Genomic DNA, 71,735 nt, shown 5'->3' with positions numbered 1-71,735 from the left:
AACAATCTTTAAATTCCTTTAAATCCATCAACTCTTGCTTATACTCAGGATCCAACTTAGCATTCACATATGTTAGCCTAGGCCTATCTCTAGGACCAATGTCTATCTCCTCTAATCGGCCGATGTGAAGCCATGCCCTAGCTTACCACCTGTCCCATCTATTGGATTATCTATTAAAACAAACTTTCAGAGCCAATTGCTTGGATCGGCTATTGGCTTTGATCATTGATCTTAATGAAGCCTCCTTCCCATAGCTTGCCAAAAAATACTCAAAGTCTTCTAGTTCCCAATACATTGGATCAGCTGGTGCGATACTTATAGAATCATCAACATGAACCAGCTCAACATCGTCTCCATGCCACTGAATCAAGCATTGATGCATAGTCGACGGTACACGACAATTTGCATGAATCCAATCACGACCAAGGAGTAAACTATATAAACCTTTTCCATCAATGATGAAGAATGTGGTGAGCAAAGTTTTACTTTTGATTGTCAATTCGATGTTCATTGCCCCCCTAGTCTTAGATGCATTACCCCCAAAATCCTTAAGCATCATGTCAGTCTCAATCAAATCTCTTGGTCCCTTGCCAAGTTTATGAAAAGTAGTATAAGGCATAAGATTGACAGAAGCACCTCCATCCACCAACATTTTGCTCATCGGCATCCCATCAATGAAACCTTTTACATATAAGGCCTTTAAGTGCCGATGCTTGACTGGCTTATTGAATATAGCTTGCTGCATCACTGTCAACTTGGCAACTATCTCCTCATACTCCAATTCATCAAAATCTGAATAGACTTCTTGGTCTGCTGGAGCTTTAAATTCTGACGACAACAGAAAAGCCATTTGAATATTAGCCGATGGTTGACCTCTATAGGCTGTTTGTTTAGCACGCCATACTTGAGGTCTACCAGATGCCTGAGCCTATTCTAACTCTTTGTTCCTTAGGCGTTGTACCCTTCTTTTTTGGCTTCTTGTCAAACCTCCTGGACACCATTGCCCTTCCTACCAAACATACTCTTCCCCATTATCTTCTTCTTAATAATCAGCCCAGTTTTGATCAACAACTCGCTTCTCAAGCCAATCATGAATACTTCTATTTTTAAGCGCCGATCCATATTATTATGATGATACTTATCTTGAGCATGAATAGACCGGCGGTTGGCTTGAGATTGCCTAAACTCCCAATATTGCTCACTGCACTCTGAGCAATTATTTCTAGTGGGCAATTTCAAACCTTCATTCCAACAATGTCTGAAGAAAGGATAATTCCAATGTGATTCAGCTTGCTTTCTTTCATACCTCTCTTTCTCCTATTGACGCTGGTATTCTTTCTCTTCTAACCAACGCTGATAATCCTTTTCTTTCTGTCGTTGCTATTTATTCAACAAAATTCAAGATGCGACATGTGGCCTTATTGCCCCATCCCTTGACATCTCTCCCTGCTCATATCGACTCTTCTATTGGTCACGACGCCTTCTAATCTCTCTATATTCATCAGCCGATATTTGCATTTTAGGATCGACTATTCTAGTTTCTCTTGCTCTGGTTGATGTCAGTACCTTAGTCTTCCCTTTGAGCAACTTTGCATTAACCATATTCTAATCTCTTGGGAAAGGATTATCATCAATTTTCATCTTCCGAGGCGTATCAAGTTTAAGCTTCCCTTGCTGAATAACCCTCTGTATATGTTGCCGAAAAATTCTGCACTCATTAGTAGAATGAGATGTAGCATTATGAAACTTGCAGAACTTCTTATTCTTCAACTGATCAGGGGGTAACATAACATGATTAGTGGGCTATTTGATCTATCCTCTCTCAAGCAAGAAATTGAAGAGCTTGTCCGATTTTGTGATGTCGAAATCATAGCTCTCTTCAACTCTTTTTCCCCAAGGATTTGGCACCATTACTATTTTCTTACCCCAATTCCATTCGGCCACAGCAATATATTCTTCTTCATCATACTCATTGCCGTCATTAACTGAATATGGATTATAGGTTTCGGCAATCGCGGTGCTCTTTTGGAATCGGGTATCTCTGCGCATATTCTGGAATTAGCTATTGAGTGCTGCCACTCGTTGAGCCAACTGACCTAAATTGTTAAACTCTTGCCCAAGCAGCTTCTCTCTCCACGTTGGCAACATTTGTTGAACGGCCAAAGCAACTAGCTGATCATCAGTCAAGTTCAATGAGAAGCACAAATTTCTAGTCTCTTGGAACCTCTGAATAAACTCGATGCCCGATTCATTAGTTCTCTGCCTTATGGTTGTAAAATCGGTAATTTTCTTTTCTCCTATCCCAGTATAAAAATATGTATGAAACTTCTTCTCTAGGTCAGCCCAATTGGCAATGGAATTGACTGGTAATGATGAAAACCAAGTGAAGGCTAGTCCTGACAGGGACAAGGAGAAGAAATGAACTCGATGGGCCTCTTCAATGGATGCTTTGCCCAACTGTGTAAGATACCGACTGACATGTTCTATTGTGCTTGTGCTATCTTGGCCAGTGAACTTAGCAAACTTTGGGAACCTGTAATTTGTAGGAAGAGCGACCAAATCATACCACTCTGGATATAGATGTTTGTATGAAAAGGTCTGCCCTTTTGGCTTCAAACCAAACTGATTCTTCATCATCTCGGTCACTCTGAGCAACAACTCATCAGCACTTGAATCTAGATCTCTCTGCAATTGTTGACCCATCTGTGGATTAAAATTTTGGGAACCTTGATACCCTGGATTTGGAATCATATGAAGGGTATTGTAATCTGTGCCATAATAATATCATTGTGGAATCTCTATCTGTTGGGTCCTTTGCTGGTTTACTGTTTGAAGTCTCTGGTTGTAGAGTTGAGATCTGTATCTCTACGAATCTTTTGAACTAATGGCGCTATTTTTTGAGCCGACGATGGTATTTGGCATGATGTGCCAAAATTAACCATTTGATTCTGAACTTGTCTCGTCGGCTGTTGCACATACTGTACTGATGACCCAAGATTATTTTGTATTTGATTAGTAGTGGTACCTTGAACTTGCTCAGATGAGCTCTGAACTGCCTAGACATCATCGTTACCAGTTGGTGCTGCTTCTTGATGGCTAGTACCGGCTTGATTAGTCCCCTGAGTCGATAGATGTGGGATGTTGTAGTAAGCCGGTCCAACCTGATCAATTGGATATCCATGAAACACCACCTTCATGGTATTATGGAATGTGTTCAAGAAAGCTGTATTATGGTTCAATATGGCATCATGAATAGATTTGTTTACAGCATCTACGAAGAAACATCTGTCTTCAGCTTTGTCTATATCTGACTGCCCATGCATCAAAACTCTTGGTAGTGGATATTTCTGAACAACTTTATCGTCATGTGTCTTGGTGTAGGACAACAAACACTTATTCTGAAACTCTTCTATAACTTTACTGATGACATCTTTATCTTCATCAGGTAGGTCTTCATAAGGCACCATAAGGATGTCACTATTGTTGTAAGTTGCCATGACGATTGTGGGGTCCCACTGGGCGTGCCAGAACATGTGTCGGCGCAAAAACATGTCGATGCGCCTAGCACACAGCAAGCTAGAAGGATCTGCTTGATGGAGCAAGGCTAGAGATCCACTTGGCTTCAACGTAGGACCAGTCAACCCTATGAATTCTGAAAGGCGTGCCAGTCAATTTGACCTATAATTGATAAGGAGAGAAAGTTTATCAGTAATTTAAGGTGGAACATGCCGGTTTTGCCCAAACAGTTCTAGTATGAATGGATCTACAAATGCTCTGAATCTAATCAGTTACCGTCAACAGTGAGGTTTGACCAGATCGATGGTAGCTATGATGATGATAATAAACTAAAATCGAAGAATCCATAAAACCATCTATACATTGACAGGTTTTCTGAAAGATATGCTACATGTGTGGAAGCACAGGCGAATCGGCTAAAATAGCCAATTTAGGTAGAAAATGGATTACAGCATGTGAACAATCGATTATTTAACCTAGACAGATCTATTAACTCATTAGACGTAACCTGTTATCCTTAACAGTGGGGTTCGACCGGATCGATGGTAGCCATAATAAAGATGACAAATCAAACCTTTAAAATAAACAGATCTATCCACATTTGATAGACTCATGAAGACACACTGTAAGCATTAAAGTATAGGAGAATCGGCTATTTAGCCGATGTAGGCATAGCAAACAGACAGGGTCATGCCTGGTCGAAAGCAAATCTACCAGCTAGCATCCTCCGATCTAAAGTACTAACTGTGGGAATCGACCGGATCGATACATCCATAATAGCGAGCTATAGACTAGATTCAACTAGCTAGTAAACCTTCTCAAGATCAAACATGCCCGAACCACGTACTATCCATGATCAAGATCGAAGTAGAACAGCCGATGAAACATAATCCGTCGTTTAAAGTAAGAACCATCGCAATGTAACAAAATAAACGATGGACTAAAAGGATGTGAGGCCGATCTAGACCGATCTCGATCGGGCAGGTTGATGTTGCTGAAACTAATGACAATAAGAACATCAGCAAGATTGATAACTTAATGAGTCTACTCGAAGGATGCCACCCTTGGGTAGAGCCAATAACTTGACCTTAATCTAATTTGAGCAGTGGAGGTCGAACTTAACCGATGCAGCCATACTTGAACTAGATAAGGATCGATGACTAGCTTATACTAGAGTTTGTAAGAGGTCGGTCGGACCGATGCAGCCTTACAAACAGAAGCATAAGCCATGACGGTACTTACAGACAAGTCGGAGGTCGGTCGGACCGATGCAGCCTTGCTTGTTGAAGAACTCGTCGAGATCTACACTACTCCTACTCCTAAGGTTTGGCATAAAGCTAAAAAAAGTAATTGGTATTGATTGATTGGATATCCTTTTACAATAGCTGGGATCCAATATTTATACCCGGAACCTAAGCATGAATCCTACTCAAGTACGACTCATTACAATCTTTGAGTGCATCCCTCATTCTGATTGATGAATTTTGCTTTCCTTCTGTTGATCATCTTTGATTACCATGTCCTCAGTGTTCTGTTGCTTGGTGATCAATGCTACCATTTGATGTTTCCTTCCTCTTCTTTCTTTTTGGCTTCACCAGGGAGCCTACAAAACATTATTAGTTCACATAAATAAGAATTTTTGCATTTGGATTCAAATTCTATTTGTATGTATTCAAATTTTTTACCTGCACTGTCTATGTCATTTGTTTTCTTCTTTTTCTTCTTTTCTACTGCCACTAGTTTCTTCTTTATTTCTTCTATATGTGTCTTCATTCTGATAGGTTTAGGTGGCCTTTCCTTTCTCTGAATTCTTTCTGGATCATCTATTTCAGTATGTGGATCTCTAGCTTGTGCTACTATAGTTTCTCCTTCTTTATTTCCTTGCTGGTCATTTTGTGCTTCACCTGTTTGCTGAGCAGATAACATTCTATCTAAATTGATTTCCATCTTGTCGAATTCTGCCATAAGGTATTCCATGGCTTCCTCATTTTTTGATCCATTTGAATTCAGTATTGTTGATTTCCTAGATAATATGTTGAATCTCAACAATGAGCTTGTTGCAACTATTTCTTCTTCTTGTCTTTCAACATGTACCTTCATATCCTTTTTTCTCCACCTGTCTAAGAAGTATTTGTCTAGAATTGTGTTGATTTCCTTTTCAATGACTATTTTTAGGATATGAGAGCAGAGTATCCCATCTTTGCTGAATTTTGCACATATGCAAGTAAATTCTTCTTCGCCTTCTGGTAGGTCAGTGTTTACTGTATATCTCCTGAACCTATTAACCTCCTAAATCTGGTTACTTTTTTGCCACACCTTAAATGTTTTCCCATCTTCAGTTTCCCTGTAGTTCGGCCTTGATGTTGCCTTTAGTTGTACCTAGAACTTTTTGAATATGTTTCTGTTGTATAGCTGTTGTGCCTGCTGCTCTATTCTATAGCCAAATATAAATTCCTTTGGCCTTTTTTGCTTGCTATAGCAGTCCTCCAGCCTTTCTGCTCGATTTATGGTATCAACAATCCGATTGTACTCTTTTAGAAAGCTAATGATACTATAGGTTGGCCCTATATTGTCTTTGAACCTAGCATTTGTTGCCTCACTCCTGGATGTGGTTTGTATGAAGGGGAAGAAGTCATTTTTGTAGTAGACCGGGATAAACCTTTTCCTCATTTCCCACATTTTGGAAATGTAGTGATTCCCTTGAAGGTTTCTTTCCTCAATCATTCTCTTCCAAAGTCGCTCAAATTCTTCCACTGTTAGACTATTGTTCACTATATCTTCGAAGTCTTCATATAGTCCTTTGCTTGCTGCAAAGACCTTGACATTCTTATTGTAGCATTTGGTCTTTATGTGGAACAAGCAATTTATGTGCTTTATGTTTATGAAGACTTGCTCTATTGCTAGTTTCATCGCCATGTCTTGGTCTGTTCTGATCGTTTGAGGGTGTTTTCCTCCCATTGCTTCAAGGAAAGTTTAAAATACCCACTTAAAAGTGTCCACTATCTCATGATGCAGGAAAGCACATCCGAAAAGGCAACTATGCCCATGTCCTGTGATTCCAACAAATGGTGCAAAAGGTAAGTTGTATCGGTTGGTCATATATGTCGTGTCAAAACTTACACATTCTCCATAATCTGCATAATATTTCATAGAAGAACAGTCTGTCCAGAACAAGTTTCTCACTCTCTTGTCCTCATCTAAATCAAACTTGTAAAAGAAAGACAGATCCTCAGTTTGTTTCTTTCTGAAATAATCCCGTACTTGTGTCATATCTGATCCTTTAACTTCTCTATTCAGCTTTGTCCTATAGTTGATGATATCTTTCTTTTTCATTGGTAGAGCTGTAAGGCCCCCTCTCAGATATGATAGAATAGAAACCATCTTCCTAGTCGGGATATTATTATCATTTAGAGTCTTAATAAGTCCTTTTTCCATTTCTATCATATACTTGTGACCAGAAAATAGCTGATCCCTGTCTCTAGGGCATAGCTCGTGATTATGCCCCAAATCAAGAGTTTTAATCTTCCATACAGCTTCTTCTTTCACCATCATAACACAAGGACAATCTGACTTCTGCTGAACATTTGTTTTCCTTCTCCTTACCGGTTTGTTTCCAACATCCTTGTCTACTTTAGCTTCTTCTTGCTCTAAAGACTTTTGTTCCTTTTCTTTTCCTTGATGATTGCATCTCATTGTCACTTTGACTACCTCATTATTTCTCTTCTTACTTTGAGTTCTTGTCGTATGTGTTATGGAAACTTGAAATCCGGCTAGGAACGCATAGAAGTTGAAGAAATGGTGAGCATCATGCCTAGTCTTAAATTTCATTGATAGTTGTGGGGTGTACTTGCTGTTGATTGGTGCATTGTTGCCTTCAGATGCTGCAACCTGCTCATTTTTTGATGAATTGTTCAATCTCTTTCTCCATTAGTTCCTGGCTGCCATTTACATGCTCATTATCATCTGTTATAGCTGATGTAATATCTAAACTTGTTGGTTCTGTTGCTATGACCCTCAAGTCATTTTCTCCCATTGTTGGTTGATCATCTTGATTTTCATGCTGTACCTGTAAATATATTAGCAGCAGTCTTAGTTTCTGAGTAATGTCATTTATAATACAATTTTTTTCAGTGTGGACTAAAATAGCTGAAGAGATCATTTTTTATGTACCTCATCAATGTCCATGTTGTTGAATACATCAGTTTGCTAATGGTATTGTTGAATTTGAGATCTATCATCATTAGCTATGCTTGTCGTTGCTCCATCATCATCAGCGATGATTACCATTTCTCCATCCTGTTTTTGCAAACATAAGTTTACTTTGATGCCAGTACATATTTGTATTGCTTATAAATGTGATCAAATTGGCTCAGCTGTTTGTATCTACCTCATATGACAACCTTGACTCTGATATTGACCAATTAGTTTGTGTTCCAAAGATTCCATCCAGATCTTCAAGGCTCATATTCTGTTTTATTTGTTTGATAATGATAATGGTTACCATTTATAATATAACACAACTAGTTTGACAAGCATATATAATATAGTTTTACCTTATTCCTGTCATTTCCATGTATCATCTTTGTTAATGATCCTTGCATCTCTTCATGCTACTACATAGTTTATAATGAAGCATTGAAATTATAGTCCTGTTATACTGAATTTACATTGCACATATGTGTGTAATTTGCAAATGTCTGAATTGTATTTTTTGTATATTGGTATTATAAATTTTACCTGTGTATTCCTATCAGTCTAATTATCCTCCTCAGAGTTCATGATTTGTTCCAGCATAAGTTCAGTGTAGCCTCCCTGCATTGAAATATATTTTAATCGAAAAACAACCTTCTTATCTTGGCATTTTTTAATCTAAGCAATGATTTTGCTCACCTTTTTGTATGTGAAGGTACTTAAAAGGTCACTGGAATAATTTGTGCCTGCAAATATTTGATAAGGAGCTGACTGCAGTTCCTTAATTACTTCTTGTGAGTTCATTGATGTTGGATAATCATCACATCTGCTTGTTGTGACATACATATTATTCTGCTTCATAAAAAAATCAAGCAGCTGAGTACTTATATAGCTTTTTATCATATTCTTCTTTCTTTCATTGCATCATTGAATTGTGTTTCTTACCTCAAGTAGTTGATCAAACTCGACTGGTGCTTGTATTAGTTGCATAAGGGAAGCAATTGAAACCTACAAGAAAATGAAGCCATTAGTTCTCATTTATTTATTGTTTGTGTCAACTATTTTGAATTAGGAGTAATTTTACATTATTGTTGCTTTCTTCTTGGCGAATCATTTCCTCAGAATTCTAAATCTAATATTGTGCCTCGGACATTTCCTGATGCCTTGTTCTTCTTTCTAGATTCATGTTATGTTATAACATCTAGATTTCATGTTTTAACAGTTAGAAGGTTTCTCATCATTACATATTCCATGCATCTAACACACACAAGGAGATTGGATTCAAATGATCGGTGTACTAACCTTGGCTATTGAGGTTTGTGGTTCCTCTTTGATCTGATTTTTGCCCCTTTGCCCTGCTTTGCGTGAGCAGAGCACGGTCTTTTCTCCATGCATTGAACCTAATATTGTGCAAAAGCTAGCATTAGGTGTTTAAATTTGGTTTGATTACAAAAGCCATGTAGCAGTATTTCTGGTTGTATTTGTAAAATCTTGCCAAAACTGCTAATTGAATTGATAGTCCTAGTGGTATGAATACTTGCATGAGCTAGTTTTTTAAATTATATACCTGTACAGAATAATTGCATTAATAGGAAATACTAGTTGCACTATTTTGAAATCTGCAATTTTATCTTTCAGATTTTGTAATTCTTTTATAAGAGGAATATAGGAAATGCAGAACATTTATGTGTGTTGTGGCTACAAAAGTACTTATAGAAATTGGCCAAGAAAAATGTGTTTTTGTGTCTGTGTGTGTGTGATTCTGCTAGCTACATGATCCTCTTATCTCACGTAATATATGCTGGATCTGCTCCTTGTTCATAGTGAGGAACCATGGAACCAAGGCACCATGGAACCAGGGCCAGGCCCTGTTGCTGGATGAAGTACAATGTGTAGGCTATCTTTTTGCTCTCTGATGACCACAGATTTCATGGATGTAACAATTACAAGCAGATTGGATTGATAAGATTTGTGTGCTAACCATAGTTGTTGAGGTTTGTGCTTTCTCTTTGATCTGATCTGTGCTCCATTCCTCTATTCTGCATGATTTCTCTAGCTTTCTCTTGCTCTGCATGAGTAGAGCAGCGCCTTTTCTCACGCAGAGCAGATCTGATCTCCACGCAGATCTTTTCCCCTGTTTTCTTTGCTTCTTTCCCAAGTATACCTGTTATATTCCTATGGAATTCCTGTTTGTTGGGCTTATGGGCTGCTACATGCTTATGGGCTTTTCAATTGCACAGAACTTACATCTAACAACATCAACAGATCTGGTCTACGTGGGCCTTTTTGTCTGATGGAATTTGTGTGCTAGCTTCTCCTAAAACACATGGTTTTTTCCCTGTTGTAATTTGTGTGTTTTTTAGGCAGCCAACAACCATATGCTAACTTCTTCTAAAACACATGGTTTTTTATCTATTGGAATTCGTGTGTTTTTTAGGCAGCCAACAACCATGTGCTAGCTTTGGCAGAAACACACGGTTGTACAGTAGACATACTCTAATATAATTAGCTCCGGCCGGCTGATTTTGATCCAAAGCAACGCCTCAGCCTTCGCTTTGTTCAGTGCTTGATGATTTGTTGCCCTTGTTTGCTCCAATATCTCTGGTCCTCCCACAGCCGCCTAGCGAAGAGCCACAATCTTTCAAAAGATATTGCTTACTTGTAGATAGATCAACTCGATTTTACAACGGTTGGCTTATATTTAGACTTTTATTAGAAGAGTCGCATATAGGGTACTACTCTATATTCCCTTTTTATCTGTCGTTTTTAGTTCCTGAAAAATTAAACGTACTTAACTTTGATTAAATATACAAAATAAAATATTAAAATTTATAGTACATAATTGATAGCATTAGATATATATATTGTTGTGTCTATTTTTATAATGATTATTCCAAGATACCAATATTAATAATATTTTCAATAAGTTTGACTACACGATGTTCACGGTGACACTTAAATAGGGACGGAGGAAATAGGTTAATAGACAATAATGCAGCCGTTGCTACGTGAAGTAAGCTCAGCTAGCAACATAAACTTCAGCTATGTGCATCCCTCCGGCCTTGAATATAAGGCATGCACGTACTTCAATATTCAAACTTTATTATCTGTCTAACTGTATCAAAAGTTTGAATTACAAAAAAGTTACTATAGATTTGTATTTAGAAATATTTTCTGATGATCATACTTTTGTTCCTATAAATTATATATTATAGGAGAAATTATATGTTAGAAATATATTCTTGAAGACCGCACCAAATCAACACTATGTAAAAAAGCCACATATCCACCACGTCACCTACAGACGCTAGCATAAACGCGCGTCTGTAGTATGAGTTTACAGACACACCTTCCCGAGGCGCGTCTGTAGTAAGTCGCCGGTGGGGGTCGCCAGTCCGGCAAGGTCAACACGCGTCTATAATAAGTGCTTACTACATACGTGTGTCGAGAAAACACGTCTGTGCTAACTCTATAGATGCGCGTATGTAACATGCATCTGTAGCTGCATCAAATATTACATACGCGTGTTGTGTTTTATGAGTCTCGGATAACAGGTTCAAACTCTACAGACACGCGTACGTAACACGTGTCTGTATCTAGGTAACATATTACAGACGCGTGTTAACTTACAGACACGCGTATGGGACACGCGTCTGTAATAATATCACATATTACAGATGCGTGTTTTGTTACATATGCGTGTTGTTAACACGCGTCTCTAGTGTTCATACTTGGAGCAGACGCGTCCTGCTCTATACGTGTCTGTAATTAGTGGCAGACATGTGTTCCTTACGCGTGTCTGTAGTACTTGGCCTACGGACATAGCCGTTGGCACGTGCTAACGGGCAGTGGGCGGTCCTCATAGTCAGCCAGCTCTCAAGCGTGTGGTGGCCGGCGGCTCTCAGGTGCGCATTGGCGGGCGGCAAGCGGGCGGCGCGGTTTGGGGCGTGCGCTGCCGCAGGCGGGCAACAGCCGGAGGGGCTCACGCGCACGCAGGTAGGTGGCAGGCCAGAGGAGCACGCCACGTACGCGGGTGGCAATGGGGGGTGGGCGCGACGTAGGTAGGGGATTGCTGGTGTGCTCAGCTCTCCTCCCTAGCCCTTGGCGTGCTTTGCTCTTTGACCTCTTGGTCCCTGGCGTGTACTTCTCTGTAGGTGACCAAATTCATTCCTAAATAGCATCGTTGTTCTTGTGTGGGCATGAAAAAATCAACTGCTTACTCTCTCGATCACTATAGTGCTTTCTCTTGATCGATCTTTGTTGTGCTTCGCTATCCACATCCTCAAGCATAGCTTCGTCGCCGTGTCTAGTCGGGAGCTTAGTAAGAACTTTTATGAGCTTGTGTGAAACTATAATGGATTTGCTTGTGTGAAACTTGCATTGTGAACTAAGTCTACTGAAAAAAATGTGATTTTATTACTAAAGCATCACTATGTAAGTATTAGGCTAGGTCTTATTTGTGCTACTGTTGATGAATGATTTGTGCCAAAATTGTTGTGATGTGTCAATTTCTTGAATTGATTGACTTATATTCTTCCATTTTCAATCTTCTTTTGTAGACTTTGGATGATCGAGGCCACTAGATGTATCTTTAGAACTGTACTTGTGAAGATTACTTAGATGGACTGACATATTTCCTAGCTGTTGCAGAGAGGGACATGATGAATGGACATAAGTCATCTATGTTGTGCCCATGTGTTGACTATAAGAATGAGAAGCAATACTTGAATTTGTTCTTTGTCCATGCCCACCTAATCATTCAAGGATTCATGGATGATTATAGATATTGGAACAAACATGGATATGGTGGGGATATGGTGCGTGATGAGATGGTGTCAATGACCAAGATCAGGCATAGGATGCTGGTCAGCACGACGATATGGTGAGGAAGGACTTCATGAAACTTATGACGGTGGTGAGGAAGCACCCTTTGGCAATGAGGAACTATGTGATGATGATGTAGTAGAGATTGCTGCCACCCTGTCACTACAGTTGAGAATCTAGAGGAGATGGTACGTGATGCCATTGGCTTTGATGAGTACACTGGTTCAGAGTTCAAGAAGCTGAAACAACTATTGGAAGATATGAAGACACCACTCTATCCGAGCTACAATGAGAGGTAGACAAAGTTGTCCGCTTCACGAAAGCTTCTCCAACTGAAGGCGGCACATAACTGGACTAACAAGGGCTTTAGAGAATTGCTAGAAGTGCTCGGAGATATGTTTCCCGAGCAGAATCAGATACCCAGGACTACATATGAGGCCAAGAAGATTGTCTGATGGGCTTGAAGTTTGAGAAAATTCATGCTTGCAAGAATGACTGCATCATGTTCTGTGGTGACAATACAACCCTCACTGAATGCCCCAAGTGTGGGACCCCTCGTTACAAGCGAAGAATTGAAGAGGGTGATTGTCGATGGTTCTTAACTCCTAAAAATAACCACCAACACTCGCATAAAATCCTAGCATAAAAACACCAAACTTAAACATAGCGTTTTAGAACTAACAATTTCCACAAGTTTTGGTGCTTTGCCATTTGCAGGAGGGCATTTATGGAATACATGGAAAATACATTCAAAATGCGCAAAGAAACATAGCGTAACACCATATTGCGCAAAGCAACATGAGCCCAAGGGGGAGGAGGCCCATTACCAGACAAATCAAGGCCCAAACAAAGAGGAGAATAAGGCCAAAATCCAAATCCAATCACCACCAATTAGCACAAAACCCACACACGCCCACTCTAGAAGACCAAAGAAGACAGCACAACAAAATTGGACTAAAGGTGGCCCACCTAGGGTGCGGCCATGCGGGCGCACCCCTGGTGGCTCGCCTAGGGCCCAACCTTGACCAGGTGCTTTTTGCCGCCTCTCTAAGGTCGGTTGTGGTGGATATCTCCAAAAAATAGCTGAGCAAACCGCCCTTGGGATGCTATAAAAGGAGGGGGAGGCCCTCATTCTAAACAACACACAAGAGCAAGAGCACTCCACCTTTGAGCTCCACTCCAAGGGCTTAGGCCCTAGATAGCTAGTAGAGTAGTAGGGAGAGATGTGAGGGAGAGCTTGGAGAAGCGCTGGACTTGTCAGTGTCTCCCCAACTTGTACCTCAACGAGCATCTTTACTTCAACGGGTTCTCCCGCTAAGTGATTGTTCGTGTTTTCTAGTGTAAGGTCTTTAATTACTTAAACTTTACTCTTACTTGTTTATGGGTTCATCGCCCACCCCATGGTGGATGCTCTAGTAGAGGACTCCTGATAAAGACAGATATTCCTAGCTAACGCTAGAGTAGTAGTCAATAGCGTAGATGTGGTGTCTAGGCTAGAGGCTACCTTCATTTGCCCTATACTCCACGGTTGAGGGGTAGGCGGCAGGTGGTGATAGCCTTGTCCATCCCTTGTAATCCCCCACGTATGGGTACGGCGTAGAGCTACAGGCTAGTATCGCTTGGCAGACTAGGTGTACATCGATGCCCGAAGTTAGCAAGTAGAAGGCAAGTTTATCTATCCTTAGACTCTATCACCGTAGGAATCCTCTCTACCCTCTATCTATTCTACCCTTGTGTTGTCCTTAGACGAACTAGCTAGAAGATTACCTCCATTCTCTGTGGAAAATATGATACCCTAAATACTTCCGAGTGAAGTGCTACAACAGTAATTCCGTGCGCTTGCAGATTATTTCTATTTGTGTTAAGAAATACCAACAAGCATTTCTGGCGCTGTTGCTAGGGAACTATTGCTGTATTTTCTTCAAACCTAGTTCATCCTCATAATCTTTTCTTTTTTTATACAAAAACACAAAACATTTTCACCATGAAAACCACTCCTATCCAATACCGATCTGCTTCAAAGGGCGAGTTCCATGAGCCACCACTTCCACCAAAACCAACCTTTTCATCTGGCAGTGAACTCCACCTTGGCTTGATAGCCATGGTTCGGGCACAACCCTTCTCAGGGAGCGATAGTGAAAACCCCTGCCACCACCTGCATGAGTTTGAGGAGATGTGTTCATGCCTGAGCATCTCAAGCATGATGCAAGAAACTTTAAGGTGGAAATTGTTTCCCTTCTCTCTCATAGGGAAGGTGGAGCAATCGTACACACACTGTAGAAAGTACGAATGGGGACTAGGATGAACTTAAAGACAAGTTTTACGTTGCATTCTTCCCTGTGTCCCGTATCGACTCCAAACCAAAGGCGATCCTCAACTTTGAGTAGTACGAGAAGGAGTCTATAGGTTTAGCCTAGGCTAGGTTTTCAATGTTAATACATGTCGGCCTAGACTTGTCTTTACCTGACAGCATATTGTTGCGATTCTTTTGTTTAGGTATTGACATGGATGCTAACCTATGCCTAGACGTAAGTGTCGGAGGTCATTTTACACACGAAACTATGACGGAACAAGTAGAATTTCTTGAGCACTTCATAGACAAACACTCTTCTTCCGTCATAAGAACTAAATCCCTCCAAGAAAAAGTTACATCGAGTGTTGAGGAGTCCTCACCAGTCGAATCCAAACCTTTAGCATCCTCAGATTTGACTCATGAACCCTCACTCAAGCCATGAACACCGAAGGAAAGATTAATTCACCCTTCGGAGTTTCCTATCGAATTTAAAGATTATGGCAATACCTCAGAATACTTTGGGCACGAAAAGCTTACACTTCCTTCTAAGAAACCTTCCCCCAAAGGCCGAACCATCGAAGGAATGGCTAATGGAAGTGAAACGTTCTTCTAAAGCAATTCGGATTCTTTCACCTTCCACGACTATACCTTGTTCATTAAGGGGGGCTATCGTAGAAGCCCTACACAACCCATGGTCAAGACTAATATCATGTCAAATTTCCTTGAGAAAACCCTTTTGGGCAAAATACCGCTAGTCTTGACCAACAAGCTCTTCAAAAGTCCCACGGGACTAATCTTTGTTTGTTGTGGGATTGTCAGGGCCATGCCAATCACAATTGATGAAATAGAGGTTCACTTGGATTTCCACATCTTTGCCATCCTTGAATTTGAACTTCTTATAGGCTACCCCTTCAAAAAACTTTTTCAAGAAAACCTTCTCATAGGAGCCTTAGTGAAGAGTTTGGGAAAACTACTTTCGCCACATCTAACTCTCACCTAGAAAAATCCAATGGTGAAGCAGCATCCCAATCATGACCAGTTCAAGGAGGTGAAATTCACTTTCCCATTCATTGCACATCCTTATGATATAGAACATTTATCACCACTCTCTCTTGAACCAAAACTTCGTCCCTCTGGCCATCAAAATGTTGTTCTCGACAGTGGTCGAGATTCAACATTGATTCTGCATAATATATCTCTTAAGAAAGAAAACCATTGTGCCATGGTCAATCTCGAAGCACCAACTCTAGAGCTCAAAAAGAATAATTCTAGTAACAAACATGAAGGTTTCTCTTTTGAGACCCCTCGTATTTCATGCTCACTTTTGGAGTCTCTAGAGTTGATCACAGTTAGTGCCACATGCTTCTATGAGGACCACAACCATCTCTTAGTCCTCGTTTACAAACTTTTTAGAAGAATGGTTGTGGATGCATATGTTTATCACAAATATTGCAAATCTCATGGATACACTATGGTACTAACCTTGCAGCTTGAACGAAAATGCTCAATGCTTGGTGGTCAAGCTAGGAACTACACCACTTTCGATAGCTGTAGGAGAAAGTTCCCATGGTCAATCTTGCGACCATAAAATAAAGCACTGCCGGGAGATACTCAGGATTATAATAAAAATATATATATTAATTATAAAAAACACTTTCTTATTAATAAAAGCAAGAACATGTTATTAAGTTAGTATGCACCTTTGGATATTCTTGGTCACTAACCATTTTATGTTGAGATTAAGAAAAACAAGGGGCATACACTGCTAAAAAAAGAGAGGTAATGATGTTAGCTCTACCTTGTTATATAAAAAATGTATATATTATGAAAAAATGATGATGATAAAAGAGAGAGAAAGAGAGAAGGAAGATTCTCCTCTCCAAAAGCCTTTACTTACCACTGCAATCATGCAACCACTGCAGCAACTCCGAAGCTCCAACCACATATGCTGCCGGTAAATATACTTAAGGTAGGCAAAGGTAATGTTCACCAACTCTTTTTACTCATGTTTGTCTCCATATGGATATATCTTGCTCATACAAGCCCATACTTCCCTTGTTTATGATATATGCTCTGGTTTGGATGTATTCACTAGTGGTAAATCCATAGGTTTTTTAAATTAAGCATGGTGCTCAGGTTAAAACGGCCTTCTTTAATCAAAATTTGACATGGTGTGAAATCTTGGTTAACGAACCTTAGAGTTGTTACTTTCATAAACAATAGAAGTAATCTAAAATGGAGATGAATCAAGGCCATGGTTATTCTGCAAAATTTACTTTAGCCTTGTTTGAGTTATGCTAAAAAAATAAAAGTTGGGCAAACAATTAAAAAAATTGCTATAGAAATAATAATAATAAAAAAAGTAATAAATAAAATAATAATAATAAAATGATTTAGGCTCCCGATGTTCAAACCTGTAGAACCCTTGTTATTTTCGCCTTTGTTTCTTTCTGTTTGAATAAAATAGGTACAAGAATAAGTGTGGGGGAGATGATCCACACCAGCATTTAAAATCTCTCCCACGAATGATGCACAACATATCAACAGTTCCAAACTCGGTTTCTGCAACACTACCCTCAACTCCCTACAAAACCTTGAGTTTAAACAAACATAATCTTAATCACTAAAATTAAACTCAATAAACCAACAAATGCCTCTATGCAATTTTATAAACCACACTTCGTTCAAATTTCCAAAAGTGATATGTTCATAATATCTTTAAGATAGAAGCAAGCAAAAAGTTTGTTCCTCATACATACACTTATACTTGTGGGAAAATATTCTAATAGGACAATCATGTTGACTAAGTTGTTGTGAGGTGTGATATAGTTCTAACTTAGAAATCCTACCATTTCTATTCAAAGGTACTTGGAGAATTTGTTTTTGATAAAAGTGTTATAAAACCATAGTATCACATACTCCTCAATTGGTGAACAATTCCTACCCAAGCCCAATGTGACATCTTTCAAGTTTCAAGCCTTCCACATATGTTGCTTATTGTTGTGTTGAGTTTGGTCAAGTCTTATTGACCCTTGTTGAGAGATCTATCATGCTCCCAAGATTAAGATGATGTACTCTCCACATACACGTGCTGCTCCTACACTGGGAGTATGCAAAAACATGCTTCCATTTAGATCCACTAAAAATTCTGCTCCTACACTAGAGGTAGACAAAAATATGTTTGTTAGAAAAATACTCCATGTTCTAAAAAGATAATGATCTCTCCTTGAATATGTGGTTTAGAAGAAAAAACATGGGCGATGAAAAAAGCTTAAAAAATTGGACACATGAAGGTCCAAATATAAAAAAAATATGGACACATGAAGGTCCAAGTACAAAAGAAAAAAAATGATGAGCACATGAAGGCTCATGTATTGAAAAGAGAAGGAAGAAAGATAGTCATGTTTCAAAATAATAAGTTATAGAGAGAGATCATATCTACAAAAGGAGTATAGTTTTAGTTTACCTTTTTCCACACATATGCACATCTTGATCTGAGAGTATGGCACTTCTCTCCTTGAATCCTTGATTTGACTTTACAACATATGCAATACAAGTATGCTATATTGTTTATCCCTACCTAAAGCTCCACATAAACCTTTTTAGAAGTAGGAGAAAACAAAAGAAGGCAAAACATTGATATGCCTTGGTAAGGATTTATACACCATTAAGTGATTTGAGAGTGCCATTTGAGGAGTATAAAGTGAACTATGCTTTTTTCTTGAGAAAAACTTTCAAAACTCCAAGTGCTAACATGTGAAATTGGGAAGATGATTTTATTTCGAGAACTGTTCCACTTTTCAACAACCCAAGGAAACATGTTAGCTAAAGCCACAATTCCCACTTGTGTAAAGAATGTGTTGGAATAACTTTCATGTATAGCTATATATCTCAGGATGTTATGCTCATGATTACTTTTATCCCTAAGCTTACAGACACCAAATTTAGACATAGGGCTTTAGAACTAACAATTTCCACAAGTTTTGGTGCTTTGCCATTTGCAGGAGGGCATTTATGGAATACATGGAAAATACATTCAAAATGCGCAATGAAACATAGCGTAACACCATATTGTGCAAAGCAACATGAGCCCAATGGGGAGCAGGCCCATTGCTAGACAAATCAGGGCTCAGACAAAGAGGAGAATAAGGCCAATACCCAAATCCAATCACCACCAATCAACACAAAACCCACACAGGTCCACTCTAGAAGACCAAAGAAGACCACACAACAAAATTGGACTCAAGGTGGCTCACCTAGGGTGTGGCCGCATCCATGGTGTGGGTGCACCCCTGGTGGCTCACCTAGGGCCCAACCTTGACTAGGTGCTTCTTACCACCTCTCTAAGGTGGGTTGCGGTGGATATCTCCTAAAATAGCTGAGCAAACCAGCCTTGGGATGCTATAAAAGGAGGAGGGAGGTCCCCATTCTAAACAACACACAAGAGCAAGAGCACTCCACCTTTGAGCTCCACTCTAAGAGTTTTAGCCCTAGATAGCTAGTAGAGTAGTAGGGAGAGATGTGAGGGAGAGCTTGGGGAAGAGTCGGACTTGTCGGGGTGTCCCCAACTTGTACCTCGACGAGGATCTTTACTTCAACAGGTTCTCCTACTAATTGAGTGTTCGTGTTTTCTATAGTGTAAAGACTTTGATTAGTTAAACTTTACTCTTACTTGTTTGTAGGTTCGTCGTCCGTCCCCATGGCGGATGCTCTAGTAGAGGACTCCTGATAAAGACGGATGTTCTAGCTAACACTAGAGTAGTAGTCGATAGCGTAGACATGGTGTCTAGGCTAGAGGCTACCTTTGTTTGCCCTGTACTCTATAGTTGAGGGGTAGGCGGTAGGTGGTGACAGCCCTATCCATCTCTTGTAATCCCTCATGTCCGAGTACAACATAGAGCTATAGGCCGGTATCGCTTGGTAGACCAGGTGTACGTCGATGCCCAAAGGAAGCAAGTAGAAGCCAAGTTTATCTATCCTTAAACTCTATCACCATAGGATCCTCTCTACCATATACCTAATCTACCATTGTGTTGTCCTAGGACAAACTAGCTAGAAGATTACCTCTATTCCCTATGGAAAATATGATACCCTGAATGCTTCTGGGTGAAGTGCTACAACAGTAATTCTGTGTGCTTGCGGATTATTTCTGTTTGTGTTAAGCAATACGAACAGTGATGACGGCGAGGAGACGCAGCATAGAGTTTCTAGGAAGGTTGCTTGGTACTTCCCTATAATTCCTCACATGAAATGTTTGATTGCGACCTCCAAGGATGCATGACTATTGAGCTAGCACTCGAATGGGCGGATGGCTCATGATTAGATACGGCACCCAGCAGATGGTATTCAGTGGTGGGTCATTGATTTCAAGAATAAAACTTTTGCTGATGAGCCAAGGAATCTTTGGTTTGCACTCAGCACAGATGGCATGAACCCATTTGGTAACATGAGTAGCTCACATAGTGTCTAGCCTATGCTGTTAACTATCTACAACCTTCCCCCATGGCTGTGTAGCAAGAGGAGGTACATGATGATGTTAGTTTTGATCTCTGGTCCGTGTCAACCAGGTGTTAACATCGACGTGTATCTGAGGCCACTTATTGATGATTTGAAGGAACTTTGGAAATAAGAGGGTATCAGGGTGTACGATGGGTTTAGGAAAGAATATTTCAACTTACGTGTCATGCTCTTCACCACTATCACTGATATTCTAGGACCTCGTAACGTGTCTAGGAAGAGCAAAGGAGAAAAGGATTGCATTCAGTGCTTAGATGACACGGAGACTGTTAGGCTGAATAACTCAAAGAAAAGGGTTTATGTAAGGCACCGACGTTTCCTTCCTAAGTTTCATCCATACCAGGAGATGAAATGTCAGTTTGATGGCAGGAGGGAGACAGGATCTGCACTAAGGCATTTCAGCGAGGAATAGGTCTATGACTAGGTGGTAAAGGATACCACACCTACAGTTGACCCAGAGAGCACTGTCCTTGGAAAGCGAAAGCACAATGCAAAAGCAAAGAGTGTCGTTAAGAAGAGGTGGAAGAAAATGTCAATCCTATGGGAACTACTTTACTGGAAACACATAGTTGTCCGCCACAGCATCGATCTCATGCACATGAAAAAGAATGTCTATGGGAGTTTGCTTGGGAGACTCATGAATGACAAATGGAAAACTAAGGACCATGCAAAAGCAAGAGCTGACCTAGAGGAATTGGACATAAGGCCCGAGCTCTGTCCTAATGGTATCAGTGCCCAGCCACCTCTATCTGGAATAAACCTAACTTGAGAAGAGAAGCAGGAATTGTGCGACTTCTTTCATAGTGTCAAACTTCCCTCTAGATACGCAGCCAACATCTAAAAACTTGTGCTGCAAGAGAAAACAAAATGCTTTGCATGAAGGCTCATGATTGCGATGTCATGCTCACAATGATGCTTGTAGTTGGTATCTAAAACATATTGCCAGAAAAAACCCAAAAGGCAATCATGATCCTCTGCTTTTTCTTTAATGCAATCTCTCAGAAGGTCATTGGTGAACAATCACTGGACGATCTTGAAAAGAACATGTGTGAGATGATGTGTCTCCTTAAGGCTTACTTCCTGCTGACTTTCTTTCATATAATTGTCCATCTCATTGTACATTTGGTTAAGGAGATCAGGTATCTTGGACCGATGTTCCTCCACCACATGTATCCCTATGAGAGATTTATGAGTATTCTGAATAGGTATATGCCAAGAGTCAGGTCCATCCTAAGGTAAGCATGGCACAGTGCTATTCTACTGAGGTGGTGGTCGACTAGTGCCTCTATTACATGGACCCCACTAATCCAATCGACATCTCCAAGTCTTTCCCTAAGGGAAGGCTAGCGGGTAGAGGGTGTGTTGGGGAGAAGCAAATTACTCCAGATGCAGATGCCTTTGAACGAGCCCACTTTCTAGTGTTGCAGCACATAGCAGAGGTGGAACCTTACATCAACATATGAAGATGTTGAGGCAACAAAACCTACACCGGGGCGAAGCTTGGTTAGCAAGGGCACATATGAGTGGGTTCAACATCTGGTTTAGAGATCAACTTGGTAGTTCAAGCTCTTGCATAGACAAAAGGCTTTGAAAGCTGGCAAAGGGCCCTTTCTTCACAGTCACAATTTATCAAGGCTATGACATAAATGGATACACCTTTTACACCATTGATCAAGACAAGAAAAGCGTGTACCAAAACTATGCTATTTGTGTAGATGCATTTGATAGGAAGATGCAGAAGACAGCGTACTATGGTCAGATTGAAGAGATATGGGAACTCTCGTATCCAGGCTTCAAGGTGCCCATTTTTTTTGTGTCGATGGGTTTAGGGAAGTTAGGGTGTCATGAAAGACAAGTATGGCTTCACTACCATTGCCCTTGAATAAGTTGCGTATAGGGAAGAGCCATTTGTAGTCGCAAGTCAGCTTTCCCAAGTCTTCTATGTGCGTGACACTAGAAATAAGAAACGACCAGTGGTTCTCCCGGGGAAAAAGCGGGTTGTCAGACTTAAAAATCCAGTGGACAAGAAAGAGTTCAATCAATCCAATGAAGTCCCTCCTTTGGATACTTCCATCCTCCCTGTGATTTTCGTGAGCGAGCTAACTCCATACCTAAGAGATGGTCGTAAAGAGGATGCCCCTATGGCAAAAAGACATAAAAAATGGCAAGTACGCAAAAAATGATGCTCATGTGAGTGATTCCAAGAGACTTCATTAGTTTTCAATAGCATGCTGCTACCTTTAGTTTTGCATAGCAAGTTTGTTGAACTTAGCTTATTTATGCAGGATAGGAGCTGGAGGTCAGAGAGATAGGAGGCAACTCTAAAATGTCAGTTCTAAGAGATAGGAGCTTTCTGGTGTAAATTTTAAAAACTTAATTTGCTTGTAGTGTTATACCCACAGCCCCTTGTAATGTGTGTGGTACCTTGTGGATGTATGCTGAAATTTGCTTATCAATACTACTTCATTTGATCTCTCATGACATGCATAGGGTATATATGCTGCTGGAATTTGATGTGTCATATCAGGACACAAATGAGCAACACACATAATCATCCATTCATATCACAGGAGCAACATATGAGCAGCATATGAGCATATCAGCATATGAGCAGCATATGAGCATCCAGTAACACACTTATGAGCAACACACATATATATAGCTAATTAACATGTATTTGGTCGTATATATCACCAGCGGCATCATGTGACTGCTATGGTTATCGCAGCAACACACATAGGCACCACATATAACATATATATACATAGATAGAAACATAAGGTCATCAGGCCGGTGTCCATACAGCATGCATATCACCACACAGTACATATATAGCTAACTTAAGGTGTCCATACAAATGCATATACTTAATAACTTAAGGGCATCACTGCTCTAGGTCATGTTTAGCACTTCTCAACCATGATCAGTTGATCTTCTTAGGCAGGACATCCTCCACCTTCTTGAGGAGCTCCTCCACCTTCTGAGACATGCCCACCAGCAGGACACCAAAGGCGTCCATTTTCGTAGCTCCCTTCTCCTTCTCAACTAGCTTCTTCTTCAATTCTTTGATTTCCTCAGCCTGATTGTTCTACAACTCCTTGACGTCGTCAAACGTCCAGAGAATAGTGGTGAGCTTTTCCTATAGTGGTTTCATAACCACTGCCTCTAGGGCCTCATTCATGGTACTTGCAGGGACCTCAAAAGATCGAGCGTACATATATGCACAGAAACAGTTATAGGTAGGTGTCAATAAGAGTACCTCATCAATAAGAGCACTATGAAACTAAAAGATGCACAATATATATAGGCTTCAAATCATTCCTCTAAGATGCAATGCTACAAAACGTGAACTGTATGTCAACTGAAACAAAACATTCCTCTAAAATTTATTTCAATAAAACTAAAAGCTGATACACAATATACATCATTGATAGAATTACCAAGAAGTCAAATTGAGTAACTTTAAAAGCATCAAGATTCACAAACAACCAAAATGGTTATAGAGTAGGACAACTATCCAAAATTTGGTCTCTTTAACTTATAGCTGATGCAAATCACAATAGTTAACAACTATATCAGCTACTTAAAATAGCAAAAACTATCACCTCATTACATAGGTCTGTAGCATCATTAGAAGCATTTAGCATGACCTACTTGCTACTTAACTAAGAAGATAAGCGGTAGGCATGTAAAAACTAATAATCTTCTTGAAGGAAAGGAAACAAACTTCAAGCATAGCAGAGCAAACACAATAGAGAGCACAAGCATAGCAGCCTCATATCCACCAGCACCTAGGCAGTGACATGCATGTTCACAATAAATTTATCACAAACATATCAGAAGAATCAAAACCTGGCTGTGTTTGGAGCTTGAACTGCCAACTTGGCCGCATTTCATGCCGGTGCAGAGCCATAAACGGCACATCTCGTTTCCCTCAAAGCAGTGGCTGCACTTCCCCACCACTAGTTCGCTATTCGATGAGGTATCCACCTCTGGCGCCGCCGGCTTCTTCTCCTTCCTCCGCGCTGCCACCAGCTTCTTCATCGCCGTCCTCACCGCCACCGAGGAAGAGCGCGTGGCCTTATTCTTCACCGCCACTAATGAGGCGGGCATGGCCTTCTTCCCAGATGTCGTCCCATAGTTCTTCTTGAACCCCAGCGGGGCGGCCAGGACGGCCTCCTTCTTCACTAACCTCGGTGCAGGTGAAGAGCAAGGGGCGAACCTCCTAGTGTGTGGGTCCCTCTGGCTCCACCACTTCTCTAGCCTTGTCATCTTGATGGCTGCAGTGGCAGGGGAGGCGAGAGGAGTGGAGGCGGCTGCGGCGGCGGGGGAGACGAGTGGAGTGGAGGCGGGGAAGGCAAAGCCGAGTGAATGCGAGTGAACGGTGGCGGCAGTTTTTTAGTTGATCGAGTGGACGTGGCAGTAGGTGAAGGGACACGACAATTCAATCTGTTGAGGCGAGAGAAGCTACTACAGACACGTCTTGGCTACACGCGTCTGCAGTAACAAATACTACAGACACGTATTAGCAACACGCGCTGTAGAAAAGAATTACTACAGACGCGTTTTAGCAACACGCGTCTATAGGAATTAATAAATATGTATTTTCTATATCACAAAAACACAAAGTAAATGTATATAATAATTTTTGTTGTTCTATACTTGTATAAATAATATATATTAAAAAAATTGCTAATATATATAGGATTCTATATTTTCTTCTTTACAAAAAATACAAAATACATTTCAAAATTTGATAATTTGAATTTCAAATCTTTGAGTAGAATTTTAGTACAGTAAATGATCTAAAATGGAAATGTTGCAAACATCAAAGTTGTAGAACTCATCAAGATCTACAACTTTTATTTTGGAAAACTTTTCATGTGACTTTGTTTTATCAATTGAAAATTTGAGTTTCAAGAAATAGCAACTTCAAACAAAATTTTGAAATACCAAATGATTTCAGATGAAAAAGTCATGAACATGAAAACTGTAGAGCTTCTCAAGATCTACAACTTTTATTTTGGTCCTCTTTTCATGTGACCTTGTTTGAATAATTCAAAATTTGAATATAAAAATGATAGCTTCAAACAAGATTTTGAAACACCAAATGATTTCAGCTGAAAAAATCATGAGCATGGAAGTTGTAGAGCACCTCAAGATCTACAACTTTTATTTTGGTCATCTTTTCATGTGACTTTGTTTGAACAATTTAAATTTTGAATTTAAAGAAATGGCAACTTCAAACAACATTTTGAAACATCAAATGATTTCATCTGAAAAACTCATGAACAATAAAGTTGTAGAACTCATCAAGATCTACAACTTTTATTTGGTCATTTGTTGATCCAATAAAGTGATAGTAACATTGTTCATTAATTTTACATATCTCTCATATGGTTTCATAAACTATAAGAGAGATATGTAAATTTTGTGAACAATGTTACTACCACTTTGTCGAATGAATAAATGACCAAAATAAAAGTTATAGATCTTGATCAGTTCTACAACTTTTATGTTCATGACTTTTTCAGCTGAAAACATTTACTGCTTCAAAATGTTGAATGAAGTTGCCATTTCTTGAAATTCAAATTTTCAATTAATAAAACAAAGTCACATGAAAAGATGACAAAAATAATAGCTATAAGAACACAATAAATTGATAGAGCATGACTTTACAAAATTTTAGGAAAAAATCATCAAATTTGAAGTTAGTACGATGGAGAAAGACTAGTTACAAGTTTTATCCAGAGATTAAAAAGAGAAATCATACTTATTCATCAATCTTTCAATCAATTTAATAGCCACTGACCCTATTTTACCAATTAAAACCACTTCTTGTTTGAACTCCTTACATGGCGCAATGGAAACACACTTACTTCTGGACCCAGAGGTCTCAAGTTCGATCCTTGGTTGGGACATAATTTTTTGCGACTTTTTTTATTACTACAGACGCGTCTTTGCTACATGCGTAGACTCATCTTGGATACATGTGTCTGTAGTATTTAATTAGTATAGACGATTCTTAAGAACACGCGTAGCAGGAATTCTTTTGTGAATAAAATACTACAGGGTGCAAGTCAAGCTTCATCAAGCCATGCTGGTCCTAGGGGAACCAGGGCAAGGACAGGGAGGCTACAACACCAAAATAAGAGGTTCCAGATAAACATTACCATCATCATCATTTTCCTTACAACCATCATCCTTAAAAAGAGAAATCACTTGAACCATTAAACTGACATTACCATCATCATCATTTTCCTTACAAACACACCAAAATAAGGGGTTCCAGATAACATATCAGTGCCAAATTGACTACTACTACCACATTCATTTAACAGCCATCATGCCATCTTTACATTACCCAACATGGCTACCAACATGATCACAACACACACACACATAGAAAGATTTCAAGGCACCTATTCTTCTTCTTCTTTATCTTTGCTTCCAATGCTGCCAACTGCTCATCCTTGGCCTGCAACTCCTTAACCTTGTCCTCCAACTCCCTGTCCTTGGCCTACAACTCCTTCTCCTTGGCGTCCAGCTCTTCATCCTTCTTTAGGAGCTCCTTCTATAAGAAGTGGTTCATATTCTCAACATCCAGACCATGCTGCATTGTACTGTCCATGACTTCATTAGCAACACCACGATTCCTCTCCTTCTTCAGCGCCCAAATAGCATTTCGAAGGTCTTGCAGTAACTCCTTCATGAAATCTAATGATTCTAGGTCCGCCCAAACATAGAACCCACAGTCCTCCGCAGTCTACAACTTCACCACATTCTTGCCACATCGAAGATAGCAAGGAATATCAACCAAATTGGGGATTTCATGAAAATCTTACCCTAGACTTCTGGCACCTGTAGTACCTATGGCCTGGCTACCCGTTACTCCATGAGATCCACCTACAAGTGCCTTCATCTTGCAGTAGCATTCTACCGAGGCTCATACGCAAGAGGCAAAATGTGGTAGGGCACCAACGAACCCTGACCGTTGTAGCCACCACCACCTTGGCCGCTTGAAGCGGACCACCGAGATGAACACGCACTTGACTTACTAATATGAGCAGCAGGTGACGGTAAAGAACTTGCGCGTGACTCCTATAGCGGTGCTGTCGTAACACTCACCTCCAACCCTAATCATCGGTGCGGAACCTATCGGTCGGAGAGGGACAGAGACAGGGGAGGGCATGTGGGACAGGGACAGAGACAGGGGAGGTGTACTTGGGGGGAGGCATGACTCCGATAGGTGGGGTTCAACAAGTCTGCCCCTTCATCCCTTCTGTTATGCAGGACCATACGCCAACGTGTCAAAACCACAACGTACGATAGTGTTATGTTTTTAAAAATTAAAACTGTGCTATGATCGAACTCACGATCATAGCACAATGGTAACACACTTACTTCTAGAACCAGAGGTCTTGGGTTCGATCCTTGGGTGGGACACATTTTTTGTGGCTTTTTTTATTACTACAGACATGTCTTGGCTACACGCGTCTATAGTAAAAAAATTGTTTTTGCTTGCCCTTTATTTCCAAAGTCCTCACTAGCAAGGGAAATCGTCCCCTTTCTTTTTGCATCCGCATCCGCATCTGACCGCCTCCGTGATTCTAGGGTTCCACCCACGCCGCCGTTCAACGCCGCCGTTGTCGCATCCCACCGCTGCCTGCCATCCACACGCCGTCGTCCATGCGCCACCACCGTTCACCCGCCTCCTCCTCTGTCTCCAACGCTAGCCACCGTAGTCCGCCAAGGTCCAAGCTGCCTTCGTCTCTGACGTTGTCCGCCAAGGACCAAGGAGTAGGCACCCGTCAATGGTGAAGGTGTAGGGCCAGTGGAGGACCAACATCCCTTCCTCGACCTTGAGGTCTTCGCCTGCCCCCACCACTGTGCCAAGCTCGTCGCCGCAGGTACCAGTCTTCTTTCCCGCTTTTCTTTGGTCTTTTCAGGTCAATTGATTGATGGAAATATCTTAGTTTATGCTTGCTTGGATCTTATCTTGTTGTGTGCTTAGTTTGTGCTTGTTGTGTGCTCCCTGCCAGAGAGAATGTAGCCTAAAACTATAGCTCTAAAATTGTAGATTTGAACACTTGCTCTAGAGCTATAGAATATTGAGATGTCGGTGTTGTCATACTATGCTTATGCTTGTTAGTTCTTTTTCCACTCTTTGTGAAGATAACATGTGTTGTGATACTATCCTTATGCTTGATGATCAGTATAAAATAGCCATTACATGTGTTGCTTGTAAATGAATTTAGATGTTCTGTCCCTGATCTAATTACATGTGTTGATCGGTACCTCTATGAGTGTTCTGTACCTCATGTTTGGTGAACACTTGTTCTAGACTAAAGTTAGCTGAACTTTAGATGTTGAACACTTCCTCTAGACTTGAAAACATTGAGTGTTCTACTCTAGTACTAGTCTAAGTTAGCTGAAGATGGATAGCCTACATGCCTACACTATCCTAGCTATGCCTACAATTTCAACAAGTACCTAAAAATGGATATCCTACTAGGTCCATATTTTTTAGTTGTAGGGCTAGCCTAACTTTGAATAGCTGACTACTACAATGTTGTTATCTATGTGTGTTGTCATAGGCAGCCACTGAATTTTAGTGCAACTACTTTTCTATAGCTACACAATGAGCTTCAACTTCTACTGCATATTTTCTTTATAGATGAACAATAGCTGTAGGTGTGTTGTCATTAGAAACACTGCTTATAATACTATTATCTATTCTGAATTGTACATGATCTCATGACATTTCAAACTTTGCCTAAACTATTCTTGGTGCTATTTTCACTGCATGTCAAACATGGATATGCGGTGCTCTAAAAGGTGTCTGCGCTGCTAGCTGTTGACTACTGTTAGTTTCCTATCAGAATGGTAAGATGCAGCTTTGTGATATACTAACACTACTTACGGTTACATGGCAGCGCTCTATCATGTTCACTAAAAACCTTACTCACCTTTGTTTGATAGGTGTCTAATCATGCATCTATGGCATCATCATTAAATGAAGATGAAAAACTAATTAACACTGGAGAGGAGGGACACAGTAGAGATGCTAATGAAGAGGAGGAAGAGAGATGCTAATGCAAGGGACTAAGAGAGAGATGCTAATACAGAGGCGTAGCAATCTAAACCTCCTCGTGGACCTCGGAGAAGAAAGAGGACAGTCACTCGATGACTAGAAGACAAGCTAGTAGTCACGGAGCTCACTCTGGCAGGGATTCCCACAAAGAAGAGGGTCTAGATAAGAATGAGGAGGTTGGATGGTCTGATTGCTAGACAAAGGATCTCCTTGGTCCTGCCTTCATTCAATTCACTAAGTGAAGAAGACAAGGTAACTTTATTTGATGAGTGTGTCCAGCCTTGGTTGGAGTTTCTAGAAGCATTGAAGGCTATTACGTGTAAGAAGACAATGCAGATGGTAGCCAAATGTTGGAGAACCCACAAAAGCGACCTTACATGATTTCATCAACAAAGGGTTGGATGCCACGTTGAAGCACACATACATTTCGAAAGAAGATTGGACAAACTTTTTGAAACTGAAGGACAGCGAAGAAGCAAAGGCAGCAAGTGAGAAATACAAGAAGCTTCGAGAGAGGAACTTGCATGACCACTGTCTAGGGACAGCAGGGTATGATAGGAAAGCCATAAAGTGAGAGTAGGAGGATAGGGAGTTAGCCGCCCAAGGCATCAGTAATCCTTGGGACAAGTTTCCAAGTGGCCACCCAAGGAATTGGCTGTGTGCATGGAGTACTTTGGTTAAGTTAGAAGGAAGCGCTAGGATTCGTTGGTTGAAAGATGCAGCTAAAAGTGTATCTAAGCAAATTATAGAGAAGCAAGGAGCCCTTGAGTCTTTAGGGCTCACTTTGGTTAGGGAAAAGGATGTGCTCACAGAGGTCTTGGCCAGCCCAGAACAGACAAGGCGCGTGCGTGGTGTGTCTAGTTACAGTGGTTGGAAGCATTGGTCGGACTACGCCGGCATGTACAAAAAGAGGAAGCAATCAAGAAGTGATGTGGATGTGGAAGCCATCAAAGAAGTTAGAAACCAAGTGATAGAAGAATTTGCTAAGAAGATCACACATGATATCATGGCCATGATGCATGACCAAGGAGTGCATTTCAAGTTGCCTTCCAACACCTCTAGCCCTATAGGTGGTCGGAAGAGCAGCTGTGCCTCAGCCTCAGATGCAGTCGAGAAAGACTACTTCGACGGACTTGAAGCAACTCCAGATCTAGATACTATGGACCTTCTAATAGAGCCAACATTGTGTACCCTTGTAATCAACCCTAGAGGTTATCAGATGGAGGTAGCAAGGGGTCGGGTGTTCCCACAGCAAAGTGAGCTATGTTCACAACCAATACAGGAACATTATGCCATTGTACATATTGATTATGTATATCCTGAACATGAGGACAGACCACTGAGTCCGTGCCCAAGTGATGAGGTAAGAACTCTTGGACATACTCTATACAAGAGGGTCCAGTGGAGGAGAGGCCATCTTGTGGTATCACCAAAGGTGCTCTCTTCTCCAAAATCAACAAGACCTCCACTGCCTAGGGGCTCCAAAAGCAATCTAAAGGGCATTGTGGTAGGCTATGAGAAGGCGAAGAATACCTCTAAGAGTGCAACTATTGAGAAGGCAAAGAGTGGCACTACTGTAGAAAAGAGTGCTTCAAAGGAGACTGTGGCAGTGCCAAAGCCAGCGCTGAAGCCAGCTAAGTCCACAACTGCTCCAGCTAACCCACCAACACACCCTAGAGCAGCTAAGAGTGACAGCAAACTAGAGCAGCAGGTGGGTGCCAAGCAGCAAAAGGTGGAGAAACCCACCAAATCATCTAAGAGTGCCCGTGTGGGTTCTGTATGGACACAGGCCAACACCAAGTTCAAATTTGGAGAGCCGTTCCTATCAGAAACAGAGCTTGAGAAGGCAGGACCTGGGTGTGTTGCTCTTCATGCTTGGTACATGAAAGAATGTGAAGAGCAAAGGAAAGCCAGGATGGTTGTTGTGATCAAGTGCCAGCATTTTTGCATGATGCAGAATCTGAGCCTTTCATTGTGGGATTAGATGACTTGTTTGACCTCTTCAAACTTGATGTATTGGATGTAGAACTTCTTCACTACTTGACACTGTAAGTACAATTTCATCTATTTTCTAAACTTGTTTATTTTTAGCTAGGGATGCTCTTCATATATTTCCTTGCTAAATTGCTTTTGTATACTTATTTATTCCTAGATGCCTGATTGTAGAAGCTAGGGCCACATCTGTGTCAGTTGGCCTTCTTGATCTAGATCCACTATCAATAAAGACTATGAACACTGATAGAGGTTATAGCGTGGTGTATCTAGAATATGTGCATAACTGTGGTGGGCACTAGATCGCTATTATCATCATTCCAAAGTGGCAGAAGGTGATGTACCTCGACTCCAATAGAGGCAGGAAGTCAGATTTGAGTCCGTTGAAATCTATGATAGATGAGTGAGTATTTTCTAACCTACTATTGACTCATGTATTTCTTTCTTAATTATGTTATTGGAAGTAAAAAATTGATAACAACTCATGTATGTGTAGGGCTTTTGGCAATTTCCAACCAAGGCCAAAGAAAGGGCAGAAAAAATTGAAGTTGGCCCATGCCACCAAAATTCTAGTAAGTAGTGCTTCACTTTTAATTGTGAAGTAGTGTTTCAATTCAATTATTAACCATGTGTTTTCATATGTTCGCAGTGCCAGCAGCAAGGTCTGGACCACACACATGTGGGTTCTATGCGGCCCACAACTTGATGCTTGCGATGGGACAGGCCAATTTGGATGATCCTTAGGTATGATTGCAAATATATATGTATTTATTAGTGCCCAGCTGTTGTGATCTACTAGTAATTTTGTTGCTGCTAGAATGCCTTGATCCTCTCTTGTGGTCATATATCTGCTGTTGTGATCTTCTATGATCCTTTTGTAGACTGTGGCTGGCTTATATATATTTACTAGTATTTTTTTTGTACTGTTGATGTCATATATATATATATATATATATATATATATATATATATATATATATATATATATTGTCATCTCTTATTGTGCAGCTTCATTTTATGGATGATGGCTATACACATGTGCAACTTCATCTTATGACTATCTTTCTTTGTCTTAGGAATTTGAAGGGCTGGCCACTACAATCAACATGGAGTATGTTAGAGAGAAGATCATCTTGTTTATTGTGTCGCAGATCAGCGATGAAAAAGGTGAGTTTCATTGTGCAAATATACCATCACTACTACAGTCAGATATTTCACAGCCACATCGTAACCCCCATCGTAGCCGCATTTTGGCCTTGGTAGTAAGCTATCGGTAGTGATGGTCATAGCCCTCACCGTCAAAATCTAAGACCAATTACGATGTATACTACACCGTTGTATTGGCTTATGATCCATCCGTGATAAGGTCCTTACATTCGTCACATTGGAGCAAGACCCGTCTGTGGGTATACACTAACACCGCCGCATTGGCAAACGATCCATCTATGTGGAGGCTAGCATCACTGTCATGTGGGCACATCAACCGCTTGTGTAGTGGTCGCCAGCATCGTCGCCTTGTACTTCGACCCGACTGTCTATGGTGCAGCTTCGCTGTCGCTTCGACGGCCGAGACATCTATAGAGGTAAACATCACCATCGCTTCAACATATGAACTGTCAGTACAAAGGTCATGGTCATCGTCGCCTTGCACCATGATCCGCCTTTGATGATCGTTTAGTCAGTGTTGGGTTACTAAACGATTCGGCAGTGATACACTTTTATCCCTGCCACATAATCCATATAGCGACGGTGTTGGACGTTTGCACCACCAACGGCGGTGGTGATAACAATACAATAAACGACCCTTAATAGCTTACTAGACACAAAGCATACAAATATAATCATTGCATCCATAAACCATGTTCTTACAATAACAATGGACGCTTACCATAATATCTTTCTCAACTGATGTCCTAACACAAGCGGTACATAGATTGCAAACTAAAGGTACTGATCTCTACAGACTTATATAACGAAACAACGTAGCTATGCTCCTCCTATGTGGCACTCCTACTTGCTAGGCAAAAATGAATATAATTAATGCATCCTTCGAATTGGTAGGCAATGCACCATGGAACCCCTCTTCTTCCTCCTAGCCAATGCAGGAAAATTGTTTAAAAGCACTTAGACTCCACCTACACAAAGCAGCATAATTAATAATATTCAGCACACCATTCCTTTAGTTACAAAGTCCAAATTGGCCTATATATAGAATCAAAACAACTACTTACCTGAACAAAGGCATGACATAATTATAACAAAATACAACATATGCACCTTTACTATTCTGCTAATGACTCCATGAATAAGGGAACATAAGGAAGATAGTGAGGTCCACCGCTCATACATAATAGTTTCCAGGTACTTCTAGGATAGTCGATGGCTCGCGCAGGGAGGAAATGAACTTTACTGTGGTTCATATCATATGCAAGCAGTGTTTTGTCCTCCCAACAAGGAAAACCAAATTCTATTCTAGATGAACTACAATCACTCTATAGGCCGCATCACAAACCTCGGTACCAATTTCAATATTCTTCTTTCCAAATAGCTCCAGCGTGGTCACCTTATGCTTCAATATCCATTTACTAGTACAATAATCTCCAAGGATCTAGATTGAAAGCTCATACCTATTCAAAGTATCAATAGTACATAAACACAACTAACCCTGAGCTTCATGGATGGAGATTGCATCACCAGTTGGCCTATGAATTTTCCTCCATGTCTTTCCCTCCATATCAACATCAACTATCTAGGTGAACTCCAGCATGTGTACTAAACCATTAACAAACACACCTTTTCCATATGTGGATACTACAATACCCTCGCCCTATTCAGATTCTTTAAAGATCCATGCTCTAGTTTTAGATGAGTAGATGTTGACACCAAAGAAGTCATCATTGTTGATCCCATATTCAAACACATGGAAGTGCGAGGAGACTATCGGATCGAACCCCAAGCAGGCTAAACCACATGAATGGTTGCTACCTGGCAATAGCAACCATTTCTTAGTCATCGGATTGTAGACAACGTAGCAAAACCCAGAGTACCAGCATAGGATGAGGCCCCGGGAGCAAACTGAGATCACGACATCTTGAATGGGGAAGGGCAAGAAGGACAAGGAGGGGTATTCACCGTTGACGCTGGTGAAGTTGTGTTTGCATTTCTAGCTGCGGTAGAAGAATCCAGCGAGAATCTAGGCAACTCCTTATGGTACTCGGATCCTGAGATGAGGCTATTCCTAGAGCGATAGACACACTTGTAGCTGCACAAGGAGCGGGCGGTGAGGCGACTGAGGAAGAGGACCAAGACATGGTCTGTGAGGATGGTCGCTTCGTTCCTCTTATTGGGGGCCTCCTCCTCCGTCTTGACGAGGATCTGGTGGAGCGGGGATGGTGATGGAAGTGGCGGCACTATCGCCTAAATCAGAGAAGGAGTGACTATGGGGATGTGTTTGTGATCTCGTTAATAATCAGATGGAAGCTTCATTCGTACTCAAATGAGTGAAGAAGGGAATAAAAATCCAAGAACAATGCATAAGGGAAGTGTGAAAGCATTACCATTGCCTTTGGATCTTGCGGCATTGAGCTCGAGCAGCGACGGCGGTGATGAGTAACAGCCTGGTCACTAGTGGATCTGTGCTATCTACCTGTCGGTGAGGCGTACCGACGTGGAGCACTAGCTTGTCGGTGGTGACTGGCGGCTTGCACGCCGCTAAGTAGGGGCGGTCGCGCTGTTCGGCACTAGGGACCAGGGGCGGTGATGAGGAATAGCAACACTAAGGAGGAGAAAGGTACAGTGGGGAGCATCCTTTGTAAGGAACTATATCAGATGCGGGAATGCAAATTTCTGCAAAACTTTGTAAATACGCGTGGGAGTGACGCGTAGGACTCGCGCGTGGGCTTGGAAATTGATGAAAGTGGCGGTGAAGGCTACCAGCGGTGGTGATTAGGAGATGTTAGAACCTACTAATGATGGATGTGTCATACGGTCTATGAACTCTAAGGCGCACAAATGGAACGTTCAACTCACAGCAAACAGAGATGAACTCAAAGTAATAACTACTAAATATTATGAACATTTTTATTCTGGATGTAGAGGCATGTTACAATCGAACTACTTGTGGGGAGCGTTACCAATGATGCCCTCTACATCCACCGCAGCCAAGACACCATTGCCCATGGTGGAGAACTCATCGATCAGGTTCTCACGCTGCCGATAGCTCATCTCTCCTAGGAACCCTGGCTCCACCACGGTCAGGTCCTTACCCAGCCAAAGCTACGCGACGGCCATGGCCAAAGTGGCCCATAGGCAAATGCAGTATGTGGCCACCCCCATGAACCACGGCAGCACAGTGCGGAGGTGGTTCGCTAGGGTCATCCCTGCAGGCGTAGGAGGCGAAAGCACATGGACGGCGTTGCCTACTGCCTCATGGAGGTCCTGGTAGCGCCTGTTGCTCTCGGCCACCATCTGGGAGGAGACACATGCGTTGTCCTCGGCTACCTAGTGAAGGCAGATCGCCTCCGCCATCTCGTCCTGTGCGACGGTTAGCTGCTCCTGGACGGCTGAATAGGAGACAAGAAAATGCTACAACTGAAGACACAACATCGTACATAGTGAAAGAACAAGATCATATTGTGCCGAATGACTTACCAGCGAGGCACGTCTAGGCCTCAGCGGCAGCAAGCTTCGTCGCGGCTGTTTCTCGCTTCACGGCGGCAATGGAGAGGCATAGCCGGTCCGCCTCCCGGCTCTCCTCATGGAGGGCGGCGGTGGCCATGTCTAGCTGCTCCACCAACTCAAAGACATCATCCCCCCTGCTCCCCGTCGTCGTCAGAGGAGATAGCCAGAAGCGGGGATCGGCTCTCCGGTGGTGGCGCTGCCGAGCTATGTTCCCCGTCCTGTCGCAGCATCGCACGAATGTGGGGATGACCAGGGACAACCTCCGATGACTCTTCCATTGGGTGCTTCATTGCCCGATCTGCCATTGGATGAGATCTGAATGATGGGGTGTCGAGGCGAAGCGTCGGACGAAGAAGATAGAACGAGAAGATAGGTAAGTGTAATGAGTTTAGAAAAGGAATCGTGTACTTGCTTCCCCGCCTTAGCCTCTGCTTTTATAGAAGGATGGGCGAGATAGGTGCCTGTTGGAGTTCCCTTCGATTGCACTGAGCAAGAGCAGGAGTTAAGGCGGGACCACATCTCGCACTATCTTAGTGGAGCATGCTTCTCTCGACGGAAGTAATGGTGATGGAACGGTGTTGGAAGCTGGATGGAGAAAATTGACTCGACCATGAGGCTCGGCCCCTCTAGCGCTAACCAAGCAGTTTGGGGGAGACGAAGTGACGAACTGCTAGCCTATTATATTCTTATCGACTGCTTTGAATTATCTTTTGTAATGGCAGAGGTGGGTAATTTACATGCAAAAATAGGGGGTTCACATGGTTTACACACACGGTTTACGGGGTTCACAAGATTTACACCGTTGTGGCCTCTAATTAGATAATAGTAAGATAGTAAGATAAGATTCTTTCATTCTGAATTTTTGTCACATTTTCATATAGGTTCAGAGGATGACGATTGACTTCCCCAAGACGTTCGACATCCCTACGCCGCGGAACCTTCAAGAACAGAGTGATCATAAAATCCCAAGAGGGTTTTTTGGAACTCACCTTGCTCCGCTCTGATCCCCAAACCCTCCCTAGTGCTTCGCTCTACCGTGACATCGCTCCCCGACCAGAGGATCCATCTTTTGCTGTCGTCGCGTGTGTCCTCGTTCCATGGAGAAGCTCCCAACAGAGATAGCTACTGAGATTGCTAGTCGCATCGCTACGGCTATAGCGGATCCCATGGAAGATCTTGGCAGCCTGCGGGCAACCTGTTCGTAGATGTGTAGGGTGTGCGGTGATGCCGTAGTGGGATGACGCATACAACAATGGTGGGTGCTGCTGCGTGGGATGCAACATAGGATCTGGAAGCGGTTCTATGACCACAAGTACCGCACCAAGCTCATCGCCAGGCTTGCTAGCATCGGCAACCCAGAGGCCTCCTTCAACACTGGGATGCGCATCGTCTTTGTGGAAGACCGCAGCGCACTCATGTTGTGGCTCGACATGCTTGAGCGCTCTGCCATGGTAGGCCATGATGTTGCTGCATTTGTTCTCTCCCTTGTGCTCCACAGGTCCAATAGTGGTGTCGGCAATGACAACATTGCCCGGTGGTTGTTGAGGAAGGTCGAAGGTGATGAAGTTGGCTCGGCGGCGAATGTGACGTGGAAGAACGAGAAATGTACACGGTGCCTCCAACAGGCCATGTGGGTGTTGCAGGACTTGGCTGGGTGGCCGGCGCCGGGTGAGTCTAGTGTCATCTGCCTCCTCTAGCCATGCTGGTGCGTCGCCAGGACAGACATCAGTTCAGAGGCTGATGCTGCGGCGACCACGCAGGATGGGAAGGTTGGGAGGAGTGGGCTATGTTCTGCAGTGAGGAGTGTACGATTCACAATGAGTGTGATAGGTTCTTCACAAGTATGTGGTAGATTATGGGCAGATCAATGTTGATATGTATATATTTGGATGATGGGGATTTGTATGATAAACTCTTCATTCTCCTCAATACAATGATATGCAAGTACGATTCCTTTCTAAACTCGTTACAGTTACCTTCCTTCTCGTATGATGCGGTTTAGATTCCCTTGCACATGTTTTCAATTTCTTAATACAAGTTATTCTAGTCATCTCCACTAATAAACATGAGTGGAGAAGGCAACAGTCAAGGTCCATGACATCCACGGCCACCCACGTGAGTCGTGGGCAATGGAGCAGGGAAGACGATGCGGACCATTTGATTCTCTGCACTTTGCAATCTAACACTAACGCTGAATTACCGTATGAAACAGCGACGGGAGCTGCAATAATGACAATTTGCAAACACAACAAACCAATTTGCAAATAAACCAAGACAAATACTTCCACCCTAGTACCATCTCAGTGAGGTGCGTTATCTCATGTCTGTGTAGCCAAGGCAAATACTAGGACACATAAAAAATTAAGTAACAAGCATCACAGCCATTCAGTTATTAATTGTTTTTAAGGCAAAAACTATATATAAACGACACAGTAACAAGCATCACAGTAATTTTATTGATAACTTCAGTTACATTCCACAGTTGTACAATAACAGAGACCTATCGAAGACTACTGGGTGTACAATAACAAAGACCTATCGAATACAGTTACATCCCATAGTCAAGTCTGGAGAGAGGCAGTGCAAACTAAGGACAAGGCAGCACCTCACAAAACTTCCACCAGCATCTCGGTGACGTGCTTTACCTTCCCTGTTGTACCTCTAATGGTCAGGAGAGAGAGAGGCAAGAAGAGGAGGCATGGAAGAGAAGCGTCGTCGTCATCGCTGCTGCTCCAGAGGAAGGAAAGGATTACCAGGGCACCAGGACTGATGAATCGGCGGCAGTACAAGAAATATGCAGGGCAGAAAGGTGGCAACTATACATACAGACATAACACCTTCCTAGCGGCCCTACGCATATCAGATACCAAACTAGGGATACCAAAGTGAATTCAGTACCCCTTTGCTTGCCCAAATAAGCGAACCCCCTTAATTGCAAAACTTCCACTAGCACCTAGATAGAGTAGCCCCCGCTGCGCCTAAATGCCGGTAGTACCCAATCTTGAAGGCCTTCTCCCAATGCCACTACTGCTGCCGGAGGAGTTGGAGAAGGAGCGCCATGGTGATGAAGAAAATATATATAGTTGGCTCAAGTGCTTTCTCTGTATCTATCTATATCTAAGGAGGAAGAAGTGTGTGGATTGCCGAGAAGCGCATCCAGCCCCGGCTTAAATAGGCCAACCTTGAAGATGGAGAAGCGGAGAGGAGCAATTAATACACATCAGGGAAGACGAGGCTTACTCCGTAGGAAAATAATGGTGATGCAACTGTGTTGTGGGTAGTTGGAAAATGGGGAATAACTCATGTTGAATTTACTACCACCGGTACACCAAACGATCGTGTACGGCCGGCGGCCATAAATCCTATCTCAGTCAGCTCGGCTTTTCATACGATGGAGAAAATATCATTGCCGCATCTATTGTTAACCCATGGGTGCTAGAAGTTTCAACTGTCGGTTTTCTTCCTTAGCAGGCCTCCCTATTGGTCCAACCGACGGTGGAGGTATCACACTGTCGCTTCTATCGCTACGGTAGTGAAAGTGGCGACAATGATAAATCAATCTGTACTAGTGCATGATAACTTGGATTAGATGCTTTGGAGGAATACAAAGGCGCTGTGTGAAGTGCCTTTGTATATATGTTGATTCGATCTGTCCTAGCTGCTACTGTGCTCATGAGTTTGGCACTGTGACATCGAATTGGAGATACATATGAATTACCTGGTGATCTATGTTGTGTGTGATGAACAATCATATCTGTCAACTGTGTGATGAACAAAGCTTTGTGATGAACAGCTGTGATCTATGTATATATGTCATTTATGTGAGATCTATGTCATATATATGTGATCTGTGTATATATATCTGTGTATATTTGTGATGTGAGCTACAAACAGGTGTAGGCTACATACGCGTCTGTAGTATTTTCCTTACTACAGACAGACATATCTGTAGTAAGGAAAATACTATAGACGCGTGTAGACGAGAAGTGTCTATAGCCAAGAACACGCGTCTGTAGTAAGAAAAATACTACAGACGTGTTTATAAATGTCGTCTGTAGTATGATTCTTACTATAAACACGTACACTGTGGTTCTTGACACAGACGCGTCTTGGTAACACGCGTCTCACGTGTTCGTTTTATCATAGTCGCGTGTTTAACGTGTGTCTGTGGTATGTTTCTATTAGACGCGTTATGACAGTGATGTGCCTAAACACGTGTATGTAACGTGCAACACGCCTTACATGTAGGAATGGAGGGAGTATCATTTATGGCCATTGTGGTGTTTCTACGTGTGTATCCATCTGAACCACTATCTGCTGTGTGACAGCTGCAGCTTTTCTCAATCTTCGAAATATAGGCTATTGGTATTGGAGCAAGAAATTAAAGTGAAAACTACTGGAGGCTGTGCAGAATTCATTCCATGTGAACCATATCTGCACATCAAATGTTTTACAAGTGGTGAAGGCGATGGATGAGAGCGCGACAAATTCGGTCACCAAGACAACAAACAAACCAATCGCAGATCCCTTTTGCAACTACTCCTATTCTGGCTGGTTCGCTGGTCTGAAACTTAGTTGAAACTGGCTGAAAACACTGTTCTGACTGAATTGTTGGGAGAGAAAAACACTATTCCGACTGAAAAAACAAGCCGAATATAGGGTAAACCGAACAGGGCCTATGGTGCCTAACAAACTCCCGCTACAAGTACTTGCCGACAGCCACCAGTACAAGCTGGAGGTGCAGTGGATAATAAGTGAAATGCACTAGCAGCACAAATAAGGTCATATATTAATTAATTAATTAATTAGTAGAATATATACCCCGCGAGTTACCGTAGGATTTTAGAGTGTTAGAAGATAAGGCTGGAAATACATGATTTGATCGTTCCTGAAAAGACAAAGAGAAAGGTAATGCTGAAGCAGAAAGGGAAAATGTAATTTAGAATAAGAAAAGGAGTTGCTGGGTAGGCAAATATGATTTAACTACACAATTGCCACTCAAATCCATGAATCGTCCTGGTTCAATGATAATACAGGTTTCAAAAACTTAGATGTATACATTAATCTATGTAGAAGTAAATAAATAAATATGAAACATATAAAAAAAAGGGGCGTACCCAGTGCAGAGAGCTCCCGCTCTGTGCGGGGTCTAGGGAAGGGTGTCGGTGGCAAGCCTTACCCTCGCCTGTACAATGCGAGGAGACCGTGACTCAAACCCGGGACCTTCCAGTCATAGGCGATAAGACTCTACCGATTGCACCAGGCCCTCCCTTCATGAAACATATCAAAATAATAATAAAATCAATAAATTAATGTTTCATATTTAACATATTATATATAATAAAATCAATAAATTAGTGCCATTGTGGGAGCCAAAAGCGCACTCTGAGGACGGATGACAACAGGCGAAGATAAGATGATTGTTTATTTAAGATCAAATGATTGAAACAACAATAATGATGTAGAACGTCGCGGTATGAGATAGAATTTACAGTTGAGTTTTCCTATAAAGATATAGATATATTAAGCAAATTTTACTAAAAGGAAAGCAATTTTTCTTCAACGTGTCTAAGCACATCAATGGTAGACCTAGGCAAAAAAGAATTAGATGGACGAACTCTAGCCAGACCTCTTCAAGATGGCCGGCGTCAAGCTTCGATTGAGTATGGCATTCCACCCCCAGACGGATGGCCGGAGATCGTCAACAAGGTCATAGCCATGTACCTTCGTTGCACCACGGGGGGGGGGGGGGGGGTCCGCATGCTTCGGTCGACTGGCTTTCGTGGATGGAGTACTGCTACAACACCTCGTTCCATACGGCGCTCCGCACCACGCCGTTCTAGGTGGTCTACGGCAGGCCGCCGCCGCCTCTCCTGCCACACACCGTCGGGACTGCCCAAACGGAGGCAGCGGATGCCCTCTTGCGAGACCGCGACACTTTCCTTGCGAAGGTCCGCGAGCGTCTTCTCCAGGCTCAACAGTACACCAAGTGCTACTACGACGACCACCATCATGAGCTAGAGTTTGCGGTGGGCGACTAAGTGTGGCTCCGCCTCCTTCACTGCCCCACCCACTCACTGGAGCATCGGCCCAAGGGGAAGCTCGGTCTATGCTATGCTGGGCCATTTCGGTTGGTGGAGCGCATTGGGCGGCAAGTGGCGTGTCGCCTTCAGCTTCCCGAGGGCGCTCGGCTCCATGATGTGTTCCACGTGGAGCTACTGAAGCCGTTCAAGGGGACCCTCCGACGACTTCGCCACCGGTGCCGCCTGTATAGGATGGTCGCTTGCTACCTGCTCCCGAGCACATGCTGCGCGCCCAACTTCATCGTGGTGCCTGTCATATCCTCGTAAAGTGGCAGGGCCTACCTGCCGATGATGCTACTTGGGAGCCGCCACAGGAGTTCAATGCCCGACTTTCATCTCGAGGACGAGCTGCTTGAAGAGGCGAGGAGAGATGTTATGACCGACGTGGCCTACCAGCACTGGGCTCGCACAAGTGGCTAAGGGCCACACCAGATGATGAGGACATCACTCCTTCAGATGCACCCGCTGATCCTCCAACCATTATGCAAGGTCCAATGACCCAAGCTCGAAGGCGACAACTTAATTTAGAGGTGAGCTTATTCTTAAGTGATCCTTTTCATACTTTTGAGAATAGATTGCTACCTAATGATGTTATATTGATTAGGAACATTGGAGAGGGTCATGAGGGACTTAGAGGAAGAGGTGGAGGCAATGATGACCAGTCAGGACGTCCAACAGGAACCGGAGGCCCGGTCCAACATGATTTCGAGTCTGCCTCGGCCTCTAGGACCAGTCTGCCTTAAACTAGTTACCCAGGACGCATCCGGACTCCGTTTTCGACGATCCACATATGGATGGAAAGCTAATTTGATAAGGAAGCCAATCCAAGTGGTCTCATGTCAAAATATGTTCGGAATCAACGGGAATCATGGTCACAAGTCAGCATCCAGAAATCTACCAGGGTGCTGCGATACTGTCTTTTGGTCCGTTGGACCATGTATCGTGTTTGGGCCCATTAGGGGCGCATCCAGGGGTCTTGCATGACCCTAGAGTCTTCATAAACAGCCGCCACCCCTCCATTAGGGTTTGGGGTTTTGCTTAGATTATTCTGTTAAGAACAGTTTCGCCGTTCATCGGTTTGTGAGACCCCAACTTCGTGAGATTAATCATTCATCTGCAATTTGGTTGTGTTCTTTCTTGTTCTTGCTTGTGTTCTTCATTGCGCAGGCAGGGATTAGCCTTCTTGGCGAGGTCAACCTGGTCCATGACTTGGTTGATAACCAGAGGAGCTGTGGTGCTAAGATTGCAGGGTACGATCTTTCGATCTGAAGCCGGATCGGTGTGTCATTCTCCGTCACAACGATAGTTACCTCTACCTGACGGAAGATCGGGATCCCTGTCCCCATTAATGAGGACATCTCCTGCCCGGATACAACCACATTAGCAACTTTTGATTCACAAGTGAAACAATCCTTTACCATGATTGTATTTGATACATTTGATGAATTGATGATGCACCATGATGTGTGTTCATTGTCATTTTTAGAAATACATACATGGATCAAAAAGAGTGTTAAAGACACATGGAAGGCATGGAGGGCCAAGTACAAGTATTCCCAATGTCCTCCACTAGGACACCACATCACTTTTGGTCCAAGGAAAGAAAGAGATCAAATCCAACACGTTTTGGGGCTGGATTCGGACTCCAGGACAGCTCCAACTTGTGATGTTCACCACGGTCGCATACGGACTCGGATTGGGGCGTTTAAGTACTTCATGGAATCCTTATGAAGTCTATTTTCACATAGATCTAGAATCAAGTCCATATCTATTCTGAGGCGGCCGTAGTGACCGAATTACTACCGAGAGGTTTTCTGTCCAAAGGTGCTACGTCGCCTTAGTTTGGTCCAATGGACCGTGTATCAAGTCGGGTCCATTAGGGACGCGTCCTAGGGTTGGAGCATGACCCCAACACCCTGGTGGTCGTCCTTCCATCTTCATATACCCCTTAGCCGCCACCAAGAATAGTTGGGTTTTGTTTTGTTGAAAGTTTAGCCATTGCTACTTCTTTGTTGACGCGTGTGTTGACTAGACCATCCGTTCTACTTGATTCAGAACCCCAACTTTGTGAGTTCAGATTGTTTTTTCATCTCCATATTTGCAATTGAGTTGCTTGTTCTTGCTTGTTCCTCGATTGCTTGCAGGAATTACCCTAGTGGTTTGGTTGATCGTGCTCCACAAGATCGCAACGGTCGTTGGAGGTGGTGTATCGGTTGCTAAGGCGCATCATCTTTGGATGGTTGTAGTCGGGCCGTGAACGTCATCTCCATCCCCAAATCGAGTTATCCACCTTCTCTCATCGAAAGATCGGGATTCACCCTAGCGGGTTCATATTAGTTAGTATCAGAGCAAGGTTTATCGGTGAGAGACTTTGAATCCTTCACTGTTTTTTAATTTTTCCTATAGTCTAGAAAAGCCAAAAAATAGTAGATTAGTTTACCCACAATCCTATAAACCCTTTGAGCCTTTGCTAGCACTGCTTAGTTAGGGCTTGTTGAGTTTTTGGTTGTATCGGTTGTGTTGAGTTGCTGGTCTTAGTGTCTATTCCTTTAGAGTTTTGAGTTCTATCACGTTTTGGTCACCACGAGATCCACCATCACCATATATATCTTTGCTTCGTTTTTGCTACCACGGATCCATATGATGTCCGATTTGAGAGTTTAAATACAATCTGGAAAGATAAAGTTGTCTTCTTTCCAATGCATCTGACCTTTAAGAAAAATTCGTTCTGAATGCTCCACAATCTTCCTAGAGATTTCCGCATCTGATGTAATAACAAGAGTTGTTAAATCTGAATTCGAAGGGGCTGTGTGCAATAGCCTTATTATTTGGGTTGTCATAGTACCAAACAAAATATTTAGGGCTCTGCAAAAAAGGAAAAAAAAGAAAAAAAAAGACAAGAGAAGGAGAAGAAAGAAGGGACTGAATCTGTTATTTTTTTCGTGCTGTGCTAGTTGCTCTTTTTTAGTGACTACCTTTGTGCATAGGCTCACGTCTCTAGTATGGTTTAGTCTAGGACCAGCACAGTACCGTCGTTGAACGATTATTCAGCTTGTTTTTTTGACTAATGTGGTGCTAGTACTTCCTTGCTTTAGCCCACCTATAGCTCCACATATTTCGACTACAGCCTAGCAGTAGGGCCAGCGGCCCAGAGGTGAGATATTTCCTTTTATTTAGATATTTCCTTTTATTTCCTAGAAATCAGGATCTATATTGAATTCTTAAGAGATGACATATGCCTCTAAACTAGATTGGAATTAATCAAGCAAGGCAATATTCCTTGCCTGGCCTCAAGGGCCATCTACCGTGCCTCTTCCCTCTCTCTCATGCTCGTACCTGCCCTAACGCTGCCGCCACCACTTCCACGCATCTCGGCTCCCACTCGCCGCCGAGGATACCGTCCACGTTCCCTGATCTCCTATCCATACGCTCTCGTAGCTACGGTAGGATCTAGGATCCTATCATACGTCCCCCTGACCCGAGCTTGCTAGCTACCGCAGTTCCTCACCAGGTAGGCCGTGGCCGCCGGTGATGGTGTGTTTCAAGTGTTTCGGGCATTTTCAGACTTGTGTTTCAAGTGTTTTCGTCTTATTGTTGTAAAAGTAGATCTGGGATGTTGCATGTGTTGCAATGATAATATACGCATGTTGCAAGCCTATGTTTCAAGTGTTTCAGACGTATGTTTTAAGTGTTTTATGCGGATGTTGTATACGTTGCTATGGCTATACACATATGTTTCAAGTGTTTCAGACGTTTCAGACTTATGTTTGCAAGTGTTTCATCTGAATATTGCAAAAGTATATCTGGATATTGCATATGTTGCTATGATTATACACGAATGTTTCGAGCGAATGTTTCAAGTGTTTCATCTGTTTTAGCCATATTTTATTTGAATGTTTCAAAAGTCGATCTCGGGGGAGCACATGTTGTAAGCCTATACACGTAGTCGCCTGCAGCAGCAACTGCTGCTAGGGCGCTGTCGTTGATCACCGCATGTGCTGCTGTGTGTGCATGCAGGCGTATGACTGCACCGCCAGTGGCGGATGCACGATGCGGGATAAGAGGGGGCTAAAACAATGAAGATATTGATTTGCATGAAGATTTAATGGTGAAATCAAGCTTTTGCTACAGTGATTAGGCTTGAAATCAAGACATTAGGGAGGGCTGGAGCCCCCCAGCCCCCCTTTGGATCCGCCACTGCGCACCGCCTGCTGGTGTTGCTGCTGTGTACATATGGGCGCGTGAAATGAAGCAGGCTCGGGTGGTCCTCGCGTATGCATGGGCGTGGGCGAGCGGGCTGTTGGCGTGACTGAAGAGGTGCAGGAGTTTGCGCTCGAGGGGGGAGGGGGGTCAGGAGCTATGTCCGAACGCGCAGACCGGGAGCTACGTCCGAAAGCGCAGGCCGGACGTTCGCGCTAGCCCTTCTGTACTAAAAACTCTAGCCCAGACCAATCTTCAATAGCCCAACATCAACAATTCAATATTACATTGCAGCCCAGCCCACTCCCAGCGGCCGTCATCCTTATCCCAGCCGCCGCCGACGCTACCTTTCAGGCTGCCCTCCGCCTTGTCCTGTTGGGGTTCTCCTGCTCGGCCACTGGGGCCTCTGCGGGGGTGCGTCGCCAGCAGTAGATCGGCGGCCAGCAGCCACGATCCCCCAGGTGACAGGTGAGCGGTGGACTGCAGCAGCTTGTTAAAAAAATTTAGCAGTCAGCAACGCATGTAGCGAACTAGTGATAAATGAATAAGTATTTTCTACAACAATGTGCATTATAAACAACAAACATATCCAATACACCACAACTTGAACAGTTTTATACGTAATAGCATCACCCACGATAATGTCAACATTGGTATAACGCCCCAATTCCATCAACAGGGATAGAAGCTCTTAGTACCAGTAGCTGTGGATCAACACACGGCACACACGAACACACGCACACATACAAGCAGCAATCCCAACAACACAGATACTACCATGAACAGTTTGATAGTTACTCATAGGAATACAAGCTTCTTTTTCTTTTTTTCTTTTTTTTTCTTAAGCAGGAGCCTTCTCCCATGCTCATGGCGGAAACTAACAGCGGGTGTACATCACTTGCCATCCTTGCTGCCACTGAAAAGATAACCGAGTGAAGAGCCACCACCTGGAGCAGCTTGCACCTTGGTTGACGGACGGTCCTGCAGCATCGCACAACAAATGCACAAATATTTCAAGGTAGAGATCTTGTAACTGCCTTTTGTGCATTTTCAGCCACAAACTAAGAACATTAACAAACAGTATTTGGATAAATGGTCATGAAGATTCCGTTGTCATATACCAGGAATTTAGCAAACCATTCACTATGAGAGTAGAAGTGCATAAGCAAAGAATAAAAAGAATCGAAGGGACCATCCAGTAATGCAAATTACATCAGTGTGTGACATTGAAATTTACTGGTGCAGAAATTTGAAGGTTTTGGATTACTGCAAGGCATAAGTAAAACCACAAGTTCAACTCTTGTCAACACATGCCAACAGACAACAGAGATTATTCTGGCAGGTATTAATGGTACTAGGATTAACAACCATTATTGCTATACTACCAAATATCAGGCTCTTATTAATTGTCAATGATTTACTAAGATTCCATCTAACACAGAAAAAGGGCCAAACATAAAAGTACAAAAAGGTGAGATCAGTAGAGAGAACTTGTCAATGTAACCATGTCTCATATAAATGTAAATGTAGAATAAAGCACCGTAATCATATTATGAAGGGTGCTTCTTGCAGCAAAACCTAAACAAGAACTTCTGGATCATAGGCTATGAACAAACTATGAGCAAGAGCAAACAGAAACTTTTTCTTGCTCCACCTGCACAGCACTCAATTGATGCTCCTAAATAGCATAATCAAAATGTTCATAAGTGTCAATGGATACTGACCGTAAGGAAATTTCCACAGTTCTGGCCTTCAGCTCTTATGTAATTGTTTGATTTACTACTTTGAATACCAGCAGGGATATCTTTTAGTCTCTCTGCAGAGGATGGAGGAGTTGGCTTTTGGGGTGCAGGCTTCTCAACTGGTTTTGGAGCTTCGTCACTGCCAAAGAGATAGCCCAAGGAACTCTGACCACCTCCACTGCTAACACCACGACCCATCTTACCGAAGCTTTTCAATTAATCTGCAAAATGAGTTTCAAATGCTGGAACCGAAAAGCTCAAGCAGCACGCAGCATAATAATAAAGTTCCAAAGACAGCATCCATGCTTAAAGGGCCTGTTCGCTTGAACTTATCAGCCGGCTTATCAGCTAGAATCTACAGTATTTTTCTCTCACAACAAATCAGCCAAGGTCGGCTTATCAGTCAGCTTTCATACTAGCCGAACAGACCCAAAAGGAGTTTCACTGGTGCTCTTTTATTTGTCCCTACAAACACTACCTTAAAGCTGCTGTTGTCAGCATCTAGTGACTCGATTTCCTAAGCTAAGGGGCAGGTCGGCAATACCACATTTACAGCAATAACGATTTACTACCTTCGTCCAAAAAAAATGCAATTCTAGGTGCATTATCGATTGAAGTGCCTGCAGTTTTGACTAAATAAAAAAGAACATACCCAGTGCAGAGAGCTCCCGCTCTGTGCGGGATCTAGGGAAGGGTGTCAGTGGCAAGCCTTACCCTCGCCTGTGCAATGCGAGGAGACCGTGACTCAAACCCGGGACCTTCCGGTCACAGGCGGTAAGACTCTACCGCTTGCACCAGGCCCGCCCTTCGTACGAGAAATATTAATGTTTAAAAAATATTAATGTTTAAAATAAAAGTATGTTTCATGACGAAATTAATGGTACCTATTTCGTACGAGAAATATTAGTATCTTTTATATAAACTTGGCCAAACTTGATATACTAAAACATAGCACTATTCCAGAATTGCAACTTTTTTGGGACGAAGGGAGTATATGAGTAGGCACATATAAGAGAAGATTTTGACTGCTGATTAGCCACCATACTCTCAACCGCACCCACCCAAAAAAAAGAGAAATAACTAAGGTGTATGATTCTGACTGAGTCCATAAAACTGCAACCGTTACTTAACTGTGGTTTGGTACTTCTGTTTGCTTCCTTTTTAAGCAATGTTGTTGAACCACCTACAAGGAATAATAAACTAGTGTGACAAGATTTGCTCAATTATTGGTTAAGAGAAAAGTGCTACGCGGCTAAAGAAATTGGTCAGGTACAGCCTATTGATGTATCCACCTCAACCTCCTCCTGATGGGTAAGTCATTGACAGCGCCAGCAAACAACAAATGGTGGAATATAGAAATTCCCATCTATAGTGACACACGCAAGGCCAATTGGGCAACTGGCACTGTTCCAACATAAATTCCATTCGTCATGGCCACACCGACATGAGAAAACCTTACATGAAACTAAATTTGCGGCGTGCAACCAACAATTCAGGAACAGATTCAGCGAATCTCTGAGCCTAATCCCGAACCCACGACAGGTAACTATGGCAAAGCGAGCAACAGATCCCCGCCAAATCTTCACGTTGGGATCTGAATCCGCGCACTGCGAGCCCAGATCACAGCATGAAGGCAGCAACAACGAGGCGAGGCGAGGCGAGGATCGAACGCCGACACATTCCGTAGACCTCGAGCAGCAAACTCAGGAGAAGATCCTAACCCCATTCGCCTGACCCACAACAGCGAGAACACGCGCACTGAGCCGCCGCATCAAGCAGTACGTCCTAGTTAGTAGACCCCGAACCGCCGGACTCCGTGCCTAGAATTTCGGGACGAATTTCTACCGGATCGCCTGAATGGCGGCAAAGGGGAGTGGGTATCGGGAGCGAGCCAAGGCACGGGGCCAGATTTGGCGAAGGGCACGCACCTTCGTCGCCGGATCCGGGAGTAGGAGGCGGGGGATCCCGCGGCCACCACTGCTCGCTGCCCAGAGCCGCAGGAGAGGAAGGCACGGACCACGGCCTCCCCTAGTTGGCTCGCGGTGTCTTATTTTAGTGGGTGGAACTTTTGCGTTCCACACCCTCAGGTATTCGATAATCAGATTTCAGCGTTGTTACCTTTGACATTGACAAGGTAGCCAGCGAAATGGTGATGGATGGTTTACCACAGGGGCAAAGAGGTAGATGGTAGGTAGGGGTCCAAATGCATCCCTAAAAATCTAAAATCAATGATTTTAAAGTTGTTACTATTTCTATATATATACATCCATGATATTAGGTGGTAGGTAGTGGTGCAAATGCATCCCCTAAAAAAATCTTAAATCAATAACTTTAACTAAAATTAAAATTTTACTCTGTATACATTCCATGATTTTGTAAGTCTATGCACCACAAGGTAGATACTCCTCTAGTTTGCTTAAACTTTGCCACATTTACAAACTGCAACAATCACATCACATTTTGTGGCTTTAGTGAAACCTAGTTGTTTGAATGGTTGATTTTAATCTGATAGAAACTTTGGTAATTGATTGGTCAATGCATATTATGTGTTTCTCACGCCTAAATATAGTTCTCAATAAGTAAGGGCCAAAAGATAATGTGTTTCCTAGCATGTTTTGGTAGGCCACACAAAAATGCTAGAGGCCCCAATGTTAGGTGCTTGGTTTGGATTTTGATCAACCAGTATGGCTGGATAACAGTGGGGTAGCAGTTTTTTATAATGATTATAATTTAAGGCATGTTTTGATCTAGAAAAACCTAGAGACTCTACAGTACCCATCATCGTGCTCTTTCTCTTTGATTACCTTCGGTCTGTGACAATTGATAAAAGCAATGTGACAAGAGGATGGTAATAGAGATGACACACGCTCTATTTAGCTTTATTTTGTCAAAATAGACTTGAACCTACTTTTTTAAGTCTATGAAAGCAACAATAAAAGGGCCCAAGCTTAATTTATATGCTAAGGTTTGCCTGGTTATGGCCAAAGTTTTACATTTTTAGTCACTACTAAGCCTTGCTATTGAAACTACTCCTTCCGTTTTTTACATGTCATATTAGGTTTGTCCTAAGACAAACATTCCTAACTTTGATCATCGATTTTAAAAACATTCAAGTAGTTTCACAACTTTTGAACTATATATTATGAAACTATTTCTCATAATGAATATAAAAACATAATTCTTATGTTGTTAACCTATACATTTTGTAAAAAAAATTGATGGATTAAGATAGAAATATTTGACTCAAGAGTTGACAAAACTAATACGACAAAGCAGAGTATAATGGTCTCTCAATTAGCAACAACTAATAGAGCCCTATACAAATGGTTACAATTTATATATATGCTTAGGTATACCATATCTCTGGTATTTTCTTATATGTTGGGTTTAAAAATTAATGCGTTTTCTTGCTCTATTTATTAGGTGTGAATGGTGAAAGCAATTTCATTGGAGTAGCAGCATGCCATGGATTTGATGGCGAGAGGCATAGGCCTATTTGTTAGGTGTGTGCTTTCAGGTTGTGGTTTTGTATCAGGTGGGTATGATGGAAGGTGACTGGTTGCAACAAACTTGCAAGTGGCTTCGGTGGATTAAGAGAGCTTAGGTGTAGGTGGCTAGGTGTGCACAAGTAGCATTTCGTGTGGGGTGGCCGGGTGGGGTAGTGACAGAAGTATATCCAACAGAATTTAGGGTCTACCTAATGCATTTCATTCTAATTTTATCTTTTTTTCTTAAAAAAAATGTATTTATCTCAGCTCCTCCGTGACTCTCCGCTTTGATGATATAAAGCAATCAAGTTATTTGTTGAATTGTCGGCTCTCCATCTCTCTGATGAAATTCGAAGAACTGAACCCTTGATGTCTTGACGAAGCCAAGGACAAGTGTTCGACATACTCGAATAGATGGAGGGTTCCGGCAGCTAGAAATGAGGTTTATGATGCCTTCGCAACATTTGTAATCTACAGTTGATTCAGAAAAGTGGGCAAAAAAACAACTCTTTCTAAAGGAAATGCAATGACACAGGTGCACAACGAACCTCCTATATCTCTCTCTCCTCGTCCCCGTATGGGCATGCCCATATCGAGGACTGACAGATGAACAATTAGGCACAGGTAAATAAGTGGAGGTGAACATATCATTAGCATTGATATAAACAGGTAAACGTAAGAGTGCTTATTTTCATCTGAAAGCTCTCTGAATTTCAATCTTGTCAAAACAATTTACATCCGAGTAATAGAAGGGACTAAACCCCAAAAAGGAAATACATAATCATATAAAAGCCTTGCTCCCTGTGCTTGGCAATTATTCGCTGGATCCATCATCATCTTTGCCACTAAGGGTGTCATCTTTGCTACCAAGGGTTAGTATTATTGCTTCTAACACCTTGATATCACTAGCTTTCTTCGCAATCTCCTCTTGCTTCAGCCGCAACTCCTCCATGTGCAGCTCAAACACTCCTGCAGGATGTAAGCGCAATCAAAGACAGCATTTTCTCGAAAAATGCTAGCTAAACAAAATGCTATGCATGCTAATGCTAGTGTACAAACAGGACAGTACATACTCGCAGTGTTCTCCAGTTCCTTCGTGACCTCCTGTGTGCGTAACTCTGCAGCTCGTTGAGCAGCTTCGGCCTGACGTTTCTCTGTACGAGCTCGAGCTGCTGCAGAAATGGCAGCATCAAGTTCACGTTCCAGAGACTGCACCCTCTGCTCAAGAACCTGGTAGCAGAAACAAGAATAATCTTGTTCAAATGATTTACGGGATAATGGTCAACTTGGAAGATATGCTGGCCTATTTGGCTATTTCCCCATCAAGAACAAATTTTACCGTAATAGAGTCAAACGGTCAACCACATTAGCACTTATGTAGTTCCTCTGGGTAGTGGGTACACTTACTTGTCAAACCTGATCAAGTGATCAGTGCATGCAAATCAAGGAAACAATATATTTTGGGGCTGGTGCGATTTGTGTATCTCATTGGTTTGTATAATTAACTTACAACAGTCACAATACAAACACTAGCAAACACCAAGAATAAAAAAGAAAAAAAAAAAAACAAACAATACACTAACAAAGAAAGAAACAAAAAAAAAAATATAAAAAAAAGAAAACAAAAAAATAAACGACTTAATAATATGCTCTAAAAAAGAAACCAAAAATGAAAAAAAAAAAAAAAAAAAAATAAAAAATAACAAATCACACAATAAAAGAAAACACAAAAAAAAAAACAAAAAAAACACAAAAAATCAAACAAAAAAAAAAAAAAAAAAAACACCCCCCCCCCCCCCCCCCCCCCCCCCCCCCCCCCCCCCCCCCCCCCACCCCCCCCCCCCCCCCACACCCCACACACACAATCCCCGCGCGTTCAAAACTGTAAGACATTTGCTCGTCTAGTTATGTTGCTTTTACCGTGTACATAGACATAATGTATTTCTAAGTAGCAAAAGCTATGTATCTAAAAAAAGCAAAGTGTCTTACAATTTGGAATGGAGGGAGTACAAATTTACATCAAAGTCAACTAAATACAGATGTCCTAAGGTTTTACTTTAAATGACTTGATTGAAACTACATCACTATGAGCTAATTAAGCTAGAGTTGCATGCTCCAAACAATATGTGGTAAAAAAACACAAGACAACATATTGTAACCCAGGAGTACAAACTTACCACATAATAATGACTTCTTAGCAGCATAATATGAACTTTTGTTTGTGAGGATTAGTTTATTATCTCTTCCATATCTCCAAATTGACAAAATACGGAAAGTCCAAAGGAACAAATTTTGAGCGAACATAAATTGGTATCCACTAAAGGGCGGGCCTGGTGCAAGCGGTAGAGTCTTACCGCCTGTGACCGGAAGGTCCCGGGTTCGAGTCTTGGTCTCTTCGCATTGCGCAGGCGAGGGTAAGGCTTGCCACTGACACCCTTCTCCAAACCCCGCACAGAACGGGAGCTCTCAGCACTGGGTACGCCCTTTATAAATTGGTATCCACTACATGGGCACATCACATAAGTTCCCCGTCTGATTTTTGTGTTAATTCCTCGAGTCACTAGATCAATAACTTTGGTCTGAGCCGCTCACATTTTACATCCATTTATGTTTACATTAACGCTACACTCATATCATACTGATGCTGGCTTATTGCAGTAAAACAGCAACCTCACCTTTGGATGTATAAAGTCTAACACATTCTCCTACAACAACAATAAAAACAGAGAATCCGATTTGCGAAAGTGGAACACAAAGCACCATCTTTTGCATTCCAGTTTACCTATCACTTCGGAATTCCGATTTGTACAAATCAATTTTTCTGTTCCACAAAAGGTCAGCCAATTCCATGTCACTGTATGCGGAACCAGAGTTGCCTAGCTCTACAAGCCTATGCCAAAGAGACACAAGTCGCACTAAACTGAATCACTCGAGTACTCAAAATCACACCCAGCTCAAGATCCCCTCTTGCTTTTTCTGAGCAGTGAATTCCACATTTAAACTAAAAGGGGACCGAATCTACGCTCTTCAGAAGGCGGCATCAGCTGATCCAAGAACCCGGATGCAGAGCATAGAGAGGGGAGGACAACGATAGGTGGCTGATAGTCTGATCCAGCAGCGTCTGGGTAGTACACGTATATACCTTGATGGTGCGGGCCTGGTCGGCGGCGAGGGAGGCCTTGGAGAAGATGTCGTCGTCGACGAAGACGGCCTTCCGCCCGAGCAGCTTCTGCAGCGCGTCCACGTTGGCGCCGAGCTCCCCCAGGTTCCCGATCGCGGCGCTCCACCGCTCTCCCGACGAGGACGCCGCCGCCGCCGGACCTCCGGATGAGGACGAAGGAGAAGGAGACCCCGACGCCGCAGCGCCGTGTGCCGCTGCGGCGACCGCGACGGCAGCGGACTTCTCCCTCTGCGCGGCCATGATCGCCGCCGCCGCTGATCTCGGCGGAGTCAGTCGGCTAGCTCCCCTTTTCCGCTTGAGCCCCTAAATCGTTGTCCTCCCCTCTCTATGCTCTGCATCCGGCTTCCCCGAAATCGCAGCAGACGGGCGACACGGCCTCAGTGAGGACAGACAACCCGCCGCCCAGCCACTGACACTGCGATCAACTCGTCTGTGGACCCCACATGCCATCGACGTTACACGCAACCCCTGCACTCCAGAAATATCCGTCGCAGACCCGCGCCAGTTGATCGAATCGACGGCTGATCCAGCGGCGCTCGAGCCCATCGGACGGCCGCGAGGCTCCCAGGAACCCTATATCACGATCCTCGCCCCCCCCCCCCCACCTCCTGCGCCTCACTCGCGTCCGCCCCCCGCCGCCGCCTTTCGTCCCGCGGCCCCTAAACCCCTCCCCATCCCCCCGACTCCTTCTCAGGTGCGTGCTTAAACCCTAGCAGCTAATATTTTCGATTTATTATTTCATCCTGTTTTCCGTCGGGTTGATGCAACCCGTCGCCGGGGATGATGCGCCCCCATGCCACGAGCGTTGGCGATCCGTGTCTTTTTCGGCTCCTTGCGTCGTTGACTCGTTGGGGGCCAATTGGGGGAGTAGAAGTAGTATGTTCTGGGATTTATGATTACGGGTATTGTTAGTTTGGACGTGGGCCGTTTATGGTTGTTCGCGCTCGTGCGCGGCTCGGTGATTAGGGTTTGGCCTGGATCCCCGCGAGATGAGCATTTTTGGTGTTTTTCGATCGGCTTCGTGGTTCTGAACTTCTACGATGGGTGATTAACTTCATATTACTTTACTCGCGGCATGTTCACGTGCCTGTGTGAACATGAAGCTGCTGTTTTCTTTCATCCTTTTTGCGTTTGTAGCCATTTGTGCCACATGTTGTATGTGTCTTTATGGTGCAAATGGAATGTTTTCATTTTGTTTTCTTGCGATTACAATGTTTCATCATAAGAAATGGTGTATAATTAGGTAGCTCTAGTCAACCACTGTGTAACACCCAAGCTTCTGCTGTTTCTTAGGCTGTCTCTCTTGATGCTACAACACTCAATATCTATGTCCCCATGAATAATAAATTCTCAGATCAGTGTTATGGAAGCTTTTAAAAAAAAATTGTTACCATGTCAAAGTTAATTGGCATCTCCCTTGCTATCATCATACAATAGTGTCTCCATTATGTTTATATTTGAAATCTGAATCTCTGCTACAGTTCTGTTTTCTAAAACGTTGTGTGCACTTTTTATGCCTTAAACAAGGCAATAATGTATGTTTCCTAAATCCTTTGTTATAACAAGATGGTTGGCAACCGTTTCTTTCCCCTTTGGTTGCCTGTTAACATTTATAACTATGGCAATCAATAAACTTTTTCAACCAATTGGAAGGTAGCCGTTCATTTAGTTATGTCTGATTAGAACATTTATTCCTGGTGAACTTAGGACTTAAGTACTTTAAAACATCACCCCACCATTGTATATTGGATTATCTGTTGACAACTCAGAATCTTACCCTGTTGCAGTTTGGCACAATGGCGCTGGCTAATAAGCTTGGTGGTCTGCTCAAGAAAGCTGCGAGTTCAAATCCGTCTGTCTATCAAGCAATCAGATGCATGTCATCATCCAAGCTCTTTGTTGGAGGTTCTAGCCTGTTTATAATTTGTATCTGCTTGTCAAATTTTTTTTGTCCCTGTACAATTTCCTGATAGCTGTAAATATCGTTTCAGGGCTTTCTTATGGAACTGATGATCACAGTCTCAGAGATGAGTTTGCCAAATATGGAGAAGTCGTTGAAGGTATCATGCCCATTGCTGCACTTGCCTTGCCTCTACTCTTTGCTAACCAGTTATGCTTCAATCTGTCCAGCTAGGATTATCCTTGACCGTGAGTCTGGGAGGTCTAGAGGTTTTGGCTTTGTAACTTACACATCTTCTGAGGAGGCTTCAGCTGCCATCACTGCCATGGATGGAAAGGTTAGTTCATACTTTGAATGATTGTGATTTATCTGTTTTCAATTATCATGTTTGTGATATTTCATCATTGTCTCAGTTACGATATTGCTTACGACTGGCTAATTCTTATAAGATTTGCACCCTCAACATTAATTTAGGCTAACATATGCCAGAATCTATTAATCCTAACTTGCCCTGTTGCCTTCTTAATTTTTATGCATTATTACTAAAATAGAAGGTATGATAGATTTAGGGTGTTGATAGCTAGTAAGGGATTTTTGAAATGTATAGGGATGCTGTGTTGTTTGTCATTCATGGTCATGGTACGTGGTTTTACCATAACACTCAGCAATTTAGTTCCAAGTGTGTTGCTAATATGAATTCCTGTCAGTTGTAACTTGTATCTTGGGCAGCACTAATGAGTTACTACCCCTGTCCCAAGAAACTTGACATTCTAATTTTGTTTTAAGTCAGACAATCGTAAGTTTACAAAAAATTCTGAGACTTATATTACCAAATAAATACAATTAAAATTTTCATGTAACATATTTTCATATTATATCTATTTGGTCTCGTAAATTATGACAATCTTTATAAACTTGGTCAAGCTTAAAATAGCTTAGGACAAACTTATAATAACAGGTTTTTGAGATGGAGGGTATTTGATCAAATGTCAAGAGATCACAGTCTTTTTATAGTCATAAATGAAACTGTTTCATTATGATTACGCCTTAATATTTTTCTGACACTCCTTTATAATTATCCTTCAACTTTTTATTGTTCTGTTTATTATTTGCTCTGTACATTAATGTTGATATTTAGGTAGGTTGCACTTGAAACATGTAATTACTATGCCTACACCTGACTCTTTCTTGCTTGTACTAGACTCTTGATGGGCGGAGCATACGGGTTAATCATGCTAACGAGAGGACAGGTGGCTTCCGCGGCAGCGGTGGCGGTGGTTATGGTGGCGGCGGCTATGGCGGCGGTGGCTATGGTGGTGGCGGCTATGGCGGCGGCGGCGGCGGTGGCTATGGTGGTGGCGGCGGTGGATACGGTAGTGGCTATGGTGGCAACTATGGCAACAAGGGTGGTGGTGGCTATGGTGGTGGTGGTAGTGATTATGGAGTTGCAGGTGGGGCTGGAGGCAACTTTGCTGCTGGAGGTAGCGACAGCTTTGCCAGCAGTAACTTTGGTGCTGACAGTGGTTTTGGTGGAAACGCTGCTGGTAGCTTTGGCTCAACCGGTGGTTCCACTGGTGCTGATGAGTTTTCTGCTGGCACACTTGGTGGCGACTTAAGCGGTAACAAGAATGATGAAATCATGGAGGATATGTTCAAGGACGATGAGCCTGACAGCTATGCCAACAAGAGGAGCTAGTTTGTGTCCCCCAAGCGAGGCCTAGTGCCCATCAAGATAAGATTCCAGAACGATATGTATTCGCTAGTGTTTCCTGTTAACATGATAGGCGTCTGTGGGACGAGTCTTTCTGTTGAGTTTGAGTTGTCGGAGTTGTGGAACTTTCAAAGCGTGCGCTGCATGCCGGCAAACATGGCATACTTTCATGTTATATGGTCATTTTGCTAGTTGCTATGCCTTCACTGGCGGCAGGCGATCTGGTTTGCAAATGGTGTCTTGTACGAGAATCCAAATACTTTCATGGCCTCTGTCAAGGTTCAGCTCTCTTCAGTTACGATTACTGGGCTCTGTCAGGCTTCAGCTCGCTTCAGTTTCTGCTACCAGAGGCATGACTTCCAAGGCGGCACCAGCCGTACCCCATTTCACCGACTATGTTTGGCACCAGCAGTACCGTTTCATCGACTATGTCAGCACATTGGCCATCCAAAGGCTGTTATTTAATTATTAGCTAGTTAATTTTAATTTTAACTTAATTTAGCTCTAGTATATCTAAACAGAAGGATTAATTTTTAGCAAGTTTTTAACTAGTCGTTAACTAGCTAGCTAGCCGACTATAGTTAATTTAAGTTAATGTATCAAACATGTCCTTAGTTTAGCTTTGCCTTGTGCCTAAATGCACTTCATTATTTGGAATAATTTTTAGCAAGTTTTTAACTAGTCGTTAGCTAACTAGCTAGCTGACTATAGTTAATTTAGGTTAATGTATCAAACATGCCTTTAGTTTAGCTTTGCCTTGGGCCTAAATGCACTTTATTATGCAATGATGTCAGCAACTTTGTTTATTTTGTTTGGTAGGTACGGTACGAAATATGAGTCAAATGACTGGAAAGAAAACAAACGGCCCAAAACAACAAATTTAACCCATTAATGATTGCCAGCCTCGGGAAAAAAAATTGTCGGCGTGTGGCTATCGTCCGGCCAACCAGACCTAAAGAGCTCCTGTTGGTCAAGGCTCAACTTGGTCAAGCTTCCTTACGGCTAGGTTTATGGAAAGGCTCCGAGAGATCAATGAGACTTGACTAAGGAGATGGATTGGAACTGGAACGTGGGCACGTTCCGGGACATCGTTCCAATTTGTGAAACAGGAACATGATGGAACATCGTTTCGAATATGGATGGAACGTAATCCACACCACGGGAACCACGTCTGGCCACTTGATGGAAATCTGAGGCCCAAAATTCAACTGATGGAAAAAAGAGGAGAGACCACATGACGAGTTCTGCTATCTATTTTATCTTTATTATTATTTTAGAACTTTCTAAGTTTTACATTTAGTGAAAACTTGTGCTAATTGATTCATTCGTGATATCAACCAATTTAATTAGGCTCGTGTTCATCGTTCCGGGAACACGTTCCGTTATACTTGGTATGTGTTCCATTAATCGAAGGAATGAGATCAAGCTATATACCCCTTCGTCCCATGGACTTAAGAAACAACGTACCATGTTCCCGTACCATGACCCCAATGTTCTGCGAACTTGGCTGCTGGATTCTTTCAATCTCAATATTGGAGTTTTGGAATGCATGGGCACCACATAAAATCTAAACAAGGAAACCGTACTTGGGAACGAAATGTAATATCAAAATCAGCCTAAAAATTCTTACTAATAACAAATAAAAGAAATAAAATGGAGAAAAAAGTATGAGAATCAAAAGCTTTATATTTTCCCTTTTTTGGTGTAACATGTTTTGGCGAAGTGATAGTTCATGGTTAGGTTTCTCGTGGTAGAACCTACCCACACATGCTAAAATCATAGACTTGATGTTGTTTTTGTTTTTTTTTTTATTTATTTCAGGTTTAATGGTGTGCTGTTTCAGTGGTAGGCTATGTGCTCGTCAACAATGAGGCGTATATGATGACTTCGTTAATCTCATGATCTGTCGGTCTAGTCTTTCAGAGATGTATGCTGAGTTACAAATTGACACTTTAGTGTATTGCGTTAGTGACCCAAGTCACATAACGTATGTCAAAGGAAACACTTCCACATATAATACTTCAGTAACCTATTGTGTCAAAACTAAAATATTTTGCCCCAGCCCATTTGTTGCTTGCTTAAATTTGGATTTACCACCTTTATTGACCTCTCAGTTTCTCTAACAAACACTCATTCAAATATCTCAATCAAAACTGCTGGTCATTTCTTAGTTTTCAGTGGTGGGATCTTAGAGATGCCATCTTGTCATTGTTATATGAACCAATAGATACTACAGTACCTTATAACTATCAACTCTGGGCAGCAGCCTGCACACAGGCTTTACATGCAAGCAAATTTTATGCCGGTTGAAACTGAAGAAAGTTCGAAAATGGAACAGAAACTGCTTGGGGGCCAGCGCAAGTTGATCTAAGAAGGGTATGCTCTAAGCTGACGATACGGTGTCAGGATCGTTGCAGCAAATGGCTGTGAATCAGCAGGGGGGCACATCAACTGAAGAGTGACTGCAGCAGCTCCGGTGACCTCAGGTTGGCAACACACTCAAACTGCAATGGAACAAAGTTCATTACATGGTTGCAAAAATCAACATGCTACGACTTGCACATAGACAAGAAGGATAATCACGATTTCACTTGAAAGTTGGTATTCTGACGGGCTTCATTCGAGTGGGGCATGCAAGGAATTCAAACAGCAAATTCATGTACCTTTTGCTGCCCATACTTTTCACGGATGGCGTTGACAGGGCAATTACTGGTGTTGTGCTGCAGTTCCTGTAGAGCCCGCACGCAAGTTCTAAGATTGGAGCTTTTGTAAGAGGTGTAGTGCTCAAGAGTAGGGTTCAGTAAAACAGAAACCACAGATTAAATGTTATATAAGTTTAAACTTTAAAGATGATGTGGATACATACATGCAATGTTTTCATACAAACCCAAGGATGGTCAGATTGGTCAAGTGTCCATTTTGCAAGGAAAACTGAAGATGCTGCTACCACTGAAGGAAGAAATTTCAGGAAATCGTAGCTGATTAAAGTCAACTCAGCAAGATAATTCGCCAGATAATTCAAAGGGGTCAAATGAGCCTGGAAATGTAGTTTGGCAACTTGTGTTGAGGACAATACATATAAATTGAAAGGACTTGTTGCAATGTGGTTCGGGTACTGATCTTACTATACAAGAAACCTGTGCTGCTCTAAGGATCTCCTGATCAAAATTAAAGAAAACAAGAAAAAGAATGTTAATGAAGAAAAAACTTTGCGTGGAAAAAAGTAGTATACATCAACATGTATGTGGCCACGGAGGGTGACCTGAGAAATGTGTTTGTTGTTGGAACAGATAAATGAAAGCCCACATCATTAAGCACGTGTTGTTCCATTTCCAGAACCTGTGGAATCAGGAGATGTCAGCTGTGGAGTTCAAGGGCTCTTTACATATAAATTTAGCAATCTCTCAAACTGCAAGAGAAACAAATACCTCAGCCTTTGCATATGTACTATCCATTATGTTACAAAATTCTTCAGCACTAGGAGCAGAATACTCTTCATATTTCCTGCAAAAAGGAAAACTTACAATATTACCAGTGACAGGGAAATCAATGGCACCAAGGCACAAATAAAAATAATCACATAAAACTCGCAGTCATTTATTTTTAACTATTTGATGCATTCTATAGAATAAGATGTCTCATCAGCTATAAGCAAACCACATTTTTTTATATGATACATTCTCCTATCGACTGGGCAACTGCAAAGCTTCTCAACATTGAGTGGGGCGTACCCAGTGCAGAGAGCTCCCGCTAAGCTTCTCAACATTGAGTATTAAAATCTAAAACTTACGAGGCAATCAGCATACTAGTTATCCCAAGAAGTTGTAGTTTCTGTGTTTGAATACAGTTCTGAGAAAGAAATTGGTCAATAAGATATACTGCAAGGTAAAGTGTATCTGCCACAAGCTTATATTCCTCAGAAACCTGCATTGAGAATGATGCATAAAAAAGTAGAGAAGTCATGAGAGGCAGATGCCTTGAAAGCATGAACGAAATGCAGTCTGATTCAAATGCTGAAGACAGAAGTCATTATACAGTGACCACTTCACCATATCATGCTCTCACCAAGTTGTGTTGAAAGAACAAAGGATGAGTCAGTCATCATCAAATGGTTCAATTATCTCATAAATTTCTCTTCACTGACATCAGATGACTATGATACATATGGACAGAGAGGAAAGCATTTTCATAGATGCAGTATGTAGACTTACATATAACTAGATACTTTTTACGTGAGCACGCAACAATGCCAATATCAGGCCATTCAATGACGTTGTGCAGAGAGATGCCAATGATTAGTGACCCGATATTGGCCTAAAATCGTAGAAATGCAAGCGTAAACTTCCTCAACAGCAATCCATACAAACCTCAACAAGCCAATCAATTAGAACACCTCGCATGCTAGCTGTGATGTCCTGTTGCAAAGTCTCCATGTAATTTGACCTAGGTCTTCTTATAAGCTGGGCATAAGACAAGCACACAGAATCAGAGAATGCATTCAGTCAAGAATAATATATCAAAATGCAGCACACAGATGAAACACAAGTACTCTGAACATAACGCTTGTCCCCTAGATCACAAGACTTGTGAAATGTGACTATGTGAGGGAACCAACAGTCTGCCCAAACAATAGTAAGAAGGTTCTATTTTTTACCAAAAACACATTAACATACCTCTGAGGCCATTAGATTTCTGTATATCTCTGCAACGTAGGTAACACACATTTGAGGATCACCATTATTTTTGTCAATGTCTACAATGTTTAAACCGTTAGAGACCCCTGTAACAAAATACAGATTCTTTAGCTGCTATGCCCACTTAATATGGAGATCCTCAAGTATCTCAGAATCAGTCAGGTAAACACAAATTTACAGTCACAGTTTTGTTGTTTCTATGATCCATGACTGAAGAATGGCCAAATGATAATCAAAAGTCTACTCAGAGAAGATGCAGACCAGTCAGCAACTCAGGATAACATGACAAGCCAATAGTAGCCCTAAGCATTTTTGTGGAATTAGCTGTGCTTGTGACCTCTAATTAATTTTTAACTATGGCTGCATACATTTTAAGATGTAGATTCCGGGATGTGCATTATTCCATCATCTATAATATTAATTTTAACTACGAGAAGTCAAGATGTTCAATGCTGGGGGGAAAAAGATGCAACTAACCAGCCTTTAAGGCAGCATTTTCGACTATATTCCTGGCGTTTCTTTCCTCAACGAATGTCTCATCACAAGCACCATCTTTGTTTCGTTCAGTATTCTGCAATGGCTGAGCCCCCTTAAGCAAAACAATCTGCTTCTCTTTCTGTGCCAAAAGGTCTACCTTTTGTGTTTCTTCAGCACTATTAGAATCATGCACAAGTGAACTCCCCCCAACAGCCAGAGGGAGAAGCTTGGGGATCTTGTTTGTGCATTGCTTGTTTATGCTCTGTCCAACCTTCTGGGAGGGACCCAACTGGAGCAAAGGAAGTAAGGAACTACTTATTATTCTATTGACAATGGTTGGCAAAATATAGATTGAAAATCATTGTAGGATAAAGTAGTAATGCGTTGAACTTCATGATACCTTCAGCCCAGTCACAGCATTGCACCTTTTGGAAGTTTTAGCACAGCTTATATTAGTTACATTCTTGAGAACTGGGCGCCTTTTAGGCTGAGGAGCTGAAGCTCCAGCATCAGCAGCAGCATTTTCATCTGAAGCTCCCCTTTTCATCTTTCCTTTCGCTGCATGTTTATGCTCAGTTTTCAGGGGTAGTGGTACAGAAGGAGCCAGCCCAGATCTTGTTCGATTTGCAGCAGCCTGAGATCTTGTTATTCTGGCACTGGTTGCTTGGCCAGCAATAAGCAAAGGCCTTTCCTTTCTTGCAGCCATGTAAACCTGAATTTGTTAATAAGATGGTGACTTTATGGATATGTGCACCGAGGGATAAAGACAGGAATAATGTGAAAAAAGAGTTGCAGGCTGTACAACTAAATTAGACTACGGAACTACATTAGGAATTGTGCAACAATGTGAGATAAACAAACGCAAATGCAAGGCTGACATAAAAATAAGTTTTTTGGCAAGCTCACATGACATTGTTACTCTCAAATGCAGAGGTTAAACTAAAACTATCTGAAGGCATGAGAACACAAGTCAGAAAACAACAAATTATCTTAAAGCATAAAAATCACATGAGCACTTTGATAAATTCCTTCTGCCACAGTAATACATCGTCCCAACAAATTACTTGGTCATGTCACAACTCAAAATTAAAAACTAACAAATTAAGATTGCATGGTTCCTTTTATGGCAAAAAAAGCCTCTAATACCCAGAAATTACAGGTGTTCTTGGCACAACAATGTTTACTTGTTCATGAAAGGTTTCTATTTCTTTTCATTTTCGGGAGTCTGAGAAGACAATGCAGAGAGGAATACAATCGCCACGCAGCTAAAAGTTTACTTGCCCATGCAACATCTAAGTAGATCAAGTTGATAAAGAGACATTTATTGTTTCAAAAAGAAATCAAAGCCCATATCTTTCATGTCACAAAACCTAACTCTCAAAGGGGGTGGATTTAACATTAATCCCCAACAATATTTGGGGAAATGAGCTGGTACTAGTACTAGTAGTACCCCAATTCGTATCACGCAATCAACCGCATCTGTGATGAGCCGTACGCCGATTGGGGACGAGATAAGAAAGAACTCAAGATTCGGATTTAAGCCCTCACAGCGAACAAGGGAATGTATTATTGCATAAAAAAGGACGAACGATTTATTATCCAAGAAAGGTCGCCGAAGGACTCCCGTACCAGCAGAACAAACCGAAGGAATCAATCAGGTCCGGATGGGTCTTCCGTCTGCACCCCCCACAGCAGCACGCGGGAGGAAGACGACGACAAGGGGAGGCGTGTTGCCAGTGGACGGCGCGTGCCCTGGAGGCCTGGATCTTGGGTCTTGGCCCTGCCCCGGCGGCGTGAGGGATGAGGGGTGAGGCGACAGGCGAGAAGTATGGTTGGGGTTTTAGAGGCGTTTCGGGCGGGCTGGCGTCACAATTTGAAACAGGGCCAACTAGAAAATTTTGGTTTCGTATACTCCCTCCCAAACACAGTAACCATCAATTTTGTGGCTAGTTGCCATTTTATGTACTCCCTCCCCGACATCTCGCCTTTTAAGGAGACTATTTTTTTTAGTTTAATAAATTATTTTAAAAATATATTATATAACTAATCTAATAATTATTATTATGTATATCATAAATATTACTATCCTTTTTATATATTTGGTCAAACTTTAAAGTTTGACCTCTCAAAAACAAGATATATATTTTTTTGACGACATGGGTACGCAGTGAATGGTCAAGCAAAAGAAAATGTATGCTCAACAACCTAGGTTCCCGAGCTGAAGGAATAAGATTAAGGAATAATTGGTTTGGGAGGGATCCAGATTCTCGTAGAGATGTTTCGGATCTAAATTCTTTAAAGAAACATTTCTAGTGATGAATCAGAATCACTTCGTGAAAACATTTGGCTGGTAGTCTAGATTCTGATTAAAAAATATATTTTTCATAAAAAGTCATATGAATAAAAATATTCTTAAAAATTCCAGAACTTTTTGTAGGCGAAGAACAACTTAAATACAACCTATGTTCTGCAGTACTACTCAGTGTTTTCCTAAATGCTAAACGGTAAACAGTCAGTCACCTATCGTTTAGCCATTATTCGGACAAAACGTCCCATTAAACGAGCTAAACGGCCAATTAAATGGGCTAAACGGGTGATTAAACGGAAACGGCGCACCACCGTGTAGCGTTTACACGGTGTTTAAACGGGCTAAACGGCCGTTTAGGCGAACAGTGGTACTACTTCAGCAGTACTTTTCAGCGAAAAAACAGTGTTTTCCTACCACAATATTTCAGCATCAGCATAAGCCAAATTTCAGCGAAACGAGAACTTATTATAAACGAGAACTTATTATACTGAAAATAAATAACTAAAAAAATATAGTTGCTAATAAAAAAGGGGCAAGAATCAGAATCACACCAAACCAGCTAACAGGTGTTTCACCTTGCTAGGCATAAAAACGATAAACTTTTCTAGTGATTCATGAGTGAAACATTTCTCATCTTACCCATTTGACAGTGATTCTACCGATTCTCGTAAGAATCCGAAACTGGTTGCCAAACGGGGTCAAAATCTGGACTAAGCCAAAATATGACCAGCGAAGTTATGTTTTGTAACATTCCTTGTTTTCAAATAATTTTTTTTATAAAAATGTCTAATTATGTGTGGCATATAGTAGTTACTCTCTATGTTGTATATTATAAGATGTTTTGATTTTTCTATGTATATCATTTTTACTATATTTAGATATAGTGTTTATCTAAAGTGTACAACAAAAAACTATATATCTAGAAAGCCAAAATGGGCAATAATTTGGAATGAAGGGAGTAAATCAAAACCCTTACCAAACTTTTCTTTTTTTCCTATTCAAAATTACAACCTAAATATTTCATCTTAGAACTTTTCCCCACGTGTCTTTGACCTAGTTAAGGTTTCATCTTACAAATGTCTAAAGATTTCATCTTAGAACTTTGTTTGATATTCTTGGTTCGTTTCGTGGCCAAACTAATTCCTAGAATCTAGAGATAAAAATCACATTTGAATCGATACCATGACAAGCTTTTGTCATACTTGTGAGTATGGGATATAGGATATCGATGTCACTATATATTTTTTCGTCAAAATATATGGATCTTGTTTTGTTAACAAAATCACAAGAAATATTGTGCCACAAACTATTTGCAAATCGGATATATGATTTAACAGATAATATCATTTGAATTTGGTTAGCTAGTAAACATTAGACTATGCATAACCATTGGGCTACTGCCACGTCATTGCTTCTCCTATGTACTCGGCCAAGCCAAAAAGAAAAAAAGACGGAGAAAGCTCGCCGGTCAGCTATCCAACTTTGTTGTCTCTATTTTTTTTCTTTTTGGGTCTGTCTACCTTTGACGTGACACGCGAGTGATACATGCCAAATAAACACTCGAAACTAGCCCGTTGATAGAACCGAGTGTTTTAAGGCTATGAAACACTTAAATTTTATAACCACAGGGTTTAAATAAAATGATCAAAATTAATTCAAATAGATAGGACATATAAAATAAAAAAGTATCTAGATTATTTCTATGAAAATCAAATTAAAAGATTTCAAAGGGAACCAAATAAAACATACAGACAAACAACAGGATTTAGATCAAATGGTCAAAATTAATTTAAATAGATAGAACATATAAAATAAAAAATTACCTAGATTATTTCTATAAAAACCAAATTAGAAGATTTCAAAGGGAACCAAATAAAACATACAGACAAACAAAAAAAAGCCAAAAAATGATCTAATAACTGTTTAAATAATTTTGACTATTCTTATTTATAAATAATCGATTTATATTAATTAAATATAAAATTATATCTAAATAGAAATAGTAAAATATGGTTCAATACAATGTAATCTGTTGCTATTAAAGAAATAAATCTGTATCAAGGACGAGGTGACATGATAGCGACGGATCAGCAAATGTATGCATGCCTAGCTGGTGGCTACCCGGTGGTCTAGGGATAGCAAAAGAACAGCCTTGCTGCAACACTACTAGGTAGCTGCACACATGCATGTTTAGTTGGGCACCAAGCCCTTGTTTAGTTCGCGAAATTTGGAATTTGGGGCTATTGTAGCATCTTCGTTTTTATTTGGCAAATAGTATCCAAACATTGACTAATTAGGCTTAAAACGTTCGTCTCGTAATTTCCCACCAAACTATGCAATTAGTTTTTCTTTTCGTCTACATTTAATGCTCCATGCACAGACCGCAAACATTCGATGTGACAGGTACTGTAGCAACTTTTTGGAATTTGGGGGTGAACTAAACAAGGCGCAAGTTGGCGCCGGCCGAATTTGCCACGCACTGTAGCTACAGTACTTGTTTGTTTTTATTTGGTAATAATTGTCCAAACATTGACTAATTAGGCTTAAAACGTTCGTCTCGCAAAGTACAACCAAATTGTGCAATTAGTTTTTAATTTCGTCTACATTTAGTACTCCATGCATGTACCGCAAATTTGATGTGACGGGAAATCTTCTTTTTACATAGTGTCAAATTCCGGAATTTGGAGGAACTAAACACCCCCTGAGGCGCACAGCATGCACATCTCTGGTCGCAAAATAGACGCCGTGTTTAGTTGGTGCCCAACTTCCAAAAAGTTGCTACAGTACCTGTCACATCGAATGTTTGCGGCCCGTGCATGGAGCATTAAATGTAGACGAAAAGAAAAACTAATTACACAGTTTGGTGGGAAATTGCGAGACGAACGTTTTAAGCCTAATTAGTCAATGTTTGGACACTATTTGCCAAATAAAAACGAAGGTGCTACAGTAGCCCCAAAATCCAATTTTTGCGAACTAAACAAGGGCAGAGTAGTACTAGCTAGGCATGCATGCCATCTCCAGCCTACAGCACCGCCCGCAAAATCGAGGCGCCCGACCGCCATGCACGCCATCTCCACCCTCTCCAGTCTCCACTGTCTCACAGCTCTGCAGTGCCCCGTCCAGTCCCGTCTCGTGTCGCAGGGGAGCACGACATGGTGTGTGAGCGCCGCGATCGGACGGCCAAAAAAATCGAGTGACACAAGCGACATAATTGCGAGTGCCATACGAGGAATTCAAGAGAAATTTGAATGGTTTGAAGGAATACTGAAGGAATTTATAAGAGAAAATTACTATTCCGGATGAAAAAAGAAGCGGATCAAGCCGGATTTAAGGGCACATGAACGGGGCCTTAGCGTTTTTTTGACGCTGGCCAGCCGTATGGTTGACCGATTTGGTTTGCGCCCTGGCACCTCATCTTCTTTCTCCCGGTGTTTTCTCCCTCTCCGGCGACCTCACTCCCGCCACGGCGTGCTAGGCTTTCGCCGCGGAGCTATGGCGAAACCCTAGCATGTCCATGGCGACCGCCTTCTCCCTCTCCCCCTCTCGCCAGAGCTCTGCCATGGCCACGGAGCTCCCCTGTCTTGACCTGGTTCAGCCGCCTCCACCGCCGCCAGGGTCCCTAAACTACCTTCAGCCACTCCCACCGCCTGGCCGACCTTCCTCTCCTCAAACCCCTTCTCTTCTAAGGGCATCGGAGTTGGGGAAAAAGAGAGGAGAAGCTCGTCGAAGTTGGGAAGATGGGAGGGAGAGAGAGAGGAGAGGAGAGGAGAAACCCGCCAGAACCTTAACTCACAGATCCAGGAGGAGGAGGACCCACCTCGCCGGCACCACCGCCGAAACCCACCGTACTGCCATCGCCGGAACTCGCTGCCACGTGGGAAGAGAGGGAGACACGTGCGCGTGGGGAAGGAGCGGGAACCCACTACCGCTGCCACCGCGTTGCCGGAACCCACCGTCACGTGGGGTGAGAGGGAGAAGCGTGAGCGTGCGGGTGGGGAGCAGACCGTTCGGTGGCTAGCCGTTTTTAAGTCTTTGCCTTTTTTATAACATCTTTGTCTCTAGTTGGCTGGTGTCGACAGAATATCATCGGCAGTCCTCCGAGGGGTATCCCATGAAGATAGATTGATCGGCAGAGGAGCGTGAGATCAAGAACAAGAAGACAACAGAGACACACGAGTTAGACAGGTTCAGGCCGTCAGCATGACGTAATACCCTACTCCTGTGGTCTGTTGGTTTGTATTAGCTATCGTATGATATTACGTGGGTTTGGAGGGGGTCCTTGTCTGCCTTATATAGTCCGGAGAACAGGGTTACAAGTCGGTTAGATCTGAGAGATAACCGGAAAGTAATAACTGATTACAAGAATCTTGAGATCATACATATCCTAACAGATCTCGTAGCATCTTTAGGATATCTTCCCGATGTCTTGCGAGAGGCGCCGAGCAGAGTCGTGCCCCGCAAGGCTTCGTCTTGTGGGTTGGGCCACCCCTAGGGGTGCAGCCCATGTGGTATGCCGTGGGTATCTGGGGTCGTACACCCCACAGCTAGTCCCCGAGCGCCTTGTACCCGTTGTGCAATGCCATCTTGAGCTCGTCCGAGCAGGTGTGAATAATGCCGAGCAGTCAAACTCATGGTCCAACCACCGTGATGAATCCCCGAGCAGCATGAACCATCGCCGAGCAGCATGACCTGCCGCCGAGCAGCGTGACCTATCGCCGAGCAGTGTGACCCAAGTACGGCTTGCCATAAGGGTGTAAGGAGCTCAAGTTCAGAACCAAAAATTTGTTCGTAGTGGACCAAGTGTGCCCACTTAGAGTCCGAACAAAGTAGTAGGAGTCAATCTTCTTCTATAGGCAGGTAGTCTTCAAGGAAAAATCCCGCACACTCACCGTGAGGTGAAGTGTGCCCACTTAGTCCCCGAGCCTGACAGTAGATGATGTAGTCATGTGTCGCCAGGGTCAGAAACTAAAAGAATAGTAGAAAACCAGCCGAGCAGGCAGCTAGTCCCCGGGCATAGCCCAAAAAGAGACAAAGCACATTCACCACAAGGTGAAGTATGCCCACTTAGTCCCCGAGCCTGACAGTAGGTGACACAATCACATGGTGCCAGGGTCAGAAACAGAAAAACAACCAAAGACCAGCCGAGCAGGCAGCCAGTCCCAGGGCGTGGCCCAAAAAGAGACAAAGCACATTCACCGCAAGGTGAAGTGTGCCCACTTAGTCCTCGAGCCTGACAGTAGGTGACACAGTCACATGGTGCCAGGGTCAGAAACAGAAAAACAATCAAAGACCAGCCGAGTAGGCAGTCAGTCCCCAAGCTGCAAGCAGAGACATCGGAGAAATCAAACCATGGAGAAAAAACTGAAGTAACGGCTGTACAGTGTCGGTTATTGAGCCTCAATAAATGGCGGAGAAGTCAGCAATATTTCGGCGAGTAGCAACTGATGGTAGCGTGAAATGGGCGACACAGGCTGCGGTTGCGCAGAAGCCTAGGTAACGGCCCATATGCCGCATCAGAGAAATTAGAGCGACGTAGATCGCAGGAATGGTTCCCAAAAAACCCTTGAATGCGGAATGGTGGGGAAAGTCCTTTATAACAGTGCTGCCGCATACCCCGTTCCCACCTTTTCTACTTCATCTTCCTCCTCATCTCTCACACCACCGAATCTACAACCACATTTGCCTCCGCCGCCAAACCCTAACTAGATCTAGGACATGGCACCGAAGAAGGGAGCTGCGAAATCGAAGAAGACTAGTCCCAAGAAGACGGGCGCCGTGGCTCGACGCGACGAGGAGTGGGTGCCGTCGCGAATAGGAGAAGCGGAGCTAAACAGATTGGTGGAA

At 42.4% G+C, this 71,735-nt stretch overlaps 4 protein-coding genes and 1 pseudogene across 5 annotated transcripts; 2 read left to right on the top strand and 3 right to left on the bottom strand.

Moving 5' to 3' along the window:
- The first annotated feature begins 24,617 nt into the window (after positions 1-24,617).
- Positions 24,618-31,834, top strand: LOC136503897 (uncharacterized; annotated as a pseudogene).
- Positions 31,835-46,983: 15,149 nt separating this feature from the next.
- On the bottom strand, positions 46,984-50,185 carry LOC136504232 (protein SPIRAL1-like 3). Of its 2 annotated transcripts, XM_066499089.1 has the most exons (4): positions 50,061-50,136; positions 49,264-49,315; positions 48,115-48,353; positions 46,984-47,371 (listed from the first exon to the last, which is right to left on the bottom strand). In XM_066499089.1, the coding sequence occupies exons 3-4, from the start codon at positions 48,328-48,330 to the stop codon at positions 47,285-47,287; spliced, it is 303 nt and encodes a 100-aa protein (XP_066355186.1). In that variant the 5' UTR covers positions 48,331-48,353; positions 49,264-49,315; positions 50,061-50,136; the 3' UTR covers positions 46,984-47,284. The 2 variants fall into 2 exon arrangements, with proteins under 2 accessions (XP_066355186.1, XP_066355185.1); XM_066499088.1 differs by lacking the exon at positions 49,264-49,315 and having other exon boundaries at positions 50,061-50,185.
- Positions 50,186-52,251: 2,066 nt separating this feature from the next.
- Positions 52,252-55,216, bottom strand: LOC136504504 (uncharacterized). The gene is made up of 3 exons (XM_066499443.1): positions 54,763-55,216; positions 52,694-52,850; positions 52,252-52,589 (listed from the first exon to the last, which is right to left on the bottom strand). The coding sequence occupies exons 1-3, from the start codon at positions 55,039-55,041 to the stop codon at positions 52,435-52,437; spliced, it is 591 nt and encodes a 196-aa protein (XP_066355540.1). The 5' UTR covers positions 55,042-55,216; the 3' UTR covers positions 52,252-52,434.
- A 139-nt stretch (positions 55,217-55,355) lies between these two features.
- On the top strand, positions 55,356-58,657 carry LOC136504503 (glycine-rich RNA-binding protein 2, mitochondrial-like). The gene is made up of 5 exons (XM_066499442.1): positions 55,356-55,495; positions 56,589-56,706; positions 56,793-56,861; positions 56,932-57,038; positions 57,903-58,657. Exons 2-5 carry the CDS (start codon positions 56,598-56,600, stop codon positions 58,395-58,397), a joined length of 780 nt encoding a protein of 259 aa, XP_066355539.1. The 5' UTR covers positions 55,356-55,495; positions 56,589-56,597; the 3' UTR covers positions 58,398-58,657.
- Positions 58,658-60,563: 1,906 nt separating this feature from the next.
- Positions 60,564-65,399, bottom strand: LOC136505598 (cyclin-A2-1-like). Its single transcript, XM_066500756.1, has 12 exons — positions 65,213-65,399; positions 63,984-64,295; positions 63,584-63,872; positions 63,086-63,192; positions 62,780-62,872; positions 62,203-62,336; positions 61,841-61,916; positions 61,675-61,751; positions 61,550-61,570; positions 61,301-61,504; positions 61,076-61,211; positions 60,564-60,916 (listed from the first exon to the last, which is right to left on the bottom strand). Exons 2-12 carry the CDS (start codon positions 64,287-64,289, stop codon positions 60,860-60,862), a joined length of 1,500 nt encoding a protein of 499 aa, XP_066356853.1. The 5' UTR covers positions 64,290-64,295; positions 65,213-65,399; the 3' UTR covers positions 60,564-60,859.
- Positions 65,400-71,735: the final 6,336 nt, after the last annotated feature.

Source organism: Miscanthus floridulus, chromosome 14 (genome assembly GCF_019320115.1).
Source record: "Miscanthus floridulus cultivar M001 chromosome 14, ASM1932011v1, whole genome shotgun sequence".
NCBI lineage: Eukaryota > Viridiplantae > Streptophyta > Magnoliopsida > Poales > Poaceae > Miscanthus > Miscanthus floridulus.
This window is presented reverse-complemented; position numbering and strand designations above follow the sequence as displayed.

Coding starts and splice junctions, on each gene's coding strand:
- LOC136504232 (XM_066499088.1), bottom strand. CDS start 48,330: ATGGGTCGTGGTGTTAGCAGTGGAGGTGGTCAGAGTTCCTTGGGCTAT. Junction 47,372..48,114: donor ACTGTGGAAATTTCCTTACG/GTCAGTATCCAT, acceptor GCGATGCTGCAG/GACCGTCCGTCAACCAAGGT.
- LOC136504504 (XM_066499443.1), bottom strand. CDS start 55,041: ATGGCCGCGCAGAGGGAGAAGTCCGCTGCCGTCGCGGTCGCCGCAGCG. Junction 52,851..54,762: donor ACCAGGCCCGCACCATCAAG/GTATATACGTGT, acceptor TTCTGCTACCAG/GTTCTTGAGCAGAGGGTGCA. Junction 52,590..52,693: donor GGAACTGGAGAACACTGCGA/GTATGTACTGTC, acceptor TACATCCTGCAG/GAGTGTTTGAGCTGCACATG.
- LOC136504503 (XM_066499442.1), top strand. CDS start 56,598: ATGGCGCTGGCTAATAAGCTTGGTGGTCTGCTCAAGAAAGCTGCGAGT. Junction 56,707..56,792: donor ATCCAAGCTCTTTGTTGGAG/GTTCTAGCCTGT, acceptor ATATCGTTTCAG/GGCTTTCTTATGGAACTGAT. Junction 56,862..56,931: donor ATATGGAGAAGTCGTTGAAG/GTATCATGCCCA, acceptor CAATCTGTCCAG/CTAGGATTATCCTTGACCGT.
- LOC136505598 (XM_066500756.1), bottom strand. CDS start 64,289: ATGGCTGCAAGAAAGGAAAGGCCTTTGCTTATTGCTGGCCAAGCAACC. Junction 63,193..63,583: donor AAATGCTGCCTTAAAGGCTG/GTTAGTTGCATC, acceptor ATTTTGTTACAG/GGGTCTCTAACGGTTTAAAC. Junction 61,752..61,840: donor GTACATATGCAAAGGCTGAG/GTATTTGTTTCT, acceptor CTGATTCCACAG/GTTCTGGAAATGGAACAACA.